Source organism: Bidens hawaiensis, unplaced genomic scaffold, assembly GCF_021521415.1.
Source record: "Bidens hawaiensis isolate Kalapana, Puna unplaced genomic scaffold, B.hawaiensis_p1.1 tig00002572_1, whole genome shotgun sequence".
NCBI lineage: Eukaryota > Viridiplantae > Streptophyta > Magnoliopsida > Asterales > Asteraceae > Bidens > Bidens hawaiensis.
The window spans coordinates 3166702-3238790 of NW_027491140.1; the positions used below are offsets into that span (position 1 = coordinate 3166702).

General features: G+C 37.2%; 5 protein-coding genes, 1 non-coding gene and 1 pseudogene across 7 annotated transcripts in view; 6 read left to right on the plus strand and 1 right to left on the minus strand.

Moving 5' to 3' along the window:
• Positions 1-9238: 9238 nt before the first annotated feature.
• Positions 9239-13075, plus strand: LOC143620450 (microtubule-associated protein TORTIFOLIA1-like; annotated as a pseudogene). The gene is made up of 5 exons (XR_013151340.1): positions 9239-9971; positions 10554-10745; positions 11351-11908; positions 12125-12670; positions 12740-13075. The product of XR_013151340.1 is annotated as a microtubule-associated protein TORTIFOLIA1-like (transcript).
• Positions 13076-16069: 2994 nt separating this feature from the next.
• On the plus strand, positions 16070-21123 carry LOC143620451 (uncharacterized). Its single transcript, XM_077092149.1, has 7 exons — positions 16070-16393; positions 17286-17426; positions 17506-17871; positions 18182-18427; positions 18669-18761; positions 19901-20101; positions 20846-21123. Exons 1-7 carry the CDS (start codon positions 16070-16072, stop codon positions 21059-21061), a joined length of 1587 nt encoding a protein of 528 aa, XP_076948264.1. The 3' UTR covers positions 21062-21123.
• Positions 21124-22895: 1772 nt separating this feature from the next.
• Positions 22896-23885, plus strand: LOC143620452 (uncharacterized). The gene has a single exon (XM_077092150.1). It carries the CDS (start codon positions 22992-22994, stop codon positions 23868-23870), a length of 879 nt encoding a protein of 292 aa, XP_076948265.1. The 5' UTR covers positions 22896-22991; the 3' UTR covers positions 23871-23885.
• Positions 23886-25100: 1215 nt separating this feature from the next.
• LOC143620499 (CRS2-associated factor 2, mitochondrial-like) lies at positions 25101-27892 on the plus strand. The gene is made up of 5 exons (XM_077092187.1): positions 25101-25585; positions 26235-26362; positions 27293-27518; positions 27588-27715; positions 27818-27892. Exons 1-5 carry the CDS (start codon positions 25117-25119, stop codon positions 27890-27892), a joined length of 1026 nt encoding a protein of 341 aa, XP_076948302.1. The 5' UTR covers positions 25101-25116.
• A 37687-nt stretch (positions 27893-65579) lies between these two features.
• On the minus strand, positions 65580-65682 carry LOC143620520 (small nucleolar RNA R71). The gene has a single exon (XR_013151347.1). It is a non-coding gene; the product is annotated as a small nucleolar RNA R71 (small nucleolar RNA).
• Positions 65683-66056: 374 nt separating this feature from the next.
• Positions 66057-67441, plus strand: LOC143620500 (uncharacterized). The gene is made up of 2 exons (XM_077092188.1): positions 66057-66242; positions 66455-67441. The coding sequence occupies exons 1-2, from the start codon at positions 66057-66059 to the stop codon at positions 67439-67441; spliced, it is 1173 nt and encodes a 390-aa protein (XP_076948303.1).
• A 3520-nt stretch (positions 67442-70961) lies between these two features.
• LOC143620501 (uncharacterized) overlaps positions 70962-72089 on the plus strand; it is a 2418-nt gene continuing 1290 nt past the window's right edge. Inside the window, exon 1 of the mRNA XM_077092189.1 lies at positions 70962-71151. Within this exon, the coding sequence (XP_076948304.1) occupies positions 70962-71151 (190 nt within the window). The remainder of the gene's footprint in view (positions 71152-72089) is intronic.

Sequence of the window (72089 nt, forward strand, 5' to 3'; positions counted from 1 at the left end):
CAAAGAAATCAATTAACACAAAAACACTAAGCGCACTAACTCCCCGGCAACGGCGCCATTTTGATGCTAGACTGTCGCTATCTAGTAAAAATCAATTAAATCAGTGTCCTAATCACCTAAGCAAGCTAGGGTAAGTAGGGTGTCGAACCACGAGGAGTATGCGGTCATTGTAATGTTAAACTAATTCCTAACATTATGAAGTAAACTATTTCAGAGTGCTGATCACACTAGCAAACAATTTGGTTTTATAATAATCAAACAAGTAATCAAGATTCAATCAAACAAACAAAGCAAATCACACCCAGGAATCCAAGTAAGCAGTCAAACAGCAATCTCATGCTACTTAACAGATCAACTATCTTATGTCAACTACAGACTAACCAGTTAAACCTTAGGCATCCACGCTCGCTAACACACGGCACTGGTTATCAAACAGTCCCTGCCAGTGTGACTCAACTAAGGGCAAACGTATGCTTTCTTGCAATTAACAGGTTAAAACAATCCTACGAGCAAATATTATAGCAATCGACAACCTAATAATTCTAATCGAAATAAACCTAAACCGACTGATTGTTTGAACATACTAAACATCAATACTCATAGATTAACACAAAGACAATTACAATTAGTTATTCTAGTACATGAGAAATAAACTGAAAGATTACAAACTATACATCCCGGGTATGACTCGAAGGATCTAGCCGCGTCTCGGCATCTCTCGGGCTTCGGTTATAATGTTATAGCACATATATGAGGCCTTGAGATGATTGGGATCAATGGTTCTCCTCCTTGCTGCTCTAAAAATCGCTTGGAAACTCAATGATACCCTTTAGGGTCATCACAACGAGATATAAATGAAAAACCCTAACTTTCACGATTATGGGGACCATCGCGTAGCGCGATGGACCAAAAGTCAACATAGAATAAATAATTAAAGGGCATCGCGTAGCGCGATGCCCCACCTTCAACACCCGTCGCGCTATGCGATGGGTCACTTCACTCAGCCGGTCTGAATAAATGTCTCGGTTCGCGTCTGGACATCCCGGGTTTCCATCCCGTGCTCGTACAGGTCCAAATTAAGCGCATTAAGTACCTGTGACCTGAAACACAATAAACACGTGTGAAGTAACAAAGTTCCTAAACTACACGAATAAAACGACTAAGTTAGAACACTAATATATGTACAAATAAACCGAACATCATATATAGCAATTATTCAAATTGTGTTGATTATTTTGTGCAAAGTAAACATATTTTAGCTAATCAAATGAATGCCACAACTTTTGAACTTGGGCCAAGCATAAGATAGCAAGATACAAACACCAATGATTAAGTAACCAGTCCTAAAAAATAAAAGAAACTGCTAGAAGTGGGAATTGAACCTGGGTTCTTGCAATGACAAAGCAAGGTGTTTACCATTAGACCATGGTTCAACTTTGCTTATGGGTTCACTCACAATTTATACGTGAGTTCACTCTCATATTTTATATAGGCGTTTTATATAAAATCCAAAACTCAGTGGGTTCCCGTGAACCCGCACCCGATTACCTAGATCCACCCCTGTCTATATACAGTCAATATCATATATATATATATATAGCCAATCAAACTTCAAATTTCATATATAATCATTTCTATAATTTTTAAATTCCATCTTATTTATTTTATCATTGAACATACTTTGTTTTACTTGTTAAAATACCCACAAACATTTCAAAACTCATTGATATATTAAAAGAAATAATAAATGGTAATATCAAAATGATACATTTTCTAAAAAAAATACAATTTTCGATTATACTGAAATTATATATAGTGTTATGAACAATTATTTATTAGTGTGACTCTCCACATGCATAACCATCATCTATTCATTATCCTTGTATTAATGTAAATGTCCTTATAAATAAAGGCATCTTGTATTTGGTTATGACATCAATAAGAATTAATCTTCTTTCTCTTTATCATCTCTATATGTGTATGAATTAAGTATGGATCTTGCTAATATGTCGTTGTTTCACAACATGTTATCAGCACGAGTTGCTTTTGAAATTTGATCATATTATCATAAGGTGCATCATATTATTATATAAAATCATCAATCAGTTTCACTCATATGGTTGGGAAACAGGTAACAAATTATTTAGCTCTCTATTGTTTATTAATATCATATGAAGGAGAAACATAATAAGCATCTTGTTGTTTTTTTTTAACTTAATAAATTGATTTGAATTTCAAACACTACATAATGACAAAAGAAATAATTATCATGGCCGTAAAATATTGTTTGGTTACTAATATGTATTTCAGATGTGTTTTAGTACACATGGATCAACCATAAATGAGATTATTTTAACCTATTATATTTAAATTTCTATTTTGATTCGTACCGGAGTCGTGGAGTTGTAAAGCCAACAATCACCAACCGATCAGACATTTGAATGGGATCAATGAGTTGGTTATAAGTGTTAAAAGTTCTCCAATTTGAAATTAGTAACGGTAATGATCAAAGCAACGTCGGAAGAAAAAGTTTCATCATACCAGGACATGTTTCTCAGAGAAATTAAGGCAAACTTTTTGGAGTATGACCATCCACATTCCATGTTCTGGTAAATCTTTAAACACCCACACCCTAATTATTTTTGAAACTTGATTTGGATTGGGAAGATGATCTAATATAACTTTTAATTAAAGTGATTAAATGCTAAATTATTGATAAATTGTATCCATAATGACCAGACCAAATATGTTGCGAGACCGCCACTAAGTCTTCCAAGACCATAGTGGATTTATTATTTTATTAACTTAAATAATAGTAACAATAATTATTATTTTGTAATTACTTTTAGATACAAATGTTTTAAGTAATGTTACTTATGTTTAGAATAATTGTTAATAAATTACGTATGAATGTGAATTATGAATACTTTAGTAAATTGTGATTTTTGTATGCACTAGTAAGATGCTATGATGAAGTTATATCTTATTGTTATTATCATTTGTTTACCTAACAAAACATTATTAGATTGGTTTTCTTGTTCATGTTTTTTTTCTTTAAGCATTTTATACACTTTTGTTGGAAACAAATTTATGGTCAACATTGATGTATAATTATTTGTTAAGTTAATTTTTATATGGTATGATGATGTTAAGTTATGATTAGTTAGAGAAAATTTGGAATTTGTTTATATATGTGTTACTTTATTATTTCCCTGATCATATTAAATTTCTCATGTAAGATTTGATTAGCTTTTTCACATTTACACGAACATACTCATGTCTAGATACACACATTGCATTTAGAGATTAAGAAGAGGATTATTAAAATTATCGGCATCATTAATATTATAGTTTGATATTGTCACGGCATCTATTTAATTTCTAGAAATATGCGAATATTAGTTATTGTATAAAACCAATTGTATCTAAGTGAACAAAACATCACACTATCTTTGTCTAATTAGATATTGCATAAAATCATTTGTATGTGATTTAAAGTTATATAGTTTGATTCACTTTGTTTGTTTTGATATGTTAAACTCATTGGCTATTTGCGCATATTTTAAAAACAAGATAAAGTATAATAAATGCAAATCATGAATAGTTAATATTAGAAATAATATGTAGTGGTTTTTATTGAAAAATACCACAAGTGGAATTTAATTAAGGATATTATTATAACTTATGTGACTTTTTTACATCTAACATATTTTATGATTATCTTCAACATGTTATATGATGATAGAATGTGTGACTTAATAGTTTGTATTTTCCAGATGTTAGAAGAATATAACTTGTTTATATGAGGTTATGGAATCACATGATTTAACTTCACATGTTATGTTTTTTATATGTTATAGATTATTTATTGAATAAAGAAATAAAAAAACTAACTTGTGTTTATAATAATCTCGTGAAATATCAACTTAGTTTAAAGAAATGGCACCCCTTGTGTCACACTCCCTAAAGCTCATTATTAACTTACATTATGTTGAAGGATTTGGGGAAAATAATCAATGAGCATTACTCCATCACAGTTGCATATTAGTTGATATTATGTGATGAGAATATTATTTATAAGAAAATGGTTGAATAAAAAAAATATTTTCAATTACCTTACTTTATAGATGCTCATAAAGTAGCATTATTACTAAATGAGTTTCCATTCCTTAAGTGAATGTGATGATATAACGAGCATTGTAAAGGTCGTGATCATAAATGAATTGAGGAAATTGTAATGATTTTAAATCATGTAATTAATTGAGAAATTGTAATGATTCTAATTCATTGAAATAAATATGATGATGAGATCAACCGGGTAATGGTGATCGTGACCATGATTATAATGAGATCAACCGGGTAGTGGTGATCATGAGAATAATTATATCAACCAAGATTATAACGACGCTCCTAATTATGAGATCAACCAAATTAATAATAAAAGTGACCATAAGTTGCGGTACACTAAGGGAGTGATCACAAGAATGTAATAGGGAAAAGTGATAACATGAATTTTCGAACTAATAATGCACTAAACTCTTGGATATTATATCGTGTATTAAACAAAAACTGGTGAGAAAGTAAGCATATATGATCAAAAAACTAGAAATTTATGGATCATGATTGTTTAATAATTGGCTTGACCGTTTGGACCATTCCGAGTCATTGATGATGTGAAAATATTGAAGAACCAGAAGATTCTTCATGGTAATTAAACATACAATGTTTGCTCTAAACAGAAATTAGTCATTAACCAACTATGTTGGGTGTAAATTTCTAATATACTATGGAAATGCTAGAAGGATATGTGTATCCCAACATGATACCATTTAGTGTTTTGAAATCGATGCATCGTCTACATGGTTATCAAATTCGCAACCTGAAGTTTGCGTGACTTGTGACTTACCTGATAACAAGCATATTATTCTAGACTATTTTGATAAATATGGTGATATTAATTCTCATTTTAATGATGATTATTGGAATAAATGTTGAAGTGCATGTGACGAATGTTGTTACACAAAATCTTTTTGTTTTTGTCGAAGACGATGAACAAACGTCTACGATTGATTGCAAATCCAATAATCATGAGAGCAAAAATTTCATATGTATGTCGGAACATGTGTTTTTACATGATGTTATATTAACACAGCAGACCAATAAGTGGTAATACATCCTCCCCATTACAATTGGTTTTCGGTCAAGAACCAAATACTTCCCGTTTGTAGTTTTAAAAGTGCAATATACATTGCAATTACTCCACCACAATGCACAAGTATGAGACCTCAAGTAAGGTTGGGAATATATGTTGGATATGAAAAAGTATTTATGTATTTAGAGTCATTAACGTGGGATTCGTTTATGACTCAATATTGATTTTTACTTAAATAAAATAATATTTCCAACATGAGGGGGAGATAAGGAGCAGTTGGAAAATTAAAAAGTTGTAATGAATTATCAATATGTTGATCCTCAAGTTAAAAAATATAAACTTGAAGTTCAAAAGATAATTCATTCACAAGAATTATCGAATTAACTATCGGATGCATTCGCTGACCTAAATAGAGTGACTAGTTAAGTCACAAAGTAACAACTGCTAGTGCTCCAATATATGTTATTAAAAGGATAACCATACATTGGTGATGAGTCTATGGCACGCCTGAAGCGTGCTAGACTATTCGGTTCAAAGAATAAAAATCCTCGAAAATGAAGCAAGGAATGAAAATGGTCAAGTCGAGGTATAATGAAATATTCTCCTTAAGAGACGATTAACATGATTGTTCTAGAAGAGAATCTCATGTACCTGAAAATAAAAGAGATCTCAATAAATTATATCATGTCTAGATATATATGGAATCGAAAGAAATCGACGTTGTTAATAATTTTGTATAGCGCCTGAAATAATGAAAACGCTGAGGATCAAAAACTAAGTTCTGCCGATAAATGAGATATTAAAATGATTGACTAAAATGAAAAGATGCAAATGATGCAGAACTGAATTCTCTCATGAATCTGCTAGTTTTTGGACAAGTAGTCCATACAATTAAATGTTGTAAAATATATGAGATACAAAAAAGTCTTTGTGCGAAAGTGTGATAATAAAAATAAAATTGTGCAAGGTAAGACATAATTAATGGCACAACGATGAAAATATATATTCTCCAGTGGTGGATGCAACAAATTTAATATAGTAATACAAGAGAGAATTGATATGCATATAATATATATTATGATAATGAAATTTATCCTTGAAGTATTTAAAATGCCAAAATCATATCAAATAAGTTCTCGAGAATGATATGATTGCAATATATAAATTCGAGGCTTAGTGCATGAAACATCTTAAGGATGTAATTCCTATGCATTAATTAACATATGGTGATATTCAATAAACTATGTACAATAAGCATATGATGATATTCAATAAACCATGTACAAGAATGATACAATATGATATGATAATTATATAATAAAGGATGACATATTTGAATATGATATGGTAAATAGAAGCGAAACTCTAGAAGAGTCAATTTGTATACATGATTGGTTAACATGGAAGGAAGTCCATGACGGATTGTAAAAACTCTTGAGTAGTATTTTGTATACATAAGAAGTCAACATAAGTCCATGACAGATTATTTGTGCATGAAGCATTTAAACTAAAAGCTCTAGAAATTTATTATATGAAATTAACAAGTATTATAAGTGGACTACAAAATCCGAGTTGGAAATGATATGATCAACTCGGTGATATCTCGTGAAAGAGAGGTATGATTATGATGTATTCGATCCATGTGTTGAATATTTCAATATTAAATCAGCAATATCATGTGATGATTGCATTGTATCTCATAAAGAGATGGTATGCGGGTCGAGCATTTGAGTAATGATATTTTATATCAATCATTTCATCTAGAAGATGTTAAAACATTTTAATATGGATAAAGTTCATCTCATATAGAACAAATTATCCTTATTATCAATAGAAATTCTTGGTCAAATAGTACCATAATTTATCGCAATTGATGAAATATTTCTTACTAGTTATACACAACTAAGCATTGACAAGGTATAATTTGTTTCAGTGAAGAAACATCGAAATGAGTTAAACATAATACTTTTATATCTGCAAGGTATGAAAGATATAAGTTTATATTTTACTAACCCGTAAAAAAAGGTTTGGTTAGTCGTATTGGTGCAGGGAATATAATATAGCAAAGTCGTGGATCTCATATCACTTATTTACAAGATGAGACACTACAAGTCATACATGAAGACAGTAAAACGTTGCTCGAAATAAGGAACTTTACACTACAAGATCAAGCGGTGAATTGTTAACTACAAAAGACTTAGTTAGACTTTCGCTGAAGATCAAAACCCATCATTTGAAGGACGTATAAATGAGGGGGGGGGGGGAGGGTATTATACGCGTTGCACTCTTTTTCCCTTAGCTATGGTTTTGTCCCAATGGGTTTTCCTAGCAAGGTTTTTAATGAGGCAACATTACCAAGCGTATTCCTATCATGTGGATAGTCAAAGGGGAGTGTTATGAACAATTATTTATTAGTGTGACTCTTCACATGCATAACCACCATCTATTCATTATCTTCGTATTAATGTAAATGTCCTTATAAATAAATGTATCTTGTTTTTGGTTATGACATCAATAAGAATCAGTCTTCTTTCTCTTTATTATCTCTATATATGGATTGAGTATGGATCTTGCTAATAGGTCGTTGTTTCACAACATATAGTTTATTTAAAAAAAAAAGAAAAAAAGTTCGAAGGCTTTATTGTGGATGTCGGTTTGATGACCACATAATAACTTAATGATGTAATATAATTGTAAGTGGGGCAAGAAATTGGGGTACATGTGATAATGTGGTTGTGTATATATATATAGACCGATAGACAATTAGACATAATAATTTAAAGCTATGTTAATACATGTTTGGAGTTTAGGGTGTTTAATGATCGATAACTAAAACATAAGCTTTCTATCTTAAATACTGTGTTTATCAAAACCTAATGAAATTAAATGAAATATCATTTATACATGAAAGATAAAAATAACGGTTAGATAGTTATATAATCACTTTATATATAATGTTTAAATCAATAAATATAGATGTTTGTATAATCACATCTTTCTCCTAAGAGTAATATTTTCTAACATATTACTACGTATAAGAAAAAAACAGAGATTTTTTTAACGATTGAACTCGTCACTGTTTGTCATCGACTCAAATTTAAAATAAGTAATACGAACTATTTAGGAGCAATTTGTGATCAAGCTATTTTTAAATGAGTTTTCTAGCTATTTGAAGAACATGTGTTAATGAGATTTATAAGTATGAATATATTCATTTTCAAAATGTTGTTATATACACTGCCTTCACTTTGGAATTTAATCCCTATTCACAAGATTTAGTAAAAATCTCATGTATTTCTAGATTTGTGTTCATATTTTAAAACCCTCATACCTCATCCCCTGTATATATCTCTAATCAATTAATTAATATTTTATTTATATTTTAATCTTTCTTATATATACAACTCACAAACATACAAGAAACGAATATAGACGCTAAATAGTGAGCCCCCGAAAACTGGGAATACAAAATGAATCCCCAAAATTCAATTGCCCATTAGGAGAACGGAACAGAGTGCCTTATATGAAACCTTATATTTTTCCTTAAACAACATAATAATATGTTAACTTAAATGAGATGAAATACTCTCAATAAAATAAGCTGAAACTATTCAAACATAAGTGACAAACTATTATAACACCATTGGTGTACCATACGAGCCGTATAACAAAGGAAAATGGACATATCATATAAGTTTGTATGCAAACAAAAGATGGTCAGATTAGTCGTGTAAGGGTCAAGTTATATAGTCAAATTGATTATACGATGTCTTAACAAACAAAAAAACAACAAATACAATCAGAAATCAGTAACAAAGTCACACAGCCCGTATGATATGACATACTAGTTTTGATATCATATCCTACTATAGTACCCATATGAAATTAGATTTTTGTAGCATAGCATCCATATAAAATTATAAGTCGTCCAAAAAAATATATAATAATAAAAAAATAAAAGGGCGGTTAGCGGTTTCAATTTCCAATTTCAAAATCATCCCATTTTCCAGTTTAGTTTAGTTTAGTTTTAGTTGCTTTCACGTTGGGCATCCACTCATTCTACTAAAAAGCAAATTCTCTCCATCTCCGGCACCACCACCATCATGACAACCAAACCCTTAAAACCCACAAAGCCCCCAACACCACCGTCCTCAAAACCCACTCATCTCGCCACCGTTCAACTCAAAAATCAAATCTTGAATTCATTATCTAAACTCTCCGACCGAGACACCCACCACATCGCCGTCCAAGATCTCCAAACCCTAATAACAACCCTCTCACCCGGCTCCATTACAATCGTCCTCAACACCCTTTACGACGCCACCAGCGACACCACCATCAACAAACCACCCGTCAAGAAAGAAGCAATCCGACTGCTTTCCGCCGTCGCCGCCATCCATACCCAATCTACGGCCACCCATTTGCCCATTTGCCCAAAATCCTTACCCACATTGTTAAACGGCTTAAAGATTCCGATTCGGGTGTTCGAGATGCTTGCCGTGAGTCAATTGGCCATCTTTCGGCTTTGTATTTGAAGGGTAGTGGTGATAATAATAATAATAATAATAATAATAATAATAATAATAATAATGGGGGCTTGGTGGCTTTGTTTGTGAAGCCTTTATTTGAGGCTATGAGTGAGCCAAACAAATGGGTGCAATCTGGTGCAGCAATGTGTATGGCTAAGATGGTGGACATGGCTTCTGATCCACCTGTTTTGGCTTTTCAGAAGACTTGTAGCAGGATCTACAAGTACCTAAACAGCCCTAATTTCTTGGCAAATGCTGCTCTTTTGCCTGTGGTTTCGAGTCTTTCGCAGGTTAGTTAGGTTCAAATTATTTATGTGTAGAAATTGTTAAAATTTCGCAGGTTAGTTAGGTTCAAATTAAAACGAAAGACAAGGGCACATGCACCAATCAGCCGGTGTCCCGATGATTGAGTGTTATGTGTCTTATGTCCAAGGCTTGATTCAAAACTACTATCGAGCCGGGGGTCTCACCGGAAGCAGCCTCTCTATCCCTATGGGATAGAGGTAAGGCTGTCTACATCTTACCCTCCTCAGACCCTACCATAGCATTGCTATTGGTGGGATATACTGAGTACGATGATGATGATGATAGAAATTGTTAAAATTTTATGGAAATGAAGTGAAATAAAGGTTGGATTTTTATGATTGTGGGTCCCAGTCAGATTGCCAGATGGAGATAATTGAGATGTCTTGATATGTATTCATAAAGAAATTATTGCAATAGAGAATTAATTCTGTTATTTAGCTGTGAATAAAATTTCCTCAAACAAGGTTAATAGAAGGGGTAAATAGGTCATTTGGACTTCAGATAAGAGTTTAATATAAGGATATACTCATTATGTATTATGTGTAAAATTTATGTACTTGTGGCAGGTTGGTGCTATTTCTCCACAATTCTGGGAGCCACTGCTTCAAAGTATTCATGACTGTCTTTGTAGTTCTGACTGGTCGATTAGAAAGGCGGCTGCCGATACGCTAAATGTCTTGGCTTTGCATTCAAGCAACTTGATCAGAGAAAAACCGACTTCTACCATCACAGTACTTGAGGCATGCCGCTTTGATAAGGTTTGTTTTTATGTTATTTAATTTGTGCATTTGATCAAACTCACTCCATTTTCATATCTGCTACTGATTTTTTAAAGTTTATCTATAACTATATAAAATTTGTTTCTCTCAAGTGTTTGAAAAAGAAAAACCTATAAAAGATGCTATTTTGGTGAGAAAGCTGGAACTTGTTGGCCATTCTACAATGAATAATATTTATTTGAAATCATCATGTTTCATTCACCACTTACACACATTTTCTGACATATCTGCCCTTTGTGCATACCCTGAAATTTATTTGTAGTAAAAAAAGTATAAAAGAAAAAAACAAAAGCTTTGTATGTTTAATGTTTTATGTTTAACAGGTCAAATGGGTTGAACAGGTCAATGGGTTTATTGCCATATGATGGTATAAAACCTTTTAAATTTCTTTATAAATGCAGGCTATTATATTGTAGTAATTTTTCAGTTCTAATCATATGAAACACAGTAATTATTTAAAAGTAAAATAAAGTGTTTGTGGGTCGTTTTGACCCGTGTTTAAAACGACCCATTTTGGCCCGTTATCTAATCTGCTCAACCCGAATCCTCTACCTATAAAGTAACACGTTTTTTGGCTTGTTTAGATAAAGCCTGTGAGAGATAGTATTACAGAGGCCCTGCAACTTTGGAACTTTATTGTAGGAGATCACGAAGATCAAAAACCGTCTGGTCAAAGCCAAGATTCCGAGTCAGACAAGTTGCCAAGAAAGGACTTTCCAAAGCTGGATGAGAAAAGAGTTTTGACCCCAGTTCAGGAGGGTCAAACAAAGGGTCAAAATGTATCCGAAAAGTCAACTGTTACGAAAAAGAAGGGCCCACCTTTAAGTGACAAGGAATTGAACCCTGAATTCTTTCAAAGACTCAAAGGTGAAGTTGAAGTCGTAGTCAACAGTAAATGTAACATTTTGCAAAATGAAGACCAGCCAGAGGTCAATGATGATAATGATGCAGAAAAGTCGAAGCCAAATCAGCCCGATGGACAGGTTAACTTGCAAGACACTAGTTTGGAAAGTAAAGGCCAAACCAATGGTGGCCCGCTTTCTAGAAGACAGGAATTTGATAATACTGGAAATTTGTTGGGAATTCAGAGGCAGTTACTACACTTGGAGAGACAGCAGGCTCGTCTCATGAACATGCTGCAGGTATGAACGGACCAAAATTGTCTTGGGTCAAATGGGTCATTTTCAAACCGTTTTGACCCATTTGGCACGTGCCCTGTTTAGCTACTTTCTTCTTATCGTCTCGTTTGGCCCTCTTAAAATAAAACACAACCCAAATTGACAAGTGTTTAAGTAAACGGGCCAAAAGCCCATAGCGGTCCTCACATATTAAATTGAACATTTTTTTGTTTTTTACAGGATTTTAAGGGCGGGTCTCGTGACGGTATGGTAACTCTAGAGAATCAAGTGTGCGGCCTCGAGAGAATGGTTGAAGACATGGCACGTAATTTGTCGGTTTCAGTTAATACTTTAAGAAGCTGTTACAATAACGGCTTTCAAGAATCTTTTGAAAGCCCGTTTGGCAAATACAACGGTTTTTCTCACCATCATACACACGGCCCAAACACACAAACGAGCTCAAGATGGGCTGTAAATAACAGGCTGCCTAAACGGGCTGGGCCTGTTAGATTTGGAGATGGCCCGTCTGCAAGAAGCGTTTGGAAAGCATCAAAAGATGAAGCCACTTTGGAAGCAATTAGAGGGGGGCAGAATTGGGATATTAATATGGCATTTGTTGAAGCTTTGTCTAGTGGGGATGATTTTTCACTTGTGAAACTAATGGATAAAACCGGGCCTGTGATTGATCGGCTCTCGGGTAACGTGGCGAATGAAGTTTTGTGTGCGGTTGCACAGTTTCTTCTTGAACCGAGTTTGTTTGACATATGTTTATCTTGGATTCAACAGGTATAAGATGTTTATTCAAACATATGCCCATATGATATTCAATAACCTTTTCTTTGATTATGTTTGCAGTTGCTTGATATGATTACCAAAAATGGAAAAGATTTTCTGGGAATCTCTGTGGAACTGAAACTGCAGATTTTGTCGAATTTGAGTGAAGCTTCATCATCTGCTCATCTTCCTGAGAACTGGGAAGGTTTGATGCCAGATGAAGTATTATTGCAGCTGGCATTATCCTGGGATATTAATCTGCAACAGCTCCTAAAACAATAATCTTTTTGCTTTGAGCGTATTATACGACTAGTTATGGAGAAAATCGCGAGAGCAATGATTTTCTTGGGCGTGCTATTTTCCGGTTAATGATATAGGTATATTTGATACAAATTTACTCAATTTGTATAGAAGTCCCAAGGCTTATGTAAGTCTGATTTGTTTTTCAAACCATACAGAGTGGGTTGGTTTTGTGTGTTTTTTTTTTGTCTGGTGATCAGACACACAGTTGTTGCCTGTGTAAGTTTGGATTTTAGAATCAGGGGCAGAAACAATTTTATGTTTTTTTTTGTGTTATAAAAAGAGATTTATAAGTATTTTATTATCTTTGTAACATTCTACATGTGATTAATTAGGGTTCAAAAAAGTTATTATCAGGTGATATATAGTTTCATAACAACTTTTAGATTTGATTAATTAGGGTTCAAAGGTTATTACAAGCGATAAGGACGGTGCGTAAACTAGTAACTTATGAACCTAGGTAAAATGGGTTTGATCTATATGTATGCATTCGTTGTTCTAGCAATTGAGCTGGCTAGGGAAAGCGACTATCTTTGCACAACCGGTGGCCGCCCATACATGGTCAGAGCGTGTTGATTTGTTAATTTTGGGTGGAGTGATGAGCGGTGTGGTGTTGATGACTAGTGACTCTCATTTGGTATAGTCTTTATAAATAATTTTAAGTACTTTCAAATAAAACAATAATACTAAAAGGAAATGATTATTTCTAAAAGAGACGGCAGACTCTTGTACTCTCCCCGATCACCAAGGGCTTAAATCTGGTCTTCACATTGAGCTCTTTTTGTTTGGTGGTGAGGGCTTAAATCTGGTCTTTTAGACGCAGTCCCTGATCAATTGCATCATATTTCTCACGACCTACCGATGCTCCCAGAACAGACCAAGCTTATATTCCTATTGGAGCTTCTCCTTTCCCACCTGACCTTTTTCTTGTTGAATTGTTGCTAGGGATGCCAATGAAACCCGAACCCGATGAGAAAACCCGAAACCCAACATAAATGGGACGGGTAATACCCGACCCATTAGGGTTTGGGACGGGTTTGGGATTAGCTTTGAAATTTTTGACGGGTTTGGGACGGGTTTGGGATTTCTAATATACCCGATGTACCATATATAGCTTATTATATTATGTATATACTATATTCCAAATATATTATTTGCCGAAACTTGTTTATGCAAATTATTTGAGATATTTTACCTTTGTGGTAACCATCTTTGTAATAGATTAGTTATATTTTGTCAAAACCCGGTAGAAACCCGATGCGTTTTGAGCCAAGTATACCCAACGTGTATTTTATTAAAACCCAATAGGAAACCCGAAACCCGATGGGAAAACCGGAAACCCGACGGGTAATTACCCGATTAAAACCCGACGGGTTTGGGACGTACTTTTATAACTAGGTATGAGTTTGGGAATACCTAAACCCGACCCATTGCCATCCCTGATTGTTGCAAGTCTTCCGTTGATATGCATAAGAGTGCTTGTTGTTGGAATAAGTGTTACCGAAAGTCTTTCCTTATGACTTATACCTCTTTTTTTAAGATATCGATAGAAAGACGTTTATATTTATAGGCCTTTAAGGCATCTAACTATTTTCTTATTAGTACTAGGGTAAGTTGTCTTTGTTTCATAACATGTTACAACCCTGACTTTTCATGAATATAGAACTAGATCCACTAGATTTTAGTGTGCTGAAGAATTCTCTTCATACTACAATTAGGGGTGCAAACGAGCCGAGCCCGAGCTCGGCTCGTTTAACTTACACGGAGCTCGAGCTCGATCTCGGCTCGTTTCGAGCTCTATTTTCAAAGCTCAAACTCGGCTCGTGAGTAGATTTTCAAGCTCGAACTCGGCTCGGGCTCGACTCGTTTACTCTATATATCAACTATTTTTTAATATAATTATAATTATTTTTATATATTTTTTTCTATTATGATTTTATGTATAAAATAATATATATTATTGAGTTATTTTTATTTATTTTTTCATAACATTATTTATATTAATTAATATTATTAAATATATATTTTTAAAAATTATATAAATAACAGGCTCGTTTAGGCTCGCGAGCCGGCTCGAGCTCGATAAGTGAAGCTCGGGCTCAGGCTCGTTTGTTAAAAGAGCTTACTTTTAGGCTCAAGCTCAAGCTCGGGCTCGATTAAGCTCGGCTCGATCAAGCTTTTTAACGAGCCGATCTCAAGTAGCTCGCGAGTAGCTCGGCTCATTTGCACCCCTAACTACAATCCCTGCAAAAGGCCACCCTTCTTCTAACAGGCATCACCCATATGGATTAATCTCGGATCACTCCAAGAATAGGACACAATAATACAAAGTACATCAGAGAAGAGAGTACCACATTTATTATAAAACAGCCATCCACCACCATCACACGTTATTCTAAAGAGATGGAGCAATCGTTAGTCGACGATGCTTATAACAAGTGGAAGGAAAAAGTGACTTAAAAAGTTAATGGTCATGGTGCACGTGCGTTAAGCTATTTGAACCATCTAGGACCCCAACTTATTCTTTATGGCTAAGGAACGAGTTAAATGTTCTATCTTACTTCTAATTGGAACGAGTTCTTCTCACACCTTTTTTTTTTCTTTTTGTAACCTTTTCACTTCAAACACAACTTTGACCATCAATATCTCACTTGCCACCTTGAGAGATCACAAAGACGATCCCGCCCATCCCGGACCCTACAAAAATGCATAAGCTTAAACAACTACCAGGTAAGAACTCAACCCTTTGTATTTCACGAGAAACCAAAACCAACCCGCAACGTAGTAGGTACAAATGCAAGACTAGTGGATGAGAAATAAATAATAAGCCACACCATGATTGTTACGTGTAAGGCTGACAATTCGTGTCTTAACAGGTATGAAGTGACGCGCTGAACACAAGTATCAAACATGAATACGACTCGTTTAACTATTTTATATGTCATGACTGTAAAACAGCTTTAGTTTCATGTACCAATAAAAAAATAAAAAAATGTGAATGAAAATTAAAAAAATCACGTACTGCGCTTTTTTGTTTAACATGTCAATCGCCAATTGATGAGTTCACCCCATTTAATCAGATCCTCCAATCATCATCTCCAATCTCCAGTCATGGCTTCCAAATCACCATATTACGCCATAACAATCATCACCATCATCTTTAGCTTCTTCACTTGTACTCCAACAGTGCAAGCGCTTAAAGCACCAATTCTCCCACAAGACCTGCTACCCTTACTACCCTCACAGATATCATGGCCCCTTCTCCGTACCCTCCGAACTGCCACCGATGTGTTGCCCACCTTCGTCGGAGCCGCCTCTGTGTCAAACAATTCGGATGTAAGCTGGAAAGGCTCTTGCTTTTATGAAAACACTGCTTGGTTGGAGCTTCATAATAAAACTGGCACTCAATTTGGTGGTGGCACTCTTCATATTAAGGTCTGTTTATTTTGGGTATTTGATGGGTTTCTTGATTCTTGAATTGCTCATATAATGTTTTTAGGGTAGATTTTTATTTTTTTTATTTTTATGGTTTAGAGGTTAAAGGTTTATGATTTCTTCAAGTGTGATACTGTAAAAGTTTACAGCTTGATGGTTTTTGTTTTCTTCAATGCATTTACTCATATATTTTTTTTAAATTTATTTTTGATCATTTTATTCTGGGTAAGTTTGGTTTTTTGATAGGTTTGACTTGTGGGTTACTTATTGGTTTCTTGATTCTTGAATTGCTGCTATTAAAATTAAACTATTTTGCTTCAGAAGTTAAATCTTTAGGGTTTCTTGATGGGTGATTTTGGTGTGTTATGATACTTTTGAGTTGTGGGTTTTGGGTTTCTTGAATCTTTAATCACATTACATTGATTAACTGATCTTTTAGGAAAAAGTGTGTGGTTTATCTGTTTGAAAATTAGGTTATTGGTTTCTTGATTACTAAATTGCTGCTGTTGAAGTGTTTTTTTGGTTCAGAGGTTAAATCTTTAATGTGTTTCTGGATTATTGGTTTCTTGAATCTATAATCACATTATTTTGGTTAATTGATCTTTTAGGATAAAGTTTCTATTTATTTGTTTCAGAATTAGGTTATCGGGTTCTTGATCCTTTCAGTCTCATTTGGTTCTTGAATTGCTGCTAATAGAGCTTTTAGTATATTTTTTCTAGTTCAGGGTTTGAAAGGTTTTTCTTAAAGTTTAAGAATGAACACGGTATTTGTGTGGTAAAACAATTTGCATACATCACATAATAGATTAGTGAATTTGGATCGATTATGAAACGTAAAGAATCCTGACAACTAAAAATGGTGATAGTTTATCTAACAACAATTTTCTTTTAGGTAAGCAATGCACACAGTTGGACATGTATGGATCTTTACATCTTTGCCACTCCATATCGTGTAAAATGGGACTATTATTTCTTATCTCGAGAACATAAAGTTGAGTTTGATGAATGGGAAGGAAAAGGCGAATACGAATATGTAAGTTGCTATAACTTATCAACATTTTCAACCCATTTACAACCAATATCACCCATTTACGACATTTTCGTTCTTGAAGGTAAAAAATAAAGGTGTTGCTATTTTCCTCATGGAAGCGGGAATGTTAGGAACCCTACAAGCATTATGGCAAATATTCCCATTATTTACAAATACGGGTTGGGGCGAGAGTGCAAATCTTGCTTTTCTTGAAAAGAATATGGGAGCTAAGTTTGAAGAACGGTCCGGGCCATGGGTTACAAATATTACCGTCGATGATATACAATCAGGTGACTTTCTTGCAATATCCAAGATCCGTGGCTTATGGGGCGGGTTTGAGACTCTTGAGAAATGGGCTTCCGGGGCATATGCGGGTCACTCTGCGGTTTGCTTAAGGGACTCCGAAGGGAAGTTATGGGTTGGAGAATCGGGACATGAAGATGAAGAGGTAATACAATAATATGTTTCAAAGTAATAAATACAAACAAGTCGAGCTTTCTAAAATACTGAGTTCAAGCATAAATATAAGCTTGTATAATATAAAGATTAGCGTTCGAATAAGCCAAAACATGCTTAATGACAAAAATGCCCTTTTGAAAAGGAAAAGTAGTACCTTGTATGGATATATCAAGATTCAATGTAAGAAAAGACTAGGGTGTTTTTGGTCATTTTACAACATTTTGGCATGTTTTTGACCAGATATGGTATAAACGAAACAAGATACATAATTTGATGAATTGAATTTGTTTGTGTTTTAGGGTAACAACCTTATTGCTGTGTTACCATGGGACGAATGGTGGAATTTTGAGCTGACAAAAGATAACACAAATCCACATATTGCATTGCTTCCTTTGCATCCTGAACTTAGGGCTAAGTTTAATGAAACGGCTGCATGGGAGTATGCACAAAGCATGATAGGAAAACCATACGGTTATCATAATTTGATATTTAGCTGGATTGACACCATTGATGGAAATTATCCGCCACCGCTTGATGCTCATCTGGTACTGTTGTTTTACGTGTTTAACATTATTGACTTGTTGCTTGTTAGTCTTGTTTACATGGTGAGAGTAACATATGTTATTTGGTCCCATTTATTAGAATACTTGTCTTTTTCTAATGATTCTGTGGTTATATGAGCTTCTAGCTCATATTGTTAGATGGGGCCCACGATGAAATATTTGAGGCAAGTTATATATGGTATTTAATTTTCAAGCGTAAAGTATTTGCAACTATCGTATATAGGTTGCTTCTGTAATGACTGTATGGAACCAGTTACAACCTGAATATGCAGCCAACATATGGAATGAAGCACTGAACAAGCGGCTTGGTACTGAGGTTTGTTTCATGCTTTTTTGAAATTGTTTCTAAAATGTGTATTTGGGTTGATTTTTAGGGTCATAATCACCCATGCACATAAAGGTCAAAACACACAAAGGTTTTGAGTGTTGTGATGTGCGTTTAAACAATTTATCACGACTTGAAATTCACAAATATCAGTTTGAGTAGAAATGGCTCATTGGGTAACGGGTCGTTTTTAATTTGGCTGGGGCGGTTTAACGCTTTTTATATACATTTTTGTTATAACATTGTATTGACGTATTAGTTATCATTACAAAAACATATTGTTACAATAATAAACTAAATGCTTCAGTATAACAATTTAGGAGGTTGTGTGGATTAAAAATAGACTTTGGACGAAGATCAAGTTTCAGCCATAGTTGTCAATAGCGAATAGCGGTAAATAGCGACGGGTCACCTATATGCTACGTAGTGAATAGCGGTAAATAGCGACCGCTATTTTATATTTAGCGATAAAGAGGTAGAAAATTTTTAAGCAAATAATTAGGGTTTATATTCACAAAATAAGCTTTTATGGTGGAATTTGTGGAACGTGCAGCTGTTTGGTTGATAAGCAAGCCTAAAAGATAGGTCACCACAGTTTTTTATATTAAAAAAAAAAAAAAACCTAAATACCCTTATATCACGCTAAATGACCGATATTTAGTATATAGCGGCCTATAGCCGCATCGCTACGTAGCACGCTATAGCGACCGCTATCACCGCTATTGACAACTATGGTTTCAGCCCGTTTGACCTATTTGACCCTTTCATTCCTTTAACTAAATTATGTGATTCGATCCTTTCATTTTCTGAACTAAATATGTGATTTCACCCATTTGACCTGTTTGAGACTAAAAAAAACCCCAATCGATCCATTCTTAAATGAGTTGAACTTGTCACCTCTAAGTTTGAGAATTTGACAAAAAAGTTGTTCTGATCGTGTTTTTCTCGTTACTTCAGGGGTCAAAAATAATTAGGTTTGGATAAGTGAAAAAAAATGCTGAAAAGTGATCATTGAGATGAATGTGAATTGACCTAACTATATTTAACTTTAATCTGAATATCTTATTTTTCAAGTAGCAAAGATTTACCTATCCCAAATTTAGTGGTTAATAGTATTGTTTTATTTACAGGGTCTTGATCTTCCCGAAATTTTGGTAGAAGTAGAAAGGCGTGGCTCGTCTTTTGCAAAACTATTAACGATTCCTGAGCAGGATGACTGGATATATGTTGATGGAAAATCCACTTCTTGTGTTGCTTTCATCCTTGAAATGTACAAAGAAGCAGGACTCTTTGGTGATCTTGCAAATGAGATCCAAGTTACCGAATTTACAGTAAGTTTTTACAAGATTAGCGAATACCCATTTGGGTTTCATTAAAAAGTTATCAAGATTGGCTAAAACCATTTGGGTTTCAAAAGAAAGTTGTTAAATATACAAGTTTTTTTCAAAGATTTGCAAACACCCATCTGGATTTCAATAAAAAGTTACAGCAAGTTTTCCATGATCTGCAAACAACCATCTGAATTTCAATAAAAAGTTACTGAATTCACAGTAGGTTTTGTCTCAAGATTTGCAAGTAACCTTCTGGGCTTCTAAAAAATGTTTTTAAATTTATGGTAACTTTTTCCAAGATTTGCAAATACCCATCTGGGTGCCAGTTAATTATATATTTTTAGGTGAATAAAAATGAGCAGGCCCAGCAGGTGTGGCTGACTCGTGGACCCTTTTTTTTCCTAGAGTTTTTTTTGCTAAATATAATCTGAAAAACTATACTGATACATTGATAATCCAATTTTTGAAGCAAAATGGTTTGAGGAGGTTTTATGCATCTTGAATACAGTGTTAACTGTTAAGGTGACCTTTGACCTGCTGACCCTTTCAACCCTTTAAAATGGATTTCTAAAATTTCAAAATCTTGCAAGCTTTCAAAATTAATAACTGTACACATTAAATTGTGTTTCTTATGCTTATGCATTAAATTTTGCCAAAGATGACCCGAAATAAACCAAGCTTAACATACATCGACCCGTTTGAAATTGGCACCTCTAATATTGCTATTAATCAATATGTATGCAGATAAAGGATGCATACACGCTCAACTTCTTTGAAAACAACATGACCCGCCTGCCAAAATGGTGCAATGATGGAGACACGGTTAAGCTTCCATTTTGTCAAATTACTGGAAAGTATCGAATGGAATTACCTGGTTACAATACTATAGAACCGTACGCACATATGGCTGAAAATTGCCCATCAATGCCCCCAGATTATTTCAGACCAAAATACTGTTGATTACTAGTAAGTAGTAATAGTGTAATAATGTATTAACACGCTGTGTATATGTATTCAATCGATTAGGGCCATGTGTAGTTAGCAAGGTCTAAGGGTGTTAGGGGTTGACTTTCCGTAAATTGGTTACCAAATTGTTCATCATATGTGTGTTTTTAATGCACACCATCTGTCTGATGCAAATGTGTCTCCAATAAATGAATCATGGTATATTTGTAAAGTTTGTGTTAAGGTATATTCATGTGTGTGCTTACTCTACTCTGGATCATGAAGGAATCTTTGACAACTTCTGGCTATCGAAACGACAGTCAGTTGAGTTCATGGGGAATGTTTGACCTTAAATAAGACCAACGCGCTTTGACCACTTTAGCTATGGATGAGTCCACACTTTAGCGTGCTTTGGTGGGAATAACATTAGCATGGTCATAATTGATAAAACAGATCATATTGATTTATCCTCAAAGATGATCAAGTTTCCTATTTGGTTTATCTTCCAATGTTACATATATGTTCATGTCGGGGACATGATATTTTTTTCATCATCGGAAACACGCTATTTCACCTCACATTTCACTAACCTATTCCTTTTGAGTTGCAGCTGCATTACGTAAACCATGGGCGTTGATACCAAACATCCTTATCTTATGATAAGAACACTTAGGCAGCTTTATAACTAGAAAAATTTTTGTGACCGATTGTAATGACATTGTAAAGCATAGCTTGGTTGTGATATATGTTCGGTTATTTGTCCAAAAGGTGAAGATCTTGGTAGAGAAGACGGAAAGTAATCACTTTACTTGGTACTCGTAGCAACATATTTTGACATTAAAGTACTCGTAGCAACAAATTTTGACATTAAAGGGCTTATTTACGATGTTTCCACCAAGATTTTTCAATATCGGAAAAGATGTTGTACAACCAAGAATGATGTGTCGTCAAAATTACATTATAGTGTTATCTATGTGTGTTTATAAACTATTGAAACTAATCGAGTCGTCTAAAACAAAGCAAAACAAGCCAACTTTAGTTTGAGATATACATAGTTCGGTCCATGATTTATGGTCTGGAAAACAAGGTTTAAGTGGTTTAACTATGGGTTTAAAACGTTGGATAAGCTAATTTACCTTTATTATTATTTTCTTTATTTTTGGAGTATGAATCAATGTATATATATAATGGAAAACTAAGAGGTAGAAATATCAAACATCATGCCGACGGACAGTTGAAAGAAAGCTAAACCAGAATAGGCCAAAAAAACCGGATGGAGTATGGAGATAAAGCAACTGCCCAAGATAGACCAGACAAGAATTAGAATTGTTCACGTTCTGAATCATCTTTATCATTTACAAAGCTTAATACAAAATAACAATCCTACGCAGCTATATATACGTATAAAAGGTTTGAATTTTGTCATCTAACCATAATCGGATTTTATAATAAGTACATGAGTAAAACTCATGTATCATTTCTTTTCAGATCTGTATCAATGAGAAAAAGTCTGATACACGAGTAAAAGTAGATACACAACTAAAGTTTCACGTATAATATGAGTGCTTTCTTTCATGACGTAGCAATAGACGCATAACTCATAAAACTGTTATGTTAGTAATTTTCTTCATTTATTCTGTTTAAATTATTTAAAAACACTTTCATTGTGTAAAAACCAACTGGCCAAATATATTTATAACACATACCAAACAAAATACTTTCACCTTTAAGCCCACATATATATCATTATTTGTCTAAAGTGAAAAACCAAACAAAATGATTAAAACAAGAAAATGTATAAAATTGTGTTTTAAGGTCTTTTTTTGAAATTAAAAAACAGAAAATGCTGACCAATTTTGGACCCGGAATACGTTTACAATCCGGATCCAATCCCTTCTTCTTCTCCATATTCAAACCTCTGATAACCAAAACCCTAACCCCAACAATGGCGACTCTCTCTGGCCCGGATAACCGAAGACCCACCTGCCCATCTTGTTCCAAACCGACCCGAGTATGCTTCTGCAACCGATTCAAAACCCCAGTTCTTGAAAACTCAATAGCCGTCACACTTCTCCAACACCGTTTAGAGAAGAAACACCCTCTAAATTCAGCCAAAATTGCAACTTTAGGCCTCAAGAACGTCAATCTTGCTTACGTTTCTGATGTTATTTCAGAAACCCACTTCGATTTACACTTTCTTGAACCAAATCACGATCTGGGTCATCAAGATTTGGTTGAAAATCACAAAAAGATTCAACCTTTACACCCGGCTGATATCAGTTTCAAAGTTGAAAAAAGGGGTGTCAAGAATCAAGATTTTGATAAGCTTTTGGGTGATCAAGAATTAATTGATGGTTTAAGAAATGGGTTTGTTGTGACAAAGATTCATAGAGGGGTTGATGGAAACAACATTCAAGAATTTAAACTGGTTGTTCCGCCAGGATCAATTCTTTTGTTCCCGAGTGAGAGTTCGATAGGGCTCGAAGAGTTTAAAGATGTCGGTTTCGATGCCAAGAACTTGATTGTGTTGGATGGAACATGGGCTAAGGCAACTAGAATGTATAAGGAGAATCCATGGTTGAGATTGTTGCCGCATTTGAAATTGAGTATTGAAAAGCTGAGTTTATATGCTGAAGTGAGGCGGCAACCGAAAGCCAGATGTTTGTCATCTATTGAGAGCATTGTTTATGCACTTAAGGCAATTGGGGAAGATGATCATGAAGGTTTGGATTGTTTGTTGGATGTTTTTGAGTCTATGGTTGTAGATCAAAGGAGATGCATGAATGAAAGATTGCAGTTTGAAAGTGATATTAAATCCATTTAAACTTGAAATTGTAGTGATACATGTTTTTTGTTTATCATTCAAAGAATTGTATTTTGTAGCTTGATGATTTGTATGCCAACAACTCTTAACCTAGACAATGTCTATGGCTATTTATTTTTTATCATTTAAGTGTGATATTTAAAATGGTTATCAAACACTAATATCTCATTTAGCACAAAAAGAATGATAAAACGGTCACTCAAAAAGGTTTGAATAGAAGAACTCCCTTTTTTCATACATACTTGCTTTGTATTTTTCTTTTGTTTGGATTCACGATAAGCCTTTGGCTCATCAATCACTGTTACTCAAGTTTGAATTCTTTAGCTCACCAATCAACGTTAATCAAGTTTCAATCCTGTAACGGGATTTCAACCATTCTAAATTTTTTGACGCTCCAAGATATCAAACTCGAGACACCCCAGGAGAAACCCCTCAAGGAAAATACTTACTTTGCATTTGAGGTTTCTTTTTCGTTTTTTTTTCTTTCATACAATGCTTAGGTTGAACCCATGAATCGGTTATCATTGTATTTATTATATCAAAGTTGTAAAATACATTTAAAACTGTGCAATCCTAATATGGCCCGTGCAACTGTTTATCTATATACTAAACGAGTTGATACATGATAATCAAATTGTAAGTAAATTAGCTAAATGAGTTGACATGCTATTCTAAAATGTCATTTCAAACAATTGACACGCTACTTTGTATCTACTTAACTAATTCATCCCATTACTTTATTAAAATTTTAATATAATTGTTATAGTTTCTGACTTTTAAGAGTGTTTTAAGATCCATCCAATCCAATATGGTGTAGTGGTAGGGAGTTTGGGTTTCTTAATGGAGACTTAAGTTTAATTTCCACTTACAACATTTTGGGAGAATATGGGTGGCTCTATGAAGGAAGACTGAGATCTTTGTGATTTTCAGTTTGATCTTGGGGGCCACAAGTGGGCTTTCGGGCGGTGGTTTTTCCCCAGAACTGAAGATAACTTGGAGACGCTTATGAGCTTCTTACGCATGGGTTGGACAACTGGAGGTGACCTTTAGCCATTAGGTCACCCCGTAATAAAATAATATCACGGGGTTTGTTGAGTGTCTGCGCATTGTAGGTTTGTTGGTAGTTAGAAAAAAAAAAGTGTTTTATTCTTAAACCCTAAACCCTTATCCATACATCAAAAAGTACACCCTTTAATAAAATAATATCACAAAGGCATACATACCATTCTCTCACTCACACCTGCTAATGCTAAAACTTATTTCACGGCGGCGCCACCACCACCATCTACCGCCGATCACCTTCATTTCCCGCCAACTCCACTTCGAAGACGACCCACCTTTCTCCCCAATCCAAAAACCCCCAAAACCCCAAAACAACAACAAAACACCCAAACAAGATTCATCAACCCACAAACCCCAAAACAGTTACCCTCTAAAATCCGACTTACCCTTTGATTTCAGATACTCCTACTCCGAAATCAACCCCTCGGTTGACCCAATTGGGTACCGAGAAACACCCAAGTTCTCTCCTTTCGGGCCGGGTCGACTTGATCGCAAATGGACCGGTACGGCGGCTCCCTCGCAGCAGGCGGTGGATACGGCGGAAGTTGAACAACAGAGGAATATGATTCTTGGGGAACCGTTGTCGGAGGAGGAAGTATTAGAGCTCGTTGAACGGTATCGGCATAGTGATTGCTCTCGACAACTCAATTTGGGTAAAATCTTGCATCTTTAATGTTAAGTTGTTGAAATTTTATTACTTGTTCTTGAAAAAAAATGCAATCTTTAATCAAGAATTAGCTTATGAAAGATGAATAGTTGTTACAAAGATTGATACTTTTTGGTGCATTCGGGATTTGTTAGACCGCCCGTTGTGGGCGTTAGTGGGTGGCCCCCCACCCTCCACATAATCTGATGGCATCGGTGGAGCCCCATAACAACTGATCAAACTTGTTTGGGTTAGTTAGTGAGTGGGTTAAGCCTATGTGGCGCCGATGTGGTCTGGTTTTTAGTTAACCAACATGTTGTCTTATGGACTGATACCATTGCAAGTTATGAGACTTGTCCTATATCGGTTGTATGGGCAACAAATGGGGGCTCTCGCCCACCAGACTAGTTTTTCGAGTTGAGTTCTTCTGTTTGGACCCTAACATAGGGTGTTTGGAGATTAGTATTACAATAATCAACACCACAGTGGGTTATGTTTGAGTGACACTGTTATTCTTCAAAGGTTTTGATTTTGGGCGCTCAAAGAAAGCGAGCATTCGGGTGTGTTTGCTGAAACTAGAGAAAGGAACATTTGATTAGATTTTAATTTTGATGATCAATAATAATATGTGATTAATGAAACATATGATGTGTTAGGGAAGGGTGGAGTTACTCATAACATGATTGATGACATCCATAACCACTGGAAAAAAGCCGAAGCCGTGAGGATCAAATGCTTAGGTGTCCCAACTCTTGACATGGACAACTTGTGCTTCCATCTTGAGGTTCAGATTGATATATCTTTTACTTATAGATGACAATTTTGACCCTTTTAAATGGGTTGGGTCACACGGGCCAGAAGTTGTCTAAACTGTATTGTTTAACCATACAACCTACTAAATTGTTTTATTTAGATAATTAGATTATTACTACACTATTATTAGGATATTAATATATATCTTTGTAATCGTAGTTCTTTTACTTAGAAATGTCAGCTTAACACATTCACATATATACGGGTTGACTTGGTTATATTTTCTCTGGCGGATCAAACTGGTAGAAAGTTGTCCAAACTCCATACCATTTTGTTAATGCATACAACCAACCAATCATGTTATTCAAAAAATTAGATTTATCATTGTAAATTTGTAAGAGATATCTTAATTGTACTTTCATTATTTCAGACAACCTACTAACTCCTGCCATATCTTATATCTAAGACTAATGGGTCAAATGGGTCGAAAGTGAACAAAATTGTATTGTTAATGCATACAAGTATGCAACATTGTAAATCAAGTTATATTTTAGAAATAGATTATTATTGTAATAATACTTTGCTTACCAGTTATATCTAACACAAGTTATTCATAAAGAATTTGGTCAAAAGGATGTTTTAAAAATATATTTTCATGTTTTGAGTTAAAATTAGATTATTATTATTATTATTATTATTATTATTATTATTATTATTATTATTATTATTGTAATGCAACCTATTAAATCATGTTTTGTTTTAAAAATAGATTGTTATTATTATTGTAATAGTATATTTTTCTCACCAGTTATACCTAACACAATTATTCATAAAAAATGGTCAAAAAGTGTTTTAGGTCAACCTGACCCGTTACTCAACATGCCTGTTTTACCACATGTGCTTTTACATGATCGGATCCGCTAAAAAGGCTCTTAGCTAACAGATTTATAGAAATTTGCAGGATAAATCTGGTGGGAAGATTATATACCGCCAAATTAATATCTTGCTATTGTATCGGGGACGAAATTATAACCCTAAAAGTAGGCCCCTTATTCCTTTAATGTTATGGAAGCCGTATCCTCCAATATACCCTAAGCTTATAAAGAATGCTGCTGACGGGTTGACGTTTGAAGAAACAAAAGAAATGAGGAACCGGGGACTTAACTCTCCGCCCGTCATAAAACTTAGTATGTAAACTTCATGGTTCTTTTAATTGTTTTAGTTAATAAATGCCTTAAATACCCTTCCCTGTGCAGCAAGAAACGGGGTGTATGTTAACGTGGTAGAGAAAGTGAGAGAGGCCTTTGAAACCCAAGAAGTGTTGAAGATTGATTGTGCTCATGTGGGTATGAGTGACTGCAAAAGAATTGCTGTGAAGCTCAGGGTATGCGTTTTTCACCTTTATACATGAATCTTGTGGTAAAAAGTTTCGATTTTTGTGTTTCTCGGAAGGCAAGTTTGATGGTTTTAGTGTCGCGTTGCACAGGATTTGGTGCCTTGCGTCCCTGTATTGTATAAAGATGAACAGATCATCATTTGGAGGGGGAAGAAACCCGTGTAAAAGGTTGTAACAAAGGTTGTAACGTAAAAGCATATGAGCGAACAGTTGAGAGTGCTTCATGGACCTTAGTGACTATAGGACCACCAAAAGTAGGGTGAAGATGGGTTGATTAGTTTGTTATTAGAGAAAATCAAAACTATGGTTTGGTTTTTAGATTTTTGTAATTGATTAGTTTTGGTTACAAATGGTTCAGTTATTTTGCTACCTGAAGGTGAACTAAGTGCTTTAGGTTAAGTATAGAATACTATCAACTATCAAGTTTTGGGTCAATTGAAAATAGAGTTGACCCTTTTTTTATAAGAGGTGGGAGTAAGTAAAAAATATTATTCATAGAAAATTGTTACAAAAGTTTCCTGATATATTATTTGTAACAAAATTAAGGTAGACAGACATTCACAACTATAAAAGTTTCCTATTCCGGCTTAGAGCATTCTTAGCCCATTCTCTTAAAATATGTGAGAGGGATTTATAAATTATATGGTATGGTTATGAGTGGTTGTGAGTGGAGGAGATGGAAAATGTTATATGGGAAAGTTAAATTTGAGGTTTTACTGTTCATACCGTATATTTTTTAATAGTTTTTAAAAGTGGATGTGAGTGGAGGAAAGAGAAAAGATAATGATAAAGGTATAAAAATTATTATTTAATTAAATTGATGAGAGAAAAAACAGTGATTTTTAGTATAATTATATGATATATATATGGATATAGAGTAAGGAATGGGTTGGAAATGCTCAACATCTCCATACCATTAATCATTATTTTTAACAATTTCACTCGATTTTAAAGTATAGAAATTATCGTGATCTATTTTTCCGTACCTTATAAATGTTAGCTAATTCATTTTATGTCTGCTATTCTTGATCTTCAAATCATTTTTTTTACTATCAGTCTCTCTAAACGCATAAAACGGGTGTCATAACTTCATTTTCATGATGGTTATTGCAACTTTCAGTCTCACTAGTCACTATATATTAGTATTCACTTGTTTTCATCTTGAATTTGATAGTGATTATTAGTTGAAATGAGTGTTTAATATTATTCACATGCAAGCTAACATCATAGCTTGCTCACATGATATTTAATATCCTGTTTTTTCCTCCTTTTTTTTTTTTAAATTTAATGACGGATTAGGAAGGGAATTAAATATCACCCGTGTGTATTGTATTTTCCTTTTCCTTTGCAAGAGACAAGTGTTGTGTGGTCCTTTGATGATTGGTCCGCAGTCCGTTTGCCCCATAATCTTGTAACTTTGTTACTTTACAAAAATTTCTTCAACTATACCACTTTCTTTAAAACTTTTAAGTCTTGTCAATTATTTGGACATGATTCATAAGAAAAAAAGAATGAGTCAGTTATGCATAATTTGTATAAATTCAAGACTATAAAACACAAGGAAATTTTAAAGCATTTTATAATATTTTAACCTTGTATATGCTACTTAACTTACTTTTAACTTATTAATAAAAATTGGTAAGCACTATAATTTGCTTTATCATGTAGTTAAATTTTGTGATAGTTATTAATGGAATTGGTACCGGATATCGAACACAAACACACAGAACACGTTTGTTATTTTTGAGAAACTTCACAAAACTCAATTGTTCATATTACAATCTCCTAAACCTCAAAGCACGAGTATTTATAATCTAACCTATAACGTTTAGATTACAATTAGGATTGCTAAATAATAGGACATGATAACTATACTAACAATTAAATCTGAGCATATTTAATTGTTTATAGTTATCCACTCCTTAAATCATGTTACTCAGCCTTGCACGTCAAGTAACGCTTTTGATTCGAAATTCCTAACATTTATTTTAACATATTTCAATTGTCTTCGGTGATTTTACGTCATTTGACATTATAATATTATAATTAAATATTTCGACCTTGTAGTTGACATTGCGAGATCTTGTAATTAGTTTTATCAATCTTATATTTGATTTATATGATTGAAAAGGTGGTTTTATGATTTATTAATTGCATATAATGCTATATATTTTTATATGACATACTCTTCGATAAGTTCAATGCAGAAGAGTCAATACAATTATAAACAGATCCATAATATGGTATTGCTTACAAGACGGTATGATTCATTTGGATAAATATGTGCAGTGTACAATTTTGAGTGTGATGAGTTAAGGTTGATGCTTCTGACGTAGGCATGAATTACGATTTTATTAACTACAAATTTAACCACTTTACCGTTTAATTACAATCAAGCCGGTCGGGCTCATTTGAATAAATATGTTACATTATACGATATCAAGTGTGATGAGTTAAGGATGATGTTTCTGATGTAGGAAACGAGTCACAATTTTATTAAACAATACTAATAAAACAAATAAATAATCTCTTCATACAATTTGAGAAATTATACTAGATATACCGTATACAAATCTAAACAAGAATAACAACAAATATAACTCAATGAAATGCACTTGTTTTCAAGCCCACGTCCGCCATACCAAAACCCATCAAACCCATCAAACTGACATGAACACCACCCAGTTGAAGATCAAACCAAAAACTTACAATCTCGTGGCAAAACACGAGAACAATACTTCACGATTTGAACTTTTTAACAACCTTTTATAGTCAGACGGAAATAGCAAGAAGCTAGAAACTGAAAAAAATATTAACAAAAAAAAACCATCAAAAGAGAGTACATACCCAAACAAAACCAAAATCCACCGCTTCATCGGTCTTTGATCTTACAAAGGACTAATAAAAAGAAACCGGCAGCCGGTCCGGTCCGGGCTAACGGGCTTCGGTTCAAATATGTATATGCACATTAGTACAATCTATTCTAAACCTCAATTACAAAAATAAAAGGTATATATAATATGTGCAACAACTAAACGTTAATTAATTAACATACTAATGATTAAAACTAAACATGCATATATATCAATATATCATTACTCCGGGATACTATTAAACTCCGGTCTCCACGACCGTTGATTAAAGTCAAACACACCATCACCACCTTTGATCAACTGAGTCAGCACCTGTTCCACCGTCAGCCCCTGCACCTCCTTCATACACAACAACTCCTGCAACTGCTTCTTTGTAATTTTGATCTTCACTTCCGTTGCCGGCTTAGAAGAAGAAGAAGAAAACCGGTCAACGGAGGTTCATCATTTCCGGCCACCTTTCTTTTTTGAGGTTCACGGCTGGGTTGGCCGGAAAGAAAGGCTGCTTCCGGTGAGCCCTAGTAATCGCCGCCCCAGTGGCTGTCGGAATCTTTTTTGTTTGAAGAAAGAAAGAAATTAATCAGAGATTATTTGGGAATTGGGAGGTTGGGTTTGAAATAATATTATATAGAAGGTGTGATGGTATATATAGATATAGAAAAGGTGTGGTTAGGGTGATATACTGATATGGATTGCATGCCACGTAGGATGAGGAAAGGTGTCCTACCTGGCAAGTGGCGGTGACAGGTGTTAGGGAAGAATTGGTTTGACCTTATCCATAAGCCACCAACTCACATCAAATAGGTGGTGATGGTCTCTTTGAGTCTTGACTCTTGAGCCAAAAGTGTATTCAATTCTCTCAAAAATAAAGTTAAGTCTTCATTTGATGATGGATATTTTGGTTTGAGTTATTTTTTTTCTTTTACCAACAGTACATTATTGTTATGTATTCCCTAGTTTTTGGTTTTTGATGATGAACGTGTCGGTGGCGGCTGTGGTGGTTTTAGCCACACGTCGGTGTCGATGGTAACGGTGGTGGAGTAATGACGGTGGTGTTGAAGGAAGTGGAGGTGAGCCCAATGAATTTGCTTGTAGTTCATGTTTATCCAAATCAACATGTTTTGATTGGTAGATATAATTGCTATGTAGTTCTTAGCGTTAGGCATATCGCCAATGTATTTTGAACACTTTAATTATGAATGTAAAATGAGTGACACAGTTAGGTGTTATTTAATGAGAAGTCTTTACAATGTATCATTATAACTTATTGAGAAATCTTCATGAAACAAAAACTAAATTGTGAAGTGGATAAACATATGATATGGGTTGGTATCGTCTTAAAATGTTACAAATGATATTTATTGTCTTTTAAGGTGGTAGGTCAAACGATAAGTCCTTAAAGATGTGGTTACTACATTTTGAGATATACCTTAAAGCAAACGTATACGGTAACTTTATAGTTAAATATATTCGAGTTAGAGAAATTTTATGATATGTAAATTATCAGACAAATTTATACAAGAGTAACTAAAAAAAAGTAGTTTTTAATCAACACAACTACTAATAATAATATTAGTTTGTACAAAAAAATTCGAATATTTCATATTGACAACCCCAATGTACTTTGGCTTTCACCCTTTTGGAAAAATTTTTAAATAAAATCTTGCTTTACTTTAAGCAAACAAATGCATGGGAATGGGATATTTCTTAATAAAAAAGGATTTTTTGAATCCATTATTTGCTATCGAATCCACACTTTTACAAAAGCAATAATTGAGGTGCAACGGGATAATGCCTTGATTACTTATACGCAAAATACCCATGAACCCTTTGTATGGTGGGGTCCTACACTAAGTATGTTTGATTAATCTTTATAAAAAAAACCTATGATCTTGTGCAGAATGTTATGAGTTCAAATCCAATACAAAGTAACATGGAATATCAGTTGATTAAAGAATTAATTAATTTTTTAATTAAAAAACAACCAAACGATTTACAATGAAGTGGCAGGTAAGCAGGCAACAAGCTGCACCGCAACCCCCTTTTGGATAGTAAATCCAATTCTACTAAAAATAAAGTTTTGGCTCTTATGGGCCGATAAATTACTATGCTCGACTTTCTGAACTCTGTTCAGAAGATCCACAGCATCCGGAGCTAAGAAACCAAATGTGTCAAAGGCGAAGGGGATAAACACGTGTTGATTCTTCAAACAAGCTTTCTCGTGTTTAACAACCTTACCCGATGCCGCCTTCAATGCTGCCTGGCCTGCTACAAAACCATTTTCCCTATGACCAACAAGAGGGGACACTCCTGTGAGATCCACACAAGCGTGTTTACCCCCTACCCACCCAAAGACAAGAATATCGGCCAGTCGTAAAGTAGATCTTCCTTCAAGATGATCCGTAAGAAAGTTACGGGGGCCTCCTTTTTAACCGAAATTCCGGCCCGTTTAAAAACATCGCATAGAACATCCCTCACCTAATTATGTCTGTACTTAAACCCAGGTAACTCTTTACAATGAACTGCGTGTTCACCAAAAGAATCCAAGCAAACCTTGCGGCAAACTAGGCATGGCTCATCTACCGGGAACAAAGGGATCATTAGCCGATACTTAAGGATGGTCCGGTACTTCAAAGCCGACATATGTTGGCCTAATCCTTCAATAGGGATAACATTTAAAAAATCTTGAGCCCGGGGAGCCCGAAGGCACTCAAACACCGCTTTCTGACGAGGAGATAAATTAAACTTCACTTCCAGACTCTGGATGATTCCACTATAAAGGGCACTCGCCAAAGCATGTTGGGCTTTAGGTGGGGCGGTGTCTTTATTAGAGAAACCGCTAATATCAAACTCTGGAAGTGAAATGTGCAACCGATCTATCGCACTCTCATAATCGGAGTTAAACCAATCAATACAACAATCTTAAAGGATGTGGTCTTGCAATTTCCAAGATTGTGCCCTCGAGGCCACAAACGCATATGCAGATACGTCTGAAGCTGAACATAAACCCAAACCTCCAAAACGAGCCGGAAGTGATGCCAACCTCTATTGAAATTCTCAAAAAAAGGCACCACCACAAACCATGATGTCCTCAATCGCCCCTCGAAGGCCATTGTCAAAAACAGAAACAACTTCTTCTACAAACACAGGTTGGCACGTTCTGAGGCCGAACAACAACTTACCCACTCCCATACATGAGCGAAGCAAAAGGAGCTCGCATTGGGGGTCCCGCAAACGTGGGAGATGGCTCATCAGTTCCACAGCCCGCGAAGCCCTTTTCACAGCAAGTCCGTTAATGAATTCCGCATCCCGACTAACGGCTCCCCCAAGGAGTTTCACACCTAACATTGGCCTTCCAATCTCACAGGGAAACACCCCCTCCTGCACCCTAACCCCATTGCATGACGGCCAAAATACTTCTGTTTTCTTAACGTTAAGATCAAGGCCCAGGCGAGGGCTCTCTGCCCTGATAATATCTAAAGCTTTAGCAACCTCTTTAGTATCTCCAATAATTGTACCATCATCTAGGTACCAGGCATGGAAGAGGAGCTTACAAGAATCCTGGACCAGATGAACAAGAGGGTGCAGAACTAAAGCGAAAAGAAAAGGTCCCAAAGGGTCCCCCTGCTGAACCCCAGTGGTGGACCAAATGTGGTCATCTCCCACATATAGCCTAGCCGGCTGCCCATATAAAAGTTCACCCATAAAGAAATAGACGGGCATCGGGCACGAACCTCATTCAGAAGGGCAGTCTTATCCATCAAGTTGAAAGCATTACAAAAATCAACAGTAAGCATAGTCAACGACCCATCAGAATGATACTTATTTAAAAACCTGTTCGCGCTATGAAGCACGGCCTCTGCACCACTAGGGACTCCCACCCCAAACTGAAAGTCACAAAGGTATTTGGCAGTTTCCTTTCCAACACCCCTCATAGCCACTTTAGAGATCAATCTCCTCCAAATGGCACATACGGCAATGGGTCTAATCCCATTGTCCGGTTTGAGCAACGGTGTGAGAGGAGCCGACGCAATGAACTCCGCCAAAACCCTCGGGCATCTCCCCCAGACATAAATTAACCACCGTAGTAGTAGCTTTTAGCAACCCAACAGCGATCGTCGACCCCTCCCCACAAAAAGCATCCAAAATGTGTTGGGCCCTTAATCCATCTCGCTCGCAAGACGTCTCTTTAGGGAAGGATTTAATGCACCCAAGCACACTATCCATGTCAACAACAAGAGGAGGCTCATAAAGCAATGAAGTAGGCATAACCGGCGGGGGCAAGTTGGGATGCTTAGCCACTAATGCTTTCAAAGTATCATTGCCGAAAGATGCAACCCTTGAAGAGCATAATACTTTAATTGCGGCGGTGAAATGCCCATCCGCCACTTTTCGTAAACATTGTTTCACAACCAAATAGTTTGAATAAAAAGGATAATTTATCTTTAATTAGAAGACCATTTCAAAATTAACATTTTTCTATATTATACATGTTAATTATGACAGTTTTCCTAACTTACAAGTAATAAAATACTAAAAAAGTATTATAATTAATTATTATAAATTCAAGTCAAAATAATCATATAATTACTTTTAGAATCGGCCTAACGGTAGAACCGGTTCTTTTTTTTTGTCAAGTGTGAAAGGAGGAAAAGAATCGGATCTGCAAGTGTGAACACAAATTTGGTAATTTGATCCCTTTCTTTAGGGTGTGTAGTGCACCTCCAACGTGCGAAGGTGGTTGGTATGTAATTAACAAAACCAAACATGTTCTTTTACTATATTATTTTAAATATATGTATCTTAAACTAATCATTTTAGTTCGAGTTTATTATCTACTATAGATAAAAATTAAAAATTAAAAAGTCGGTGCCATATATCACCTTTCTGATTCTAGCTATTGTTTAAATGAAATAATTTCATAAATAAACCAAATAACATAAAGTAATAATTCATTTTATTTCTATAAGTTAACCAAACAAGACAAAGAAATAGTAATGTTCCATTTCATTTCTTTGTTCATTCAATTCTTTCTCCCATTCCATTCCCCCCTTCATTCCATTACCTCCAGCCAAGCATATCCTTAGGGCTGTCTGGTATAGGTAATGGAATAGGCGATGGAATGGAATTGGTGAGTGAAAGGAATGGACGGGGTAATTGAATGGATCATTACTATTCCATTGACATGTTTGGTTATCGTGTGTGAATGAAACGAATTATTAATTTGTGTTGTTTGGTAAGCTAGAAAAAGCCGGAATAAATTAAAAATGGTAGTGAGTGGCGGTGGGTAGGGGTGCAAACGAGCCGAGCCGAGCCGAGCCCGAGCTCGACTAGGCTCGAGCTCGGCTTGTTTAACTCAGTGGTGGATCTTGAACGTTTAGTATGGATTGGCCGAAATTCACAAGAGTCAAAATATTTTGTTTTCCCTGCTCCTATGTTTCAGGTCGGCAATTCGGTTCGGGTCGGTTCAAACAATAAAAACATACTATATTTAATCAATCAACTCAAATACCAATTCAATAATTTAAATTTAAATTCAATCATTCAAATTACCGTTCTTACACATATGATATGGATGGGCTGGACTCAAATCTCAAGGACGAATTGATATAACTCACCAAAACGTAAACACACAATAACTAATATTGAATAACTCTCAATATTATGTAGAGGAAATATAGCTCAAAAACCCATATTACACATAACTCATGTTTCTCTAGATGAACCCTAACTCGGTTGCATCTCGTGTGTGTTTCTAATGTCTAACCATAACTCGGTTTATATATACTAACCTAACTTTCTAGACAAGACATTACCAAATATAATAAAACTCTAATTGCAACCTCATACCCATTACATATTAATGAATCTCACGGGCCCAATAGGTCCGACCCAATTATCCACACGTTACATGCCTATTAATATGGAAATTACATCCAACAAAATCTGGGCTTTATTTTTTAACCTTTCGTGACTGGCTCGGACTCAAAGAATATGGATGGGTCAGACTAAAATAATATGGATGGGCCGGACTCAAATAACATGGTTGGGCCGGGCTTAATATGTATAATTTTTTTGGAATTTTTCCGATAAAAATACACTACTAAACGAAAAATATGCTGGGGCCGCCGCCCGGTTCGGCCCAAAGAAAGGACCGCCCCTGGTTTAACTTACACAGAGCTCGAGCTCGGCTCGTTTCGAGCTCTAATTTCAAAGCTCGAGCTCAGCTTGTTAGTAGACTTTCAAGCTCGGCTCGGGCTTGGATTTTTTACTATTAATCAATTATTTTTTTAGATAATCATAATTATTTATATATATATTTTTTCCATTATAAGTTCATGTATACAATAATATATATTATTTAGTTATTTTTATTTATTTTGCATGACATTATATATATATATATATATAAATTTATTAAACGAGCTTAATTTAAGGCTCGAGCTCGGGTTCGAGCTCGACTAAGCTCGGATCGATCAAGCTTTTTAACGAGCCGATCTCGAGTAGCTTGCGAGCAGCTCGGCTCGTTTGCACCCTTAGCAGTAGGTGGTGGTGGTGGTCGGTAAGCAGTAACTGTAGTATCCATTATTTTTCGGTTTCGTTGTACCTGACCCGTACTACAACTTGGGTCTTGAATTTATTAATAAAAGTTATTTTTATTCATTTATCATGTGTTGGTTTCATTACAACTCGTTTATGTATTTTTAAATATCAAGTTTAGCGATAAAAGGACCAAGATTCAAACTATAGAGACCATTCTTGTTAAAACCGAAACTGATGGGTCAGTTAGCAGCTGCATCAGGTTCGGTTCAGCTCGTTTAGGCATGATTTGGACTCGTTTATCTTTTAAACTTCATATTATCATCCTTATAATTCAAATCCTAAGTTCTAGAATGTTCCTAGATGAATTTCTATCTTGAAACACTGATCCTTATCTCGAATTTGTAATGTTTTATCTCAAATTGTGTTTTATCTTATCATTTATTCAAGTTTAAAATGGGTGTATCTCCAAATCTGTGATAAACATGACTTGGAATTCGTTTCCTATATATACAAGACCTATAGTTCGTTCATAACTTGCATCGAAACTCACAAATCTGCACCTTAATCCCGAATTCAAGTTATTTTTCCAAGTGTTTTTCAAGGTTAAACGGGTCTATTTCTTAATTCATCCATATTTTCTATCAATTGACGGGGTAAGTTTGTGTTTTTATGATTTGTTATAAACTCTAGAATGAAAGCCCTTAATCAATTCAAAGGAATTGAGGGATTTCATGTTCAATTTTATCAATCTTAATCTAGGGTTTATGTTATAAACTAAATTGGGGCTTTTCAATTACATTAAGAATTGACCCGAATTAGATTCTACATTTTCAGTATTTTATAATTAAGTTTTGGACATGTTGGATCCAAATTCGACCTCATAACATCATTTGGACCGCCTGCGAACCGAACACTCATTTAAAGTTTATTTTCTTTAATTTTAAGTTTAAACTCAGATTTTATTATTAATTTTGTCGTTTTGGTTTTGTTTTAACTTTGGAATATTTTCCTAATTTTTAGGTAATCATCAAGTTCGGTTTGGTCTGTTCGCTTAAGTCGGTTTCTTCTATATTCTTATTTCCTTTCACTTGCTAATTTGTAAGGTGAGTAAATCATTTCTCCTATTTTAATTATTATGTTTTGGGGACAACATGTATCTTGTAAACCACAAGTTATTATTTTTCACATCCTCAAATTATAATTCTAATATATGCGTTTACGTGTATTGTTCAATTATTTGTTAACATGTAAAGTGTTTAATTGTTTAAATGTATTATTGTTGGTGGTTTCATCCTCATCCTTATTAGTAAGATCTTACGCCATCTTAGTAGCTTGACCTAGTGTCATGATGAACAGATTTTTATATGTTATTGTTACAAATTAATTGTTGTGATTACGTATCCGCATGAGAATTGATTTTATTTATTATATATATTAAATTGTGTTTTTGCTCACCAACCTTGTGTTGAAAAAATTATTTTCATACATATTGCAGGTTATCATATTGGATAATTGAAGATAAGGGAGTAGATTATACCTTTAGGTTATTTATCGAATAAACAATTTATTTATCATGTTCTGTCGAATTTGGAAGTTTGGATAATGTTTTGAATTTTTGGATGTACTTGGTTATCTTAAAATTAAATAATTAGTTATTGTCACTATGTCATTGTTAATGCCTTGTGAGCTATTATGCAATCAATTGCGCCCCGACGTTCCGTCGTAGGTTGGGGTGTGACAGTAACGATGGTGGTGGGCAGCAGTGGCGATGGGCGGAAGCTATTGTTGGTGGTGGTGATTGTTAGGGCTCGGATTTTCAGTATCCTAGGCAAGCAATATGTCAGGATAACTCCAGGATATGGTATCCTAAATATATTGTATAATTAACAAATTGTTCGCTACTTTCCTTGTTTACCAGGTCAAGAGACTTACCATGATTTCTTAAAGTCTCGGAATTGTAGCTGGGTTACTTCAAATAAAACGTGGTAAAAAAGGAAAGGTGGAAATCAAACGGTTACCTTAAATAGAACGTGTTTAAAAAGGAAACGTGGGGTCTAACGGCTAATTGGTAGGAGTCTATTATTTCCGGAATTTTAGGGATATTAGTTAGCTTCTTTTGTGTATAAATAGAGCTATTGCTCGGATCATAACACACTTAGCACATGAGACTTACTAGTACTCGCACTCTGTAATCACGATCCAACTAGCTCCACCACTTGTAATCGATTTTTGTTAGTAATAAACTGGTGGTGATAGTTTTCACCACCCGAGGTTTTTTTCTTGTTATCCTCAGGATAACGGGTTTTTTCCTCGCAACAAATCTCTGTGTTCTAGCAGTTTTACATTCATTTCAAGCAAGCACCAAGTCCCATTCACTAATTTGGTTGTAAAATCACATTTGTTAATTTTTGACCAAAACAATTTGGCGTCCACCGTAGGGCAATCGGTACTTCAATCCTTTAAAACCATTTACTTTGTTCTCAATCACTTTCATTCCCTTCATTATGGCCTCACAACCAAAAACTAGTTCTGTTTTTGCTCCGGTGGTCACCACTGCTTCAAGTGCCAACCCTGGACCTCCACCAGTTCCAAAGAAGAGCACTCAGCCTAGAGGAGAACTTCCACCATACGCGGGATCCTCTACACGGGTAGATCCAGTTATCTCTAACAGTGACATTTTTGCTTTGATGAAACAGGTCAAAACTCACATGGAGCAGCAAGAGAAGACCAACTCAAGGCTATTTAAGGAGATTGAAGGGATCAAGAAAAAACCAGGGCAGGAGGCTACTCCAATCATGCCCAGGGATCTTGACTTTGATTCTCCAGGACCATCTATCCTTCGGTATCCCGGATCCTTGGCGACACAATCAATGAGGACTCCATCTCAGCAGCAGTCAGGATACTGGGGAACTTATCCTCTGGTATCCTCGGAGTTACCCAAGTCAACGAGGCCAGAATCCATCAACATGCAGCCTCGTTCAACCATGCCAGCCGGCATATTCTCGTAGGGATCTCCCATGGTGTCCTCTGAAGTGCATGTCGGGGACGATATCCCTATGCAGACACCACCTTATCTTGAAGATACCCTCAATGGAAATGCTAGTCGTCAAGGCCCAGGATACCAGAGGCCTAACCACGATCTCGGTAACAATTTACTTAATGCTAATTTATACTCTAACCGTTGATCTGTGCAGGATAAGAGGATATCCCTCGAGATAGCCAGGGAATTGCAGAAGATGAAGGATATGATTTCCAATATCCCGGAATAATCCGTCCCATAGCTGAAGTTCCCGCAGGCAGCCACAGGTTATCCCGGTTCACTTGGCCTATATGCGACGTGAAGATCCCCAAGAAGTTCCAGACGCCCAGCATGAAGCTGTACGATGGTACTATGGATCCTGAGGAACACGTAGCTTAGTACAGAGAAAGTATGGAGATCAACCCCATCCCTATTTACATCAAAGAAGCTTGCCTATGCAAGGGATTCGGTTCAACATTAACGGGACTGGCCCTCAAATGGTTATTGAGTATTCCTTCCAACACTATTACTTCATTTTCTCATTTGATTAACTTATTAAATAATCAATTTTCTTGTAGTAGATCTTTTGAGAAAATGACAGGTGATTTATATAGAATTTTTCAGCATAATAATGAATCCTTAAGGGATTACATAACTAGATTTAGCAGAGAAGCTTTGGAAATCCCCAACCTTAACATGGCAGCTGCCATTGAAGCTTTCAAGATGGGGTTAAAGAAGGATTCTCCTTTCTACGACGACCTTGTCATGACTCCATGCAGAAATCTTGATGAAGTCAGAAACAGGGCATTAAGATACATTCGACTAGAGGATGACAAGAAGGCTCATGGAAACCTGGCTATCCCGAAGTATGAGTCTACCAACAGGAAGTCAGACTCTCAACAGAAGTTCTCTAGGCCCAAGCCTTATTCCAAACAAGATACCTCCAGGATAAATGCCATAGAAGAAGACGAAGATGACGAAGAATATCCTAAAATATCCGAATATTGCTTTAACCTTGATATTGGTGGTGTGATTTGTACCATACAAGATTTAGGTAACAAGGCTATATGGCCTACGAAAAATGAGAAGCCCGGATCCAACAAAGACAAGTCAAAATGGTGTGCATTCTATGAAGAATTTGGCCATCGCACTGACGATTGAATAGCACTTCGGAAGGAGATAGGATACCTTCTCGGCAAAGGACACCTCAAGGAACTATTTGGAAGAAATAAGAACAAAAGTGAGGATCCTGTCAAGATACCTGAAAGAGAACCTTCCCCACCACCCGGGGCTAAGTTTGTATCCTTTATCTCGGGAGGATCTGACATCTGTAGAACCTCGTATTCAGCAGCTAAGAAGCATTCCAAAGAAACAAAGATGGACAACGGGGAAAGACCTCTATGTACTTCAATGTTATCAACTAAAAGAATCATATCCTTCGATGAACAGGATAGATGTGACCTTATGGATCCCAATCATGATGGTTTGGTCATTACTTTATGTATAGCTAACTGTTTTATGCGCAGGATACTCGTTGATAAAGGAAGCTCTGTAAACATTATCCAGATGGATGCCTTGAAGAAGATGGATATCCCTGAAGTGGAGATTATCCCTGTTTTGGTCAAAAATTAACAAACTTGATTTTACAACCAAATTAGTAAAATGGGACTAGGTGCTTGTAAATATGGCTTGAACACAGAGATTTGTTGCGAGGAAAAAACCCGTTATCCTAAGGACAACAAGAAAAAAAACCCCGGGTGGTGAAAACTATCACCACCGATTTATTAATAACAAAAGTGGTTACAATTGGTGGAGCTCAAACTGGATTGTGATTACAATGAGAGCGAGTACTAGTAAGCCTCGTGTGTCTAGAGTGTGTGTTATGATCCAAGTTGGTGCTCTATTTATAACAAAAATAAAGCTAATGGAATTCCTATAATTATGGAAATGATTGACTCCTTCCAGTTAGCCGTTAATTCCCATGTTTCCTTTTTAATCACTAACTGCAAGTCCGAGTCTCTAGGAGATCATGGCAACGTCATTTGACCTGTTTAAACAAGGAAAATAGTGAACAAATTGTTAATTTATACATTACATTTAGGATACCTGTTACCTCGGAGGATACCATATCTTGAAGTTATCCTAAACATACTGCTGGCTGAGAATACCAAAAATCCGAGCCCCAACAATCCCAAAATCTTCAGTCCTTGTAGGATTCAGTGGCAAGACCAAGAATACACTGGGAGAAATCAAACTTCCAATATATATTGAGTGAACTAACTCCCTACAAAAATTTTACGTTATTGACTCATTGTCTTGTTGTAATGTGATATTAGGCAGGCCCTGGATCCACAGCATGAAGGCAGTACCCTCAACTTATCATAAATGTGTGAAACTTCCAAGCCCATGGGAAATCATCAAGATTGAGAGCGATCAGCAAGATGCCAAGGAATGCTGTGCTTCATCAATGAAGTGGACTGCAAAACCTACTCAAGCATAACGATTACAGAAACAACCAGGGGAGGTCCTGCAATCTAGAGAGCAGGATGTGAAGGAAGTATCTTTGGATCCTCAGGATACTGAGATCAAAGTACTGTTAGGATCAAGTATTCCTGAGGATATTGAGATGGAATTGATATCTTTCCTAAAGAAAAGAGCTTCTACCTTCGCCTGGAAACATGAAGATATAACAGGTATCTCTAAATCTATAATTACTCATAAACTTGGTATAGATAAATCTTTCAGTCCGGTACATCAAAAGCGAAGGAAGTTTTCTCCTAAGAGAAATATTATCATACAAGAAGAAGTCCAGAAGCTGCTCAAGACCAAAATGATTAGAGAAGTCCACTATCCTAGATGGTTGGCCAATCTAGTTGTAGTCCAGAAGAAGAATGGAAAGTGGAGAGTGTGTGTGGACTTCACAAACCTGAATAAGGCCTGTCCAAAAGACCCATTCCCACTCCCACACATTGACTCAATGGTCGATGCAACTGCTGGCCATGAACTACTAACCTTCATGGATGCATCCTCAAGATTTCAACAAATTCAAATGGAGCCTTTAGATCAAGAAGACACAACTTTCATGACTCCCACAGGTATATACTGTTATATTGCAATGCCTTTTGGACTAAAAAATGCAGGTGCAACATACCAGAGGCTAGTTAACATGATGTTCAAAGACCAACTGGGGACACGATGGAAGTCTACATAGACGACATGGTGGTAAAGTCGAAAAGAGCTGAAGACCATCTCAAAGACTTGGCAATAGCATTTGATATCCTGGACGAGTATAACATGAAATTGAATCCAGCCAAGTGTCATTTTGGGGTCAAAGCGGGAAAATTCCTCGAATATATGGTCACCAAAAGAGGAATAGAAGCAAGTCCTGAGTAGATCAAGGCTATCCTGGATATCAAATCACCAAGAAACGTCAAAAATGTCCAAAGGTTGACAGGTAGATAGCAGCTCTCAATAGATTCATCTCAAGATATTCAGAGAAGTGTAAAGACTTCTATGATATCCTGAGAAAGAATTAGAAATTTGAATGCAGAGAGAAGCAAGAAAGGGCTTTGGTATCCTTGAAGGAATACTTATCCTCAGCACCACTCCTAATGAATCCAGTTGATGGTGAACCATTATCCTTGTACTTAGCTGTTTCGGGAAATGCAATAAGTGCTGTCCTGGTCAAAGATCATGAAGGTCAACAACATCCCGTATATTATGTAAGTAAAAGTCTACTAGATGCTGAATCCAGGTATTTTTATCTTGAAAAATTAATTTTAGCACTTAGCACTTACTTTGAAAGTCATGCTATTCATGTAAAAACTAACTATCCTATTAAAGCTGTTTTGAGAAAACCAGAAATGTCAGGTAGGATGGCAAAGTGGGCTGTAAAACTTAGTGCATACTATATTGTGTATGAACCAAGGACAACCATCAAATCTTAGGCGCTTGCCGACTTTGTGGCTGATTTTAGCCAGGATATACTTGAAGAAATAGAAAAAGAAGTTCAACAATTGGACATCAAGGAGAATTGGACCTTGTATACTGATGGTGCCTCCAATACTTAGGATAACGAGAATTGGACCTCATCTGATCCAGTATCCTGTACCCGTCCCCTAATACGGTATCTTCAGGATAACGAGATCCTAAAAGGAAAAAATCCCAGAGCTTTTCGAATGAAGGTAACCCAGTATACTATCCTTAATGATATTTTGTATAGAAAATCACTTGCAGGTCCATACTTGAGGTGCTTGGAATATCATGAGGCACAAGAAGTCCTCAAGGATATATACGAAGGTGATTGTGGAAACCACACTGGGGGCAGAGCCTTAGTATCCAAGATACTGAGGACAGGTTACTTCTGGACAACAATGAGGAAGGATGCAATGAACTTCTCCCGAAAGTGTGATGCTTGTCAAAGACATAGCAACATCTTGCATCAACCAGCTGAACCATTATATCCTATCATATCCCCGTGGCCATTTATGAAATGGGGAATGGATGTTGTGGGAAAGCTGCCTAAGGCTCCTGGTGGAAAAGTCTTTATGCTTGCCATGACAGATTACTTCTCCAAATGAATTGAAGCTGAGGCGTTTGTCCAAGTTAAAGAGAAGGATGTGATCTCATTTATCAAACGCAATATCCTGACAAGATTTGGTATCCCGGCAGAGATCGTTTGTGACAATGGTTCACAGTTCATCGGTAGAAGAACAACCAACTTTTGTGAAAGTTGGGGAATCAAGATGGTAACTTCAACTCCAGTACATCCTCAAGCTAATGGTCAAGCAGAGTCTAGTAACAAGATCATCATCAACAATTTAAAGAAGATATTGGGGTCCAAGAAGGGAAAATGGGCTGAAGAACTACCATTCGTTCTTTGGGCTGATAGGACCACTTCAAAAAATGCAACGGGTCAAACACCTTTCTCTTTGGTGTTTGGGGCCGAAGCCGTTATCCCTACAGAATTGGTGATCCCCACAGCAAGAACCAGCATCCAAGATACTGAGTCCAACAACCAAAGCCTCACTGAAGACCTTGACACTATTGATGAACTCAGAGACCTGGCCAAAATCAGAATGGCAGCTTATCAACAAAGAATAGCCAAGTCCTACAAAAAGAACATCCAAATTCAAAGATTCCAAGTGGGAGATATGGTGTTAAGAAAGGCATTCCAGAATAACACTAACCCAGCAGATGGAAAGCTAGCTCAAAAGTGGGAAGGTCCTTACTTGATTGACGCAGAAGCATGTAAAGGGGCCTACAAGTTGGTTACTATGGAAGGTGTTCCTTTGCCAAGAGCTTGGAATGCTATTCATCTCAAGGCATATTTCTGTTAGTATCCTCAACCGGTATGTTCATATCCTTAACATATTAGGATAAAGGTATGTTCCGTGATCTACTTTTACATTGTTTCATATTTAAACCCTTTTGTCTCTTTATCAAGTTTACTGACTTAAGCATCAGAGGGGTGTTAGTCAGGCTAACACCCACCCCTCATTAAGAGTTTAGTGTTTTGCAATTATCCTAAGGATACGTTATCTTGACAACAGTTAGAGGCTGATCAACTCCCACACGAATAAGATATTCTTGATATCTTCTAAAGTTTAAAGGTCTTCACCTTTCTAACGAATTTGGGAAACACCCCGCCTGGAGCGCACGAATAAGATATCCTTGATATCTTCTAAGGTTTAAAGGTCTTCACCTTTCTCACGAATTGGGCAACACCCCACCTGGAGGGCACGACGTTAGACTATAGTTCGAGGCAGGCGGACCAAACCAGCTGATAATCCGTTTTTTGTTGGCTATAGATCGGATCCTCAAGATAAGTGGTAGACGTGTCAAACATACGGTTTATAATATTTTCATGTTATCAAAGGTTTATAACATTTTCATGTTATCTAAAGTTTCGGCATTTTCATGTCCTCACGTTTGGGACTTTCCCCAGTTTTATCTAAGGTTTAGACATTTTCATGTCTGTCAAGTAAAGGCCTTGTCGCCAGTAAAAAGGCTTTATCGCCAGTAAAAAGGCATTATCGCCAGTAAATGGGCTTTATCGCCAGAATTATCTAACTTTGTTTTGACGGATTAGAGATCGGCCAGGTCGCTAAGTGTAGAGATGTTATTAAGTTGTTTTTAACTTAGCAAAATTCCAGAAGCATGATACTTAAAAAAATCAACAGTTGAGGACATCGTATGTATGTTAAGTTCATAAATGTTCTCTATAAAGGTACTATTTACACTTAGTCTTTTTACATATTTTATCTTTCAAGACATAATCTTTTGGTTTAATTATGACAATTCATATTTACACAAGACTTAAAGGATATATTGTCCTTTTTTCTTAATATATAATAGGGTTTCAAAACACATTTTCTAAAGATAAAACCCTTATAATATTTTATTTTGAAGTAAGATGAATTTAAGAATTATGTTTCGGATACATTATCCTCAAGATAATTTATTTCAAAAACTTAAAGATATTTTCATAAGACATGTTCTAATCAAAATATATTCAGACAAGTTATTTAAAATAACATACCAATAAAACGCAATATTAAACCCAAAGGTTATGTCATTACTAACAGAAAGTGCAAATAAACAAAAAGACAATGTCTAGGCTTCGTCTTCAACAAATGGGTGATCCCTCCACCCAGGCATCATCACATAATTATGGTTTAAGAAAACAAAGGCTTCATCTTGGAACCCAAGATCCCTCCACCTATGTTTCCTTATTGACATGTTATCCTAAGCATACTTGTTCCAGACAGAAAATAAAAATTGTTTGACAACCATCACAGACCATCAACAAACCACGAACACGTAAACCTTAAAAAAATGGGCTCAAGTCTTTTCTTTACCGCCATCATCGTTCAGTTGTTCACCACCACCAACTTCCTTCGCACCATCACCAATCGCCACCACGCCAGCAGCCACATTCACAACCTCGTCCGCTACCTTGTCTACTTCACTCGGACCTGCTTCCTCCACGCTTTTCCCCGTTTAACTCCGCGAGCACCTTCTTCCAGGCCGTTACATCCCAAAAAGGAGTAACAAGGCTAGAATATTGGGCCTCCTTTACCATACGAAGGCGTGATAGGAAGATGGAAATGGCAGCTGACCTCTTCACCCCCTCTGTGACCTCTTGGATCTTCACCAGACAATCTGCTTCTTGATACACAAGCTCCTTTTTGGCCAACGCAAGCTCTTGCTTCAGATCCTCATGCTCCTTGGTCTTCTTGTCAAGAAGATTGGTCTTAGCGATACCGATCTTCAGCATTTCTGCAATACGGGTATTGGCATCGAGGAGTTCGTGGTGAAGATCATTGAACTTAGAGGATAGCAACCCTAGTCCCTGTTCAAAATAAATTATCCTCAGCATACAGTATCTTAGAAATATGAGGATATGACTAGAAGACGTACATGATTGAATTCGAGGTCACATGTCGAAGAGGAGTCGGAAGTATCTTGGGCCTTTCTCTTTTTGGAAACCTTGGCTCGGCTGCTATCGGACTTCCGTTGGGTGAGGAGAGTGGCTTCTTCTTCTTGGTGCAACCTGTGGAGACCATACTATCAATATCGTCAAGAACGAAAACAGGAGCAGATTTACCTACAAAAAGCACATGTTAGTATCTCTAATCCTTATATTTTTCTACTAATATGTCGATATTTCTTACCGGACATAGCGGATCCCGCCAACTGGGATGGTTCTTGAAAGACTGGCTGGAAGTGAAAGGTCCTCTCTTCTTCGTCTATGAGGAAAAAAGAGTTCAGCTTACTCTCGGTCTCTTTGCTGGGAGGAGCAATCTCAAATAACTTCAAAGCTGTAAGAAAACAAGACAAAGCATATCAGTCACAGACATATCAGCATACGGCTTCAAGATGATGTATCCTACTTTTGGTAATCCAAAGATATGGAAGATTGTCAGGATGAGGAAGGGAGTCTCTCCTAACAAAAAAGAATTGCTTCTTCCATTGGTCATTATTTTGGGTATTTCTCAAAACGAGCGGGGTTCAGTCAGATTTGGTTTTAAGAAGGTATCATGAGGGACCATGGCTACGAAGGTCGTTGACGAAAGCTAGCTCAGAAAGGGTGAAATCCAGGGCGTGGTCAGAAATCAATCTCTCCAGAATGAATAGGGTCCTCTAAACCATGGGCATGGTTTGGGAAAAACTAAGACCAGTTCTGTTGAAGAACTCGATGGTAAAGGCTGGAAATTGGTAAGAAAAGCCAATCTTGAAAGGCAAATATGGACAGCAAATTCAGGTTTTCGAGACAAGGTCGGACAGAACAGCTGGGTCAAAAGGTCCGAAGACAGTCCCCGGAGGGAAACAGCCTCGAGACTGTAGATTCATGATGTCGGTGTTGTTAAAAGTACATACTTCACTCGCGGGACTTGCGAGAAGATTTTGTGACACAAAATATTCAATACCGGAAGCAAGGAGCTTAGACCGTGATTTTTCTAAGAATGAAGAAGAAGAAAAGATGGGGATTTACCTGGATAGATGAACAAGATGATGAATAGGGATTATTTATCCGGGTAAATATAAAGATAATCAAGGGTTTGGTAGCTCTCATGGATGATTGACACGTGCTCGCGATCTACACAAGCGGCGAAATTCAAAATTCAAAAATTAACAACTGTTTCCCACTTTAACAGCCGTTAATTTTGGGGACAATTGTTAGGGCTCGGATTTTTAGTATCCTAGGCAAGCAATATGTTCAGGATAACTCCAGGATATGGTATCCTCCAAGGTAACAGGTATCCTAAATATATTGTATAATTAACAATTGTTCGCTACTTTCCTTGTTTACCAGGTCAAGAGACTTACCATTATTTCCTAAAGACTCGGAATTGCAGCTGGGTTACTTCAAATAAAACGTGGTCAAAAAGGAAAGGTGGAAATCAAATGGTTACCTTAAATAGAACGTGTTCAAAAAGGAAATGTGGAGTCTAACGGCTAATTGGAATGAGTCTATTATTTCCGGAATTTTAGGTATATTAGTTAGCTTATTTTGTGTATAAATAGAGCTATTGCTCGGATCATAACACAGACTTAGCACACGAGACTTACTAGTACTAGCACTCTGTAATCACGATCCAACTAGCTCCACCACTTGTAATCAATTTTTTGTTAGTAATAAACTGGTGGTGATAGTTTTCACCACCCGGGGTTTTTTTCTTGTTATCCTCAGGATAACGGGTTTTTTTCTTGCAACATATATTTTTCCAAAATGCTACCTGTCACCATTGATTTTTTTTTTAAATATAATACCCTATCGTTTGATATTTTTTTTGGTAAAACCACACGGTTTTTATATACAAAATTACAAAAATTATAAAAAAAACTTTGTTTGTATAAAACTCAAAATTGAGGGGGCTTTTTGTAAATTCTTAAAATAAAAACATAACAAAACTTACAAAAAAAAGGAACGAGTCTTTTACTCCAGTCTCAGCCAACCTACGCCATTGCTTCTGCCGTTCTGGTCATCACTATCGGTCGTCGTCCACTGCCGCCGCTCGTCCACCGCAATGTAATAGTTCATCATAATTCTATGTTCAAGAATTATAAAATTAGGGTTTGTAATATGAATTGGGGATTTGGAGAAATTAGTCAACTAAACTTGTAATTGGTATTGTATGGTGAAATTTTACTTTAACTTACCCTATTGAATAGAGAGGGGGTTTTCAGCTACGAAAATATTCAAGAATCGCCTTCGCAATAAGATGTCGAACGAGTATCTCGCGAATAGCTTGGTGGTTTACATAGAAAAAGAAATTGTTGAAACATTTGATTCGAAATCCATATGAGGAATTCAAAAATCCTAATGGTCGTCGAGCTGCTTTGTAATTCTTTTTCTAAGGTACTCATCCCTCCTCTCGGCTCTCGTATTATTATGAATATTTTAGGTCTAGTTTTTTAATTGTAAGAATAATTGTTATTGAATAAATGAAAAAAAAATGAGATGTGTAGATGTCATATTGTTTGATCTGACCCGAACCACCGACACGAACCGAATCATCGAGCCGAAAATTTTTGGGTCCATGACTTCAGTCACGGCCATGGCGAAGCTCCACAGGGAATAGGATGTTACAAAAAAAATGAAATAGAAATAAAAGATTGTAGAATAGTTGTTTGGTAAATATATATTTTATTAAAAACTAGTATATTTTGCCCGGCGCGTTGCGCCAGGGTGGGTTGGTAAAACTGAGCGTTGTTGATCTTGGGGCGTTAAGGAAGCGAGTCTACGAAAATTCAGTCGGTTTCTATCACGTTCGTTACGTCCAGAACTAAGTAAAAAAAATACAAAAATAAAAATGGCATTCGTTCGTTTTTTCGTTAGTTTGTTACAGTAAAGAAACTAAAACAAAACGCAGTGAGTCTACATGAGTTTGGTCAGTATCTTCCACATTCGATACGGCACTGAACTTAAAACAAAAACAAAGTTAAGTTTGTTATGATGTCGAAACTAAAAAAAGTAAAGTGGCCTAATGGAGGGCCGCCACTTGGCCAATCATATCTTTGTTGCACCAAACTTATAATTTATACATATAACTAGTATTTTACCCACCGTGTTGCGCCGGGCATGTTGGTAAAACTGGAGCGTTGGTAAAACCCAAGCATTGTAGGTCCCGGCATTGAGGCGGTAAGTCGACACGAATTCGCCCAGTTTTGGTTCTGTGCGTTATGGCATCAGATCAAAACGAAAACAATTTAAAAAATGAGGTGGACCAATGGGTATCGTCGATCAGTAAAGCTCAGGCTTTGGTAAAACCCAAGTGTTGTCTATCTCGGGCGATGAGTCTACAGAAAATTTGGTCGGTCTGTGTCACGTTCGTTACGATATCGGAACTAAAAAAACAAAAATAAAAACAAAATTGGTATCCTGTTAGTTTTCGTTATGGTACCGATGTTAAAACAAAATGTGGTGATTACACGCAAACTCAGTACCATTCTATCATACACAAAAACATAAATAACACAATTAAAAAAAATGAAACAATGATTTGCTACATTAGGGATTGATGTATCACAAAGTGTACATCTTATTGCTTCAAATTATCCTCATATTTATACCGAACTCCATGCAAATTCATTGTTTTAGGTACTTATTTGAGTTATTTGTGAATTTGCAGGTCCGGGTGCCCGCCCGACAAAGAAAACATGAAAAGAGGGCGTTTCGGGGACAAAATGCAGCAAACTGCCAGACATGCACGCCCATGCCAGCCCGTGCATGGGAACGTGCCAACCAGGAAATGTGCTAGTGCAAGCTAGTGCAGGATCTAATGCCAAGAAAATTCAAAATAACCAGACCATGCATGCCAGTGCCAGCCCGTGCCAGAACAGAGAAATATGAATTTTTGGTCAGAATAAAGCCAGGGGTTGACTTTCCACAATTAGGCACCGTCGTGCAAGCCCGTGCACTTGCCCATGCCAGACGTTTAGAATGCATAAATACACCTCCATTATCTTCATTCGAAAGGGGGAGCCTTAGGGGAATTATCTGAATTTGCTGGAAAATTATTGTGTGTGTGCTAGAGAGAATTCAAGGCTTCCATCTTTGTGTGATTATCCTTGCAAGTAGCAATCATCATTCATCTTAGTTTGCAATCTTTTGTTCTTAACAATGATTTGTAAGATTACTTTGATTTTGGTTGTTATATTAAGCCTTATGGGCTAATACTATTGTTACTTAGATTATGTTGAAACTTTTGCTTATGTGATATTTATCTATGCATGATTTTGGCAAGTTGGTGTTGTCAAGTTTATGACATGTTCTTGAATAGAGTTTAATGGTTGAATGCTTGTTTTAATTCCTAGTCTTGTTAGTTTGATAGATGCTTAGCCATAATATGTTGGAAAACTATGTGTTGAGTATTTGTTTATGAACTTAGTTTGTGTATGCATACTTTGTTTATATCACTAAGTTAGGAATGACTAGTGGAAATTAACTTGATTAAGATTTTTAACAAGCATGAAACCTATCACTTGATATTGGAAAATTGTATGGTGATAACATGATTCTTTGAGTTGGTTGATGTTTGCTAGAGACTAAGGCTACAATCCTTAGTTTATATTTTGCTAATTTAAAAGATTTATGTGTTTAACTAGTGTTCTTGAACTTGTTTATTTTACATGATTTTAGGTGGTTAGTTTGTTGTTTTCATGCTAGCTTTCCTTTAATTGTGAGATTAGGTAGTTTTGACAAACTTACTAATTTATGATTAATAACTTGTTGAATACCCATCATGATGTTGTGTTGTTTGTATTAGGTTGCCTTGATTGGGATTTGATATTGATGCTTAATACATGATGTTTGCCATCATCATTGTCATTTTGTTACTAAGTTTAAGTGGATGCATAGTCTTAGTAGCTTTGTTTGGATTGATTGTTAGTTGTATTTTATTTGCTTTCTTATTGTTATATGTTAGTTTAGTAATTTGAAAACCCAATTTGATTGCTTGTTCAATTAAATCAATTACAAAGATTTATTATCAAAGTTCGCCGTGTCCATGGATTGACACTCGGTCTTACCGATACTTTGCTACAAACGATAGGGACACTTGCCTCTCGTGTGTGGTTTGGTTGTTGGTGAAAACCATTTTTAAAACCCGCTTTGTGTGAAAATTTTATTCAAATTATATATATATATATATATATATATATATATATATATATATATCGCACACGTCAAGTTTTTGGCGCCGTTGCCGGGGACACGGTGTTTTACTTTTCAAAATGATAAGAGTAATTGATTTTCCTTGTTAATATTTTTGCTCTATGTTATTTTAGTCTATTTCATTTTTATTCATCTTGTTTTATTTTATTTTAGTTATATTTTTAGATAGTTTTTCGTGTCTTATTTTTTTCCGTTTCGCGTTTTTTTTCTGGTGATGCATGTCCACCACACCCGGTCCTGAGCTTGTTTCCCCCCTTTCTGAACCTGAGCGACATCTTCGAGAAGGTTTGAGGAGGAGAGCACGCGAAATTACCGAGGTCTTTGAAAACGAAGTTGTGGAAGAGGACGTGAATCCCTAGGTAGAAGAGATGGCAGATTCGAACAATCAAGGTCGCATGGATGACTTCGCCACGCCGTCCCTTGATGCCTATGGCAGCGGTGTTAGGGAGCCCGAGATTACCGTGAGTTTCGAGATCAAGTCGAGTATTATTCATATGGTCGAAAATTCCGTCTCTTTCTATGGCCTCTCGAATGAGGACCCTCATTCTCATGTTGCGCATTTCCTTCGATTATGTGCGATATTAAAATTCAGGGGTGTACGGACGATGCCGTGAGACTCCAACGTTTTCCATTCTCACTTCGCGGGGCTGCCTTGGAGTGGTTAGAGGCTGTAACATCTCGGATTTTTCGTATTTGTATTCGTTTAAGTTTAAATCGATTCGGGAACGTAATTTGGATCTTCCAAACTATTTAAAACTTGTATTTATTGGTATTTAACTTAGTTTAAGTTATTTAATAATTTCATAACTTTAAACTATGCCAAATAGCCCTTATAAACCATTAAAATCGCTTAAAACGGCTAAAAATCGCATTTTCAGGAACTACAGGGACTAGTTTTGCCAATTCTTTCCTATTTTCGATTAAATTAACAAAACTTAATCTCCAAGAAATGTTATAGCTGGTCAAATTCATTTTCTTGGTGTCCAAGCCAAAATGTATTAGTTATTGTACTAGATTTTCTCATTAAATAGCTTATTTTGTTTCATAATTTGTTTTTAGCATCCAAATCGCTTATTTATGGCATAAATCGAGTAAATTAAGGTCCAAGAAAAGGATTATAACTAAAATACAAGTCCATATTGTTAAAATACTGATAAATCGTGAAATCTTTGATTTATTACGTCGATATTCTCATTAAAATCGTATTTTGTTACTTAAACGAGTAAATCTTCCAAATATGGTTCATTTTTGCTATTCTTATATAAACAAAACTTATAATCTCTGCCATAAACTTCCCTAAATCCTAAATAAATCTTTCTCAGCCGTCACCTATCATATACCCTTGGTTTCTCTTTGGTTTTTGCATTATTGTTGAAGATACATACTTAATCGGTTGACTTTGCTTATATACCGACCTTTGACTTACGTTTCTCATCGATCCTTTCACTTTTTGGGTAAGTTGTAAACATATAAATCATTCATATATATTCTCTAGTTAATAACCTTCAATCAATTTTGATGGTTGAAGGGTGTTGACTGGTCAAATAGTTTAAAACTCGTTAAAGGACAAAATAGTCAACTAGTTTGACTTAAGGTTTTCTCATACTTCTGATCGGATTCAACGTTTGGTCCAGAAGACTTTTATTCTCAAAACGAAATTTTAAGGCTACTGACCAAAACCCGACTTCCGAATCGTTGTTCGGATTCTGGTCAGCACTAGCTCGCTTAAATCTTAAAACAAACATAACTTGAGTTCTAAACGTCCGTTTGGATTGATTCCAGCGAAAACGAGTTTGTTTTTATACACATTATCATATCCTAAAATCTCAAATTCTGAATCGTATATATCATTTGACGTGTAGTGGACGACTCGCTTATTCATTAGCTCGCTTATTCATATTTATATTCGTTCGTCATTAATCTAAGGTGAGTTTGATCATTCCCCTTTTTCTACACTGTTTTCAAACGTTTTGGGGACATATGCGTACTTATTCATATTTTCTATCATATATATATCTCAAACGATCGCAAACACAAACATTGTGTGTTATATCAATTAAATGCTATTTGCTAATTGCTATTTGTTTAAGTGTGTTTGTATTCTATCAAGTCTTGGATTGTCATTAATATGATCATACGAACGTCTTAGTAACCGGAGCCCGATTCGATTGGCAAAGGTAAACCGACAAGTTTAGTCATTGTAATCAATGCCCTATTCGATTGGCAACGATTCATTGGCACACTAGCACGATTTGGTTATATGTATGTTTTGTTATGATTTGATTGATTACTATCATATGGTTGGTTTGCGCATTTATCACTTATCATTTATCAATTATCTATCAAATATATATATATATAGATATATATATATATATATATATATATATATATATATATATATATATATATATATATATATATTTGTTGTGTCAAAATTGGTGATCATCTCACTCAACATGTGTTGTTGACAAACTCCATTTTCTACGCATAGGCAGTGTAAGGCCCCGTTACTGGTAGCCCTACTTTCGTGTTGGATTTACTCATAAACGCAGTTCTAAATATCAGAGTTAATTAAAACATTCGCGGAATATAAAAGCTTTCATAAAACATTTCATAACAAAACACATCTTGTCTTAAAACATCATTTTGTCTTTCAAAATAAACAAACATTAGACTTAAACGTCTTGAGTCTTCGGATGCCAGCCTCTTATTCAGTGCCACGTGTCTCCTCAAGCGAGCTGCCTCATCCTACTCACCTGCGTGCATACTAAAAGTCAGCTACGCTGAGTGAGTTCTAGTTAATCATACATTATACAATACACATAAACTTATATTCTTTCATTCATAATTTCACACTTTCTTACTTTCCTTTTTTGTATTAACTTACTTTCATATCTTACGTTATAAAGAGCATTACGCCCTACATTCCTCGAGTATTATTAGGGCTCGGTACCCTCCTTCCTCGAGTATTATTAGGGCTCGGTACCCTCCTTCCTCGAGTATTATTAGGGCTCGGTACCCTCTTTCCTCGAGTATTATTAGGGCTCGGTACCCTCTTTCCTTGAATATTAGTAGGGTTCGGTTCCCTAGTTCTCGAATATTAGTAGGGTTCGATTCCCTCTTCGTTACCATACAACCATACATCATACCTCGAGTATTATTAGGGCTCGGTACCCTCTTTCCTCGAATATTAGTAGGGTTCGGTTCCCTAGTTCTCGAATATTAGTAGGGTTCGATTCCCTCTTCGTTACCATACAACCATACATCATACCTCGAGTATTATTAGGGCTCGGTACCCTCTTTCCTCGAATATTAGTAGGGTTCGGTTCCCTAGTTCTCGAATATTAGTAGGGTTCGATTCCCTCTTCGTTACCATACAAACATACATTATACCTCGAGTATTATTAGGGCCCGGTACCCTCTTCGTAGCCATACAACCATCCTTTCCTTCTTTTATTAACTTTATCACATTCATACACATAAGCATACATATCATACTTACCTTATACTTAGCGTTACAACCTGACAGTACGTGCAATATCCGAAGATCGTTCACGTACCGTCAAGCCATCATTCATACATATCACATTATTCACATAAGGCATACACTTATCTCTTAGGATAAGCGTATTAACAAACATATCGAGTATGCACACAGCCCCGAAAACATAACACATAAATGGGGCTAGAAACTCACCTGAATCCTGTTACGCTCTCCGTTAATAGTTATTCCCTTCTTGAGATGTGCACGGCTAACTGTATAATATTTACACGTATCAATTAACTACTACTACTCATGTTGTATTTCTATCTTTATATGACCCACAACGAACGGGGGTCCGGGGGCAGCACCCCTGGCAGCTGGGGTCTAGGGGCGGCAGCCCCTGGTAGGGTCCAAGGGGCAGAGCCCCTGGCTGGGGTCGAGCTGCCAGGTCAGCTTGGAAAAATTTTATTTCCATTAACTGTCATAACACATTTTTCATTAGGTTTTTAATTTATTTTCTAAGCGAACTTAACTTTAGGCGAAGTTAAACCTTAAGCGAACTTAGCTTTAGGCGAAGTTATCAGTTAGGCGAACTTGGCCTTAGGCGAAGTTATCAATTAGGCGAACTTGGCCTTAGGCAAAGTTACCAGTTAGGCGAACTTGGCCGTAGGCGAAGTTATCAATTAGGCGAACTTGGCCTTAGGCGAAGTTACCAGTTAGGCGAACTTGGCCGTAGGCGAAGTTAAGCTTTGAAGGCGAAGTTAAGCTTTTGCAGGCGAAGTTATCAGTTTGCAGGCGAAGTTGCCCAATTCGCAGGCGAAGTTGTCCAGTTCAGCTATGGGTTTGGTTTTTATCAAGCATTTTGGCGATTTTAATACCCTTGTTATGGTTCGACATCACCCACTAACGTTCCCTAACCATTTTCGGTCGTATATATATCCCGTATATACTATAAAGCTTGGATCTTTAAGCTTAAGGACATTCAAAAGGCTAAACGTTCAATAAAACGTAAACTTTAAAGGTCAAGAACATACCTTTTATACGTTCGGTGTGGTCGCGGTTTGCTTGGTTATCTCGTATATAGAAGATCTAATAATGGTTGGATCGATTTTGGTCTTGGACGTCTCTCTCTCTCTCGGCCGAAATATGGTGTGTGTGTGTGTGTTTGGAGTGTGTTAGAGAATAAGATGGAAATGAAATGAGGGTTTAGGGTTTTAGCTTGGTTTAGGGGATATTTATATCCCCTAAAGCCCATGGACCTAAGGCCCATTCTCATTTAACCCATCTCGATTAATCTAAGTCCATGATCCGTTCTTTACTCGATATTAATTAATTAATAACGCGAAATCACTAAACGTAACTTTCTTTATTCAACATTATAAATTTTAGGAGTTACAAGTTCTCCCTCCTTAAAGAGGTTTCGTCCCCGAAACCTAACTATTACTTAAACAAACTATGGTAGAACTTGCGCATCTCATCCTCAGCTTCCCAAGTAGCATCCGATCCTTTGCGATGTTTCCATATCACTTTTACCAAAGGTATAACCTTGTGACGAAGCTGCTTCTCCTTGCGATCAACGATCTCTATCGGTTGCTCGATGTAGTTCAATTGTTCATCAACCTCGATGTCCATCAATGGCACGTGAGACGTGTCATCAGCTAGACACTTCCTCAGATGAGAAACATGGAAGGTTGAATGAATTCCTTCTAACCCATCGGGTAAATCCAGCTTATAAGCTACTTCCCCCACACGATCTAAAATTTTAAACGGTCCAATGTACCTCGGACTCAACTTCCCCCACTTTCAAAAACGGATAATTCCTTTCCAAGGCGAGACCTTAAGCATCACATTGTCGCCAACATTAAACTCAATTGGTCGTCGCCGCTTATCTGCATAAGACTTTTGTCTGTCTTGAGCGGCTTTCATTCTTGCTTTGATCTGATCGAACTTTGAAGACGTTTCTTGAACCACTTCTAGGCTTCCCATTTCTTTCTGACCAATCTCACCCCAACACACCGGGGTTCTACATCGTCTACCGTAAAGCATCTCGAACGGTGGCATACCAATACTTGAATGGTAACTGTTGTTATAGGAGAACTCTGCCAGGTGCAGATGATCATCCCAACTCCCACCAAAATCTAAAACACAAGCACGTAGCATATCCTCAAGGGTTTGGATCGTCCTTTCAGACTGTCCATCGGTTTGAGGATGATACGCCGTACTGATGTTCAACCTCGTCCCCATAGCTTCATGGAATTTCCTCCAGAACCTCGAAGTAAACCGTGTATCTCTATCAAACACGATCGATAACGGTACTCCATGCTTAGCCACAATCTCTTTAATGAACAAGTTTGCTAACGTTTCTGACGAGATAGCCTCTCGTATAGGCAGAAAGTGAGTACTCTTGGTCAAACGGTCCACTATCACCCAGATGGTATCATGATGCTTAGCTGTACGAGGTAGCTTAGTTATGAAATCCATGGTGATGTGTTCCCATTTCCATTCAGGTATATCTAGCGGTTGCATCTTCCCATAAGGCTTCTGATGTTCGGCTTTGACTTGTAAGCAAGTTAAGCACTTACTGACATAATCCACTACATCATTCTTCATTCCAGGCCACCAGTAATCTCTTTTCAAATCTTGATACATCTTTGTAGCTCCTGGATGAATCGAATATCTTGACCTATGGGCTTCATCTATGATTCGACTTCTAAGATTACCATGGCGTGGGATCCACATACGGTCGAACCTAGTCTTAACTCCATGAGTGTTTTCCATCAACTCATCTTGCTGGCCATAAATCCTTTCTTTCTTTACTAACCCTTCATCTACTAACACCTCTGACTTCACCTTGGTGATTTCTTCAAACAGACTTGGGTTCATGATCAACTTGTATGACTTTACTGTTGCAAGGACTTCCTCATTTTTACGACTTAACGCGTCAGCGACCACATTAGCTTTACCGGGATAGTACTTAATGTCGCAGTCATAATCCTTAATCAACTCCAACCATCTTCTCTGCCTCATGTTCAATTCTTTCTGCTCGAAGAAGTACTTTAAACTCTTATGATCTGTATAGATAGTACACTTAGTACCGTACAGATAATGCCTCCATATCTTAAGAGCATGCACTACAGCTGCTAACTCTAAATCATGCATCGGATAAGTACTCTCATGGACTTTCAACTGTCTAGACGCGTAAGCTATCACCTTCCCTCGTTGCATCAACACGCAACCTAGCCCTTGATGTGAGGCATCAGCACAAACAACTAAATACTCGTCACCATCGGGTAGAGCAAGGATTGGAGCTTGCGTGAGTCTCTTCTTCAATTCCTCAAAGGCTTCTTCTTGAAACTTTCCCCAACCGAATACTATCGACTTTCGGGTCATACCGGTCAGCGGTGCGGCTATCTTGGAGAAACCTTCGATGAATCTCCAATAATAGCCAGCTAACCTTAGGAAGCTTCGTATATCAGTCGGATTCTGCGGAGTCTTCCAATTCGTTATCGCTTCAATCTTAGCTGGGTCCACGGTAATCCCTTCCGGATTAATCACGTGACCTAAAAATTGCACTTCTCTTAACCAGAACGCGCACTTCGAAAACTTAGCATACAATTCTCTTTCTTCAGAGTCTCCAATACCTCTCTCAGATGCTCAGCATGGTCAGACTCGTTCTTTGAATAAATCAATATATCGTCAATGAAGACGATAACCGACTTATCCAACATCGGTCAACACACCCTATTCATCATGTCCATAAATGCCGCGGGAGCATTCGTTAGACCGAATGACATTACGAGGAACTCGTAGTGTCCATACCGCGTTCGGAACGCTGTTTTAGGGATGTCTGCCTCCTTCACCTTCAGCTGATGATAGCCTGATCTGAGATCTATTCGTGAGAACCAGCTTGAACCTTGCAGTTGGTCAAACAGATCATCAATTCTTGGCAAAGGATATCTATTCTTTACCGTAAGCTTATTCAACTCACGATAGTCTATGCACATTCTCATACTTCCATCCTTCCTTTTCACGAACAATACTGGTGCGCCCCACGGGGAAACACTTGGTCTTATGAAACCTTTGTCGAGGAGTTCTTGCAGTTGATCTCGGACGGTGCTAGACGGTAAGGCGCTTTTGCGACAGGTTGGGCTCCTGGTATTAAATCTATCTGAAATGCTGTCTCTCGCTCCGGTGGCAACCCCGGAAGATCCTCAGGGAATACTTCTGGGTAGTCGCGCACAATAGGAACATCTTTCATTTCTTTCGTCTCGGCCGTAGCGTTGACGACATACGCCAGGTAGGCACAACACCCTCGCCTTAGCAAACCCTCGGCTTTTATCATCGAAATGACATTAAGCCCAGAACTTTCCTTATGACCATAAACCGTCACCGCACTACCATCCAAGGACTTTAACTTTATTATCCTACTCTTACATACTATCTGAGCCTCAAACTCAGACAACCAATCCATCCCCAAAACCACATCGAACCCTCCTAAGGTCATAACATACAAGGTAACAGGGAACTCATGTCCCTCCAATTCTATCCTACAGTCCTTAACCATTTTCATTATTTTAACCGAAGTGTCACTAGCGGTTTCTACTATAAGAGTCTCAGACACTCGGCAACATTTCATTTTAGCTAGTTTACTAAATGGTGTGGCTACGAAACTTTTGTTTGCGCCCGAATCAAATAATACAGTAGCGGAAACACCGTTCACTAGAAACGTACCTGTGACAACATCCGGAATCTGCTTGGCTTGTTCTTGGGTCAGTATGTAGGCTCTAGTTCTTGGCCTAGCTTGATCGGCATCCTTCCTTCCACTACCTCCAGCTTCACCCTCGGTACACTCCCTAGCAAAGTGACCTGTCTTACCACACTTGTAGCATGCAGGCTTAGAACTGCACTCATGAGCATAATGACCTGCCTTCCCACACTTGTAGCAAACATTCGACCCAACTCTACATTCTCCAGCATGCATCTTTCCACACTTATGACATGTATCCGAACCCTTTCCCCACCTACACTCACCACTGTGTGCCTTGCCACAAGTCTTGCACGACCTGTTCTCCCAAACTCTCGGCTGCTTGTTCTTAGGGTTCCACATTTGGGTACCGGGTCGTTTAGCAGGAGCGACCCATTTCTTCTCTTTCTTCTCGTCTCCCACCACCACATCATCCGCAGCCAAGTCTGCATAGACCATTTCTGCGAGTTCGACAGCAGAATCGAAAGTAGCAGGTTTACTTGTACTGACTAACATGCGGACTCTCTGTGGTAATCCCCTTACGTAACACTTGATTCTCTTAGCCTCAGTGTTGACCATATCGGGCACCAACCTAGACATTCGATTGAACTCGGTGGTGTACTCACGATGTGTCATTGTCCCAGCTTTCAAGTTCAGGAACTTCATCTCCGCCTTCTCAACCTCGGCGTCAGCACAGAACTTCTTCATCACTAACTCCTTCAGATCGTCCCACTTCATCTCTTTGATCTCTTCCCGGGTCTTCCTCTGCTCCACACTCTCCCACCAATACACAGCCTCATCTTCAAATGATTGGGTGGCATAACCGACAGCTTGGTCAGGACGACACTCGCTGATTCGGATAATTTTATCCATGGCGGTTACCCACTGAAGAGTAGCGATTGCGTCTCCTAAACCAGTCAGCTTAGGCGGGTCACAACCTTTGAAGGACTTATAGTTGCAACCGCCTCGGCCCCTCTTTCTATCATCAACTTTCACAGACCTCACCTCACTTGAATCACCCTTTTCCCTCTCATCATCTTTCCTACCATTACCACCTGCCCCTTCAACAGTTCTTTCACGGCTTCCAGCAGACCCTCCCGGAGTAATATTCTTCACAACAGTGGCTACAGCTTGAACAATAGCTGCTTGAATTGCGGGATCCAGTTGAACTCCTTCATTGTTTTCCGGGTTTCTTCCAGCTACGCTTCCTTCAGCTTCGGTGTTGGAAGCTGTCTCAACCGAAGGTTGCTGGACACGACGAGGCCTGCCGCGTGGTCCAGTGCGACCTCCAGCTCCAACAATGTCTCCAGCTCCAGCCATCGTATCCAAAAAGGGAAAACACAAACATCATCACTCAAGGAACTATTTAGTACAAGGATAACAAGGCTAACAGGTAATAACAGTGGCCAGCTGTGACTAGCTGATCACGTTGCTTTCCGTGTCCTATACACTTCCCTTTATGAGTCTCTTTGTGCTGGTTCTACTTAAGCAGTTAGTCAAATCAAACAATCAATTATTCCTATCCCTGTCGTTCACATATCTTTTCTTTCTCATTAACATATATCATTTAATCATACACTTTACCTTTACTGATCTTGCTTGAGCGACACATGGCATTCTTGAACTGGCATCTTTTTTCCTTTCTTACTTAAATCCCATTCTCTGTTCGAGTCTAAGCATGAAGGATGCTTAAATCTCTCGAACTTTGCTCTGATACCAACTTGTAAGGCCCCGTTACCGGTAGCCCTACTTTCGTGTAGGATTTACTCATAAACGCAGTTCTAAATATCAGAGTTAATTAAAACATTCGCGGAATATAAAAGCTTTCATAAAACATTTCATAACAAAACACATCTTGTCTTAAAACATCATTTTGTCTTTCAAAATAAACAAACATTAGACTTAAACGTCTTGAGTCTTCGGATGCCAGCCTCTTATTCAGTACCACGTGTCTCCTCAAGTGAGCTGCCTCATCCTACTCACCTGCGTGCATACTAAAAGTCAGCTACGCTGAGTGAGTTCTAGTTAATCATACATTATACAATACACATAAACTTATATTCTTTCATTCATAATTTCACACTTTCTTACTTTCCTTTTTTGTATTAACTTACTTTCATATCTTACGTTATAAAGAGCATTACGCCCTACATTCCTCGAGTATTATTAGGGCTCGGTACCCTCCTTCCTCGAGTATTATTAGGGCTCGGTACCCTCCTTCCTCGAGTATTATTAGGGCTCGGTACCCTCCTTCCTCGAGTATTATTAGGGCTCGGTACCCTCTTTCCTCGAGTATTATTAGGGCTCGGTACCCTATTTCCTTGAATATTAGTAGGGTTCGGTTCCCTAGTTCTCGAATATTAGTAGGGTTCGATTCCCTCTTCGTTACCATACAACCATACATCATACCTCGAGTATTATTAGGGCTCGGTACCCTCTTTCCTCGAATATTAGTAGGGTTCGGTTCCCTAGTTCTCGAATATTAGTAGGGTTCGATTCCCTCTTCGTTACCATACAACCATACATCATACCTCGAGTATTATTAGGGCTCGGTACCCTCTTTCCTCGAATATTAGTAGGGTTCGGTTCCCTAGTTCTCGAATATTAGTAGGGTTCGATTCCCTCTTCGTTACCATACAACCATACATTATACCTCGAGTATTATTAGGGCCCGGTACCCTCTTCGTAGCCATACAACCATCCTTTCCTTCTTTTATTAACTTTATCACATTCATACACATAAGCATACATATCATACTTACCTTATACTTAGCGTTACAACCTGACAGTACGTGCAATATCCGAAGATCGTTCACGTACCGTCAAGCCATCATTCATACATATCACATTATTCACATAAGGCATACACTTATCTCTTAGGATAAGCGTATTAACAAACATATCGAGTATGCACACAGCCCCGAAAACATAACACATAAATGGGGCTAGAAACTCACCTGAATCCTGTTACGCTCTCCGTTAATAGTTATTCCCTTCTTGAGATGTGCACGGCTAACTGTATAATATTTACACGTATCAATTAACTACTACTACTCATGTTGTATTTCTATCTTTATATGACCCACAACGAACGGGGGTCCGGGGGGCAGCACCCCTGGCAGCTGGGGTCTAGGGGCGGCAGCCCCTGGTAGGGTCCAAGGGGCAGAGCCCCTGGCTGGGGTCGAGCTGCCAGGTCAGCTTGGAAAAATTTTATTTCCATTAACTGTCATAACACATTTTTCATTAGGTTTTTAATTTATTTTCTAAGCGAACTTAACTTTAGGCGAAGTTAAACCTTAAGCGAACTTAGCTTTAGGCGAAGTTATCAGTTAGGCGAACTTGGCCTTAGGCGAAGTTATCAATTAGGCGAACTTGGCCTTAGGCGAAGTTACCAGTTAGGCGAACTTGGCCGTAGGCGAAGTTATCAATTAGGCGAACTTGGCCTTAGGCGAAGTTACCAGTTAGGCGAACTTGGCCGTAGGCGAAGTTAAGCTTTGAAGGCGAAGTTAAGCTTTGAAGGCGAAGTTAAGCTTTTGCAGGCGAAGTTATCAGTTCGCAGGCGAAGTTGCCCAGTTCGCAGGCGAAGTTGCCCAGTTCAGCTATGGGTTTGGTTTTTCTCAAGCATTTTGGCGATTTTAATACCCTTGTTATGGTTCGACATCACCCACTAACGTTCCCTAACCATTTTCGGTCGTATATATATCCCGTATATACTATAAAGCTTGGATCTTTAAGCTTAAGGACATTCAAAAGGCTAAACGTTCAATAAAACGTAAACTTTAAAGGTCAAGAACATACCTTTTATACGTTCGGTGTGGTCGCAGTTTGCTTGGTTATCTCGTATATAGAAGATCTAATAATGGTTGGCTCGATTTTGGTCTTGGACGTCTCTCTCTCTCTCTCTCGGCCGAAATATGGTGTGTGTGTGTGTGTGTGTTTGGAGTGTGTTAGAGAATAAGATGGAAATGAAATGAGGGTTTAGGGTTTTAGCTTGGTTTAGGGGATATTTATATCCCCTAAAGCCCATGGACCTAAGGCCCATTCTCATTTAACCCATCTCGATTAATCTAAGTCCATGATCCGTTCTTTACTCGATATTAATTAATTAATAACGCGAAATCACTAAACGTAACTTTCTTTATTCAACATTATAAATTTTAGGATGTTACAGGCAGGTTGCTTGTATTGAAGTTGAAGTATGGACATTTAGAAAGACCTTAGGTTTTAATGAAGACAAACATGGAATTAAACTTATCATATTTATTTACTTGAATAGTTTTGTTGTATTTGGATATTGTGTGTATATTTGAAATAAAATAATTAATTAGATAATGTCACTTTTATATTATGATTGTATCTTCGAGCTGTGAGGAATCGGATCACACCCCGATATTTCCGCCTTAGGTTGGGGTGTGACAGAGGCACTCCCTTCCGGTTCCATCACCACTTGGAACCAATTGGTTGAGCAGTTTCTTTTTCAGTACTTTCCACCCGATAAAACTACAAGATACCGGGAAAAAATCATTGGTTTTCGTGTTGATGATGACGAGTCACTTCGCTGCATGGGAGAGGTTCAAGGGCTTGTTGAGAAAATTCCCTCATCACGGTTTGAGTCGCGGACTTCAGTGTCGTACGTTCTTTGATGCTTTATCCGGAGCACAGAAGCAGGCCGTTGATCAGGTTGCGGGAGGAGATTTCGGTAGGTGTACTCCCAATGAGGGTTGGATATCTTGGAGCGAGCTGCTAAGAAGACTTTTGCATATAATCTGCCCCGTAGTATTCCTTCCACTAAGGGCGTTCTTCATGTCGATTCTAATCCCTTGTTTCGCTTAGTTAGAAGCCTTGACCAAAAGATTTGACCAGAAGCAATCCGATCTGGCTAAGTCTAGCTCTCGTTATGGGGTGTGTGATGAGAAACACCATACCAGTCAGTGCCAGCAGGCCATGGTGGTGGAGGATGTTGACTTTATAGGCCGCCAAAACAATGTCTACAGCAACTCCTATAACCCGAGATGGAGAAATCACCCAAATTTCAGCTGGAAAGATGGTGGTGGCAGTCAAAGTCAAAATCAAAAGCCACCTGGGTTTGAGCGAAATCCAAATTACCAGAGTCAACCTTAGAACCAATCTTACCAGCGAAAGCCTCATTTTCAGGGTTCCAGCAGTAGTGGTCAGTCTAGTGGGGGGTCTAGTGTTGAAAATCTTTTAACTCAACTTTTGGCTAAAACTGAGACCTCAAACAAACTGGCTGAACAGAGGAACCTGAAGATTGATAAGACTCTCCAGAGACACGATCTCGAGTTGAGGAATTAGAAAGCGTCCATTCAGGCCATCGAGAATCAGGTTGGACAGATTGCTCAGCTCCTCTCTGCGAGACCATAGGGTAGCCTTCCTAGTAACACTGAGATTTATCCGAATGCCGAGGCTAAGGCGATTACCCTAAGGAGTGTTAGATCCACCATTCTTGTTAATGCATCGGTTTCCACACCAAAACCGATTGCTGACGAGATCGAGACTAAGACTCCTGGTGAGGTGCATCCTAGGGTAACCCCCGAAAGTACCGCACAAACCAGTGAGCCAGTTAGGACTTATGTTCCTCCCATTCCATACCCAGGCCGTTTGAAGAAGCAGAAGATGGAAGAACAGTACGGGAAATTCTTAGAGCTTTTTAAGCAGCTTCACATTAATCTTTCGTTTCTCGTTGCGTTGAAAGAAATGCCTAAGTATGCTAAGTTTCTAAAAGAGGTCCTCTCGAATAAGAAGAAATTAGAGGAGCTTTCTTGTGTGACTTCGAATGAGGAGTGTTCTGCCATCCTTCTGAATAAATTGCCCAAAAAAATAACCGATTCGAGCAGTTTTACCATTCCATGTTTGATCAGTAGTTTGTCGGTTAGTAACGCTTTAGCCGACCTAGGTGCTAGCATAAACTTGATGCCTTGTTATGTTTTTGCAAACATAGACCTAGGTGAGCCTAAGCTTACTCGCATAAGCATTCAGCTTGTCGACCGCTCGGTGAAATACCCGAGAGGTATAGTTGAGAATATGCTTGTGAAAATCGACATATTTGTATTTCCTGTCGACTTTGTGATCTTGGACATGGATGAGGATAAAAATGTACCACTCATCTTAGGTCGTCCTTTCCTAGCCACTGCTAGAGCTCTCATCGATGTCTACACCGACAGACTCACTCTTAGAGTTAGAGACGAGGATGTAACCTTTGATATTTGGAGATCCATGCGCCACCCACATGATCATGATGACGTGCTCTACATTGATACTATCGATTCTTGCGTTTGTGAGCACATACAGGACACGTGTGAGGAGGATCATGGATATAAAAGGGTTCAGTCCATCCTTTTGTACCTATAATATCTTGATGGATGAGGAGTATAAACCCGTGGTGCAGCACCAACGGCGTCTCAACCCTAATATGCAAGACGTTGTGAAGAAGGAGGTAATTAAGCTACTCGATGTTGGATTCATTTATCCGATATCTAATTCCCCATGGGTGAGGCCGGTGCAGGTCGTCCCGAAAAAGGGCTGTATGACGGTTGTTGTGAATGAGAAGAACGAGTTGATTCCTACACGTACCGTCACAGGATGGAGAGTTTGCATTGACTACCACAAGCTCAGCGATGCCATGAGAAAAGATCATTTTCCATTTCCCTTCATCAACCAGATGTTGGAGCGACTGTCGGGAAAGATGTACTATTGCTTTCTTGACGGTTTCTCGTAATACTTTCAGATCCCCATCTCTCTTGAGGATCAGGAGAAGACGACATTCACATGTCCCTATGTCACATTCGCCTACCGGCGGATGCCTTTGGACTGTGTAATGCCCCAGCTACGTTTCAGAGATGTATGGTGGCAATTTTTCATGATATGATCGAGGACTCCATGGAGGTTTTCATGGATGATTTTTTTTGTTTTCGGGAGTTCCTTTGATCATTGTTTAAGAAATTTGGTGAGAATGTTGGCTCGTTGTGAGGAGGCCAGCCTTGTTCTTAATTGGGAAAAATGCCACTTCATGGTGAAGGAGGGCATTGTGTTAGGGCATAAGATTTCACAGGCGGGGCTTGAGGCTGATCGAGCCAAAATTGATACCATTTCGAAGCTTCCGACACCAAACTCGGTGAAGTCTATTAGGAGTTTTCTCGGTCACGCGGGATTTTATCGGCAATTCATAATGGACTTTTCCTAAATCGCCCGCCCGATGACGAAACTCCTTGAGAAAGATGCACCGTTCGTTTTCTCCTCCGAATGTCTTCGGGCGTTTGAGTTGTTGAAGGAGAAATTGGTGAATGCCCCTATCATGGTTGCCCCCGACTGGTCCTTACCTTTCGAGTTGATGTGTGATGCGAGTGACTTTGCAGTCGGGGCGGTTTTAGGTCAAAGGCGGGATAAGCATTTTCATCCGATTTATTATGTGAGTAGGACACTGAATGATGCGCAGGAGCACTACACGACCATTGAGAAAGAGATCCTTGCTGTTGTCTGCGCATTCGATAAATTTCGGTCTTATCTTGTCCTTTCTAAGACCATTGTGTTCACGGATCATGTAGTCCTTCACTATCTTTTCAGTAAACAAGATGCGAAGCAGAGACTTATTCGTTGGATTTTACTGTTGCAGGAGTTTGACATTGAGATCCGTGATAAAAAGGGTGCTGAGAATGTCGCGGCCGACCACTCCCGTCTTGAGTGCTCAGCTTCATCGGAACAAGTGGGGGTCCACATAAATGACAATTTCCCCCACGAGTTCCTCATGCACATCGAGACGCGAGATGAGAATCATCCATGGTTCGCTGACATTGCGAATTTTCTTGCTAGTGGGATCGTGCTTAAGGGTCTGACTCACCAGCAAAAAGAAGAAATTCTTTTATGATGGTAAGCATTATTTTTGGGCGGATCCTTACTTGTTTCATGTTGGTGCTGATCAGCTCGTGGGTAGGTGTGTGTATGGTGATGAGGCTCGAAAGATCTTGAAACACTGCCACGAGGGCCCAACCGGAGGACACCATGGAGCCACATCCACGGCGAAGAAGCTTGATGTGCTAAAAGTAGTTTAATATTTATTAACTAAATTAACTAAAAATAAACACTAAGTAATACTCTAGACTCTCTAAAACTCGACTAAACTACTAACCGGCAACTGAACCGATCGACTCTAATAAAGCTAAGTAAGTCCGGATATCGAACCCACGAGACTCTCTAAATTACGCTTATTAGCTAATTAGACTCGACTACAAACACGACTTATTAATTTAAATTTGTTTGGGGGGTTTTTATTTAAAATACTAATTTAATACTATAATTAAAACTAATTAAGAAAACAAGTAATTTGAACGAAAGCTTTGATATTTAAATAAGATGATGATGAGAAAACTACATAGGCTAGAATCCCCTAAATTTCAGTTATGACTTAACCGGGAAAATATTTAGTTATGGACTGGGATCGTAAAATAGACACTTAAAATAAAACCCGAGCAGGACCCCTGACCCTTCTCAAGAGACACCTATGGGTTTCTAACAAGTTTTAACGCACACCAATATTAAAAATCAAGTTCCCTTACTGTCACCTAATTAATTTATGATTTAGTTCCTTTATACGAAATCCTACCTTACAGCGCGGAAATCAAAGGCAATTCAAAATATTTAATTGATTTAATAGACAATAATAAATAATCAACCATAGACGGACTCCTTACGAAGAACTACATCTAGCAAGATTAAATAATAAAGATCTATCAGTAACCTAGCACTTTACAGATTTTAGGTTAGCAGCACACTTAGGTTTATTTGACAATATTATTCCTATGATCTTATCGCGAAATCAAATCATAAAATAATCAAGAACACAACGTAATTGACCTAATAGCAACCTATCATATGACAAACAATAATCAACGAAACTATGGAATAAAACTCATTAAACAATCCTAAGTATCCATATGCATCAATTTAATATAAATAAATCTTTTACTAAACCATAAAAACCATAACAATAAATAATCCCAAGTCAAATCAAAACATCAAAGTAGGTTCATCATAAGCCTAGGCAGTCTAAGGGTTTAGCCAACAACCATACTCAAGAACAAAAGGTAATAAGTAGGTTCAAATAATAAATTCATAACGAAAACAATATATTCAAACCGACTAATAAGAATGTTTGGATGAGTCGATGTTGAACCCTTACGCAAAATTGTTGTTGCATCTTTCTTTTTCTTGCGATGAACTCAACAAAATAACTTCAATTATTTTTTCCGTAGACCCCTTGTGGCTCCCAAAGAATTCTATATATAATACCCCGCCTGACTCCTCCACCATCGGGTTCTCAAAAATTAATCAAGTTATATTATTTGTTATGTCGGTTCATAGAATTAAATATGGGCTATGTAGTTACAAGATCATAAGTCTCCAAAAAGTGAATTAATTCAAAATTTTCATAATAACCCCCTCATGTTTTCTTTCATATTTATTTGGTTCTCAAAGTAATTTTCATTTTTCATTAATAGTTTTGTATGACCACTTTAATACGCGCACTGAACAACGACGTTTAAGAGGCGCTACAACATAAAGCTTCCATTATGTATCTTTAATGCACAATAACCTGAAATTCAAAAGCATGCTTAAAGTACCCACTTTCTTACTAATAAACTAAATAAAACCAATACAATATTAAATAAAATGTATACGAGATTTATATATATTAAACATTATATCAAAGGTCTTTGACGCCAGTTTTTTCTGGCCAACCATCTTCCGTGATGTTCATGACATGGTGCAGTCTTGTGATGCTTGCTAGAGGGCGAGCAACCTCTCATCACGAGACGAGATGCCCTAGCGACCGATTCAGGTCTGTGAGGTTTTCGATGTGTGGGGCATCGACTTCATGGGACCTTTCCCGACTTCTTTCAGCTACCTTTACATCCTAGTAGCCGTTGATTATGTTTCGAAATGGGCCGAGGCGCAAGCCTTGCCCACAAATGATGCTAGATCGGTGGTGAAGTTTTTGAAGAAGTTGTTCTCCCGCTTTGGTGCCCCTAAATGTAAGACCCCGAATCCCGGGAATCCTTCATTTGGTATTCATCCAAAATACTTACAAAAATACTTAAACTTAAAAACAGTTCATTCCATTAAAATAATGAATTCAGAGTATAATTCGGCGAAAAATCATAATTAATAAAACAAGTTCCCAAAACCCGGGAATTATGCCCAAAACCAAACTGAAAAGTATTTAATAAAACGTTAAAAGAAAAATGTTTATTATTATTAAAACTTCCGAATAAGCATGCCCTCCTCCTTCCAAATAGCTTCGTGCACGTCCAAGCGGTAATGCATCCACCTCCTAACCTGAAACTCACACTAACATGCACACAAAGTCAGCTTGAGCTAAGTGAGTTCAAGTTTTATTAATTAACATCTATAATAATAATCATGATAGTCATTCCAAGAGTTTTTAAAATAAACGAGATATAACAGTTAGGCCATCATCATAAGTAAATAATCATTCTTATATATATATATATATATATATATATATATATATATATATATATATATATATAAACAACCTTATAATTACATCCCTATATATATATATCATCCAAGTAATAACATCAGGGTCGAGCACACGTACAACCCAAACACGTAACATCTCATCCAACGTATGCAAACACAAAGTAGGCATATGTAAACATCCTTAGTCGATAACGACTAATAAACATCGCCAATTATTGGCCATACCATAATATATACAAACATACTATAATATCATCTCAAGGCCTACCCTATACAAGTAAGCCTATACAAAATAGTTTAAACGGTTCATCAAGCAAAATCGCTTAGGTATGCATGCTAGCCCAAAAACTTAAAAGGGTAAAAAGGGGCATCATGAACTCACATGACACAAGGCACGATTTCACCACAAGTTAGAGGACCCCTAAGTATCCCCAAAACTCAAACGCCTGTCGGTTTACATACAAACATTACTAATGACATCGAAAGGACTCGTTTATCC

Coding starts and splice junctions, on each gene's coding strand:
- LOC143620451 (XM_077092149.1), top strand. CDS start 16,070: ATGGCTTCCAAATCACCATATTACGCCATAACAATCATCACCATCATC. Junction 17,427..17,505: donor GAAAAGGCGAATACGAATAT/GTAAGTTGCTAT, acceptor TCGTTCTTGAAG/GTAAAAAATAAAGGTGTTGC. Junction 18,762..19,900: donor ACAAGCGGCTTGGTACTGAG/GTTTGTTTCATG, acceptor TTTTATTTACAG/GGTCTTGATCTTCCCGAAAT.
- LOC143620499 (XM_077092187.1), top strand. CDS start 25,117: ATGCTAAAACTTATTTCACGGCGGCGCCACCACCACCATCTACCGCCG. Junction 27,519..27,587: donor TCCGCCCGTCATAAAACTTA/GTATGTAAACTT, acceptor TTCCCTGTGCAG/CAAGAAACGGGGTGTATGTT. Junction 27,716..27,817: donor GAATTGCTGTGAAGCTCAGG/GTATGCGTTTTT, acceptor CGCGTTGCACAG/GATTTGGTGCCTTGCGTCCC.
- LOC143620452 (XM_077092150.1), top strand. CDS start 22,992: ATGGCGACTCTCTCTGGCCCGGATAACCGAAGACCCACCTGCCCATCT.
- LOC143620500 (XM_077092188.1), top strand. CDS start 66,057: ATGTCTACAGCAACTCCTATAACCCGAGATGGAGAAATCACCCAAATT. Junction 66,243..66,454: donor TCAGGGTTCCAGCAGTAGTG/GTCAGTCTAGTG, acceptor GCGAGACCATAG/GGTAGCCTTCCTAGTAACAC.